Source organism: Xenopus laevis, chromosome 3S, assembly GCF_017654675.1.
Source record: "Xenopus laevis strain J_2021 chromosome 3S, Xenopus_laevis_v10.1, whole genome shotgun sequence".
In the NCBI taxonomy this organism is placed as follows: domain Eukaryota; kingdom Metazoa; phylum Chordata; class Amphibia; order Anura; family Pipidae; genus Xenopus; species Xenopus laevis.
Genome location: NC_054376.1, coordinates 99,186,494 through 99,237,388, shown reverse-complemented (window position 1 = coordinate 99,237,388; position 50,895 = coordinate 99,186,494). Strand labels below are relative to the sequence as shown.

At 39.1% G+C, this 50,895-nt stretch overlaps 2 protein-coding genes across 3 annotated transcripts; one reads left to right on the top strand and one right to left on the bottom strand.

Moving 5' to 3' along the window:
• Positions 1-5,294: 5,294 nt before the first annotated feature.
• Positions 5,295-31,701, top strand: kif20a.S (kinesin family member 20A S homeolog; the record flags this gene model as incomplete). The annotated part of the gene is given in 19 exon segments (NM_001095071.1): positions 5,295-5,406; positions 13,280-13,457; positions 16,235-16,324; positions 16,406-16,525; positions 17,129-17,267; positions 17,880-18,061; positions 18,715-18,847; positions 18,945-19,145; positions 19,480-19,591; positions 21,554-21,622; positions 21,794-21,937; positions 22,107-22,272; positions 22,364-22,525; positions 22,606-22,745; positions 23,748-23,850; positions 24,031-24,238; positions 24,394-24,485; positions 29,108-29,245; positions 30,657-31,701. Coding segments are annotated over 18 exon segments (2,664 nt in total). The 3' UTR covers positions 30,963-31,701.
• Positions 31,702-33,692: 1,991 nt separating this feature from the next.
• Positions 33,693-45,554, bottom strand: cdc23.S (cell division cycle 23 S homeolog). 2 transcript variants are annotated; one of them, XM_018254065.2, is made up of 16 exons: positions 45,353-45,554; positions 41,560-41,632; positions 40,814-40,951; positions 40,177-40,219; positions 39,882-39,987; positions 39,487-39,619; positions 39,131-39,308; positions 38,946-39,043; positions 38,588-38,669; positions 38,348-38,501; positions 37,665-37,784; positions 37,517-37,592; positions 36,852-36,913; positions 35,722-35,800; positions 35,523-35,642; positions 33,693-34,543 (listed from the first exon to the last, which is right to left on the bottom strand). In XM_018254065.2, the coding sequence occupies exons 1-16, from the start codon at positions 45,457-45,459 to the stop codon at positions 34,367-34,369; spliced, it is 1,746 nt and encodes a 581-aa protein (XP_018109554.1). In that variant the 5' UTR covers positions 45,460-45,554; the 3' UTR covers positions 33,693-34,366.
• Positions 45,555-50,895: the final 5,341 nt, after the last annotated feature.

Sequence of the window (50,895 nt, the reverse complement as noted above, 5' to 3'; positions counted from 1 at the left end):
AACTAAGGTCTGTTGGGCTTAATGAAGTCGTTTGCACGTGGATAGGAAACTGGCTACAGGATCGGGTACAGAGGGTGGTTGTTAATGGGACATTCTCTACTTGGAGTAAGGTTCTTAGTGGGGTCCCCCAGGGCTCAGTATTGGGTCCACTTTTATTTAACTTGTTCATTAATGACTTAGGGGAGGGTGTTGTAAGTAATGTATCAGTGTTTGCAGATGACACAAAATTATCCAGCCCAATTAATTCCATCCAGGATGTGGCATCCTTGCAACATGATCTTGACAAACTGGCAATCTGGGCAGCTAAGTGGCAAATGAGATTCAATGTTGATAAATGTAAAGTCATGCACCTGGGATGTGAAAATATCCAAGCCACTTATACCCTTAATGGGACTGCACTAGGCAAATCCATTATGGAAAAGGACCTTGGAGTCCTTGTAGATGATAAACTTGGCTGTAGCAAGCAATGCCAGTCAGCAGCATCAAGGGCAAATAAGGTCTTGAGCTGTATTAAAAGGGGCATAGAGTCAAGGGAGGAGGGGGTCATTCTTCCACTGTATAGAGCACTTGTAAGGCACCATCTAGAATATGCCGTACAGTTTTGGTCTCCATCACTCAAACAGGACATTATTTTATTAGAGAGGGTACAGAGAAGGGCAACTAAGCTGGTAAAGGGTATTGAAAATCTTAGCTATGAGGAAAGACTGGCCAAATTGGAGATGTTCACGCTGGAGAAGAGGCGCTTAAGGGGTGATATGATGACTATGTATAAATATATAAGGGGATCATATAATAATCTCTCTAATGCTTTATTTACCAGTAGGTCCTTCCAGCTGACACGAGGTCACCCATTCCGATTAGAAGAAAAGAGGTTCCGCCTAAATATTCGGAAGGGGTTTTTTACAGTGAGAGCTGTGAAGATGTGGAATTCTCTCCCTGAATCAGTTGTACAGGCTGATACATTAGATAGCTTTAAGAAGGGGTTGGATGGCTTTTTAGCAAGTAAGGGAATACAGGGTTATGGGAAATAGCTCATAGTCCAAGTTGATCCAGGGACTAGTCCGATTGCCATTTTGGAGTCAGGAAGGAATTTTTCCCCCTCTAAGGCAAATTGGAGAGGCTTCAGATGGGTTTTTTGCCTTCCTCTGGATCAACTGGCAGATAGGTAGTTAATAAAAAAAAAAAAAAAAGGTTGAACTCGATGGACATGTGTCTTTTTTCAACCTTACTTACTATGTTACTATGTTACTATGTAGTACCGAAAAGGAAGAGAAACAGACAGTTTGTTTATGCAAGTCCTGTGTAGGGCTAGATGAAGATCTACCTTCATGGGTAGCAAGTCATATGAAAGATTTATTTCCAAAATGTAATAGCTAATGGGCAGCTCTTCCAAATGTGTAAAAAACTGTCTGTACAGCTCCAAAAGCAAATTGGGGGGGGGGGGGTGAGATCACATGTATGCTTCCTTTTTGGGGTAATGTACCATCTAGTCATTACCTTAAATACCAATTCTTTAATAGCTGTATTTGGGGATAGCTTAGATATTTCATTCCATATTTGGTTTCAGTCACTCTGTGGGATCAGTTGATGCTTGCATCTTTGTTAGGAAGTCAGAAGACTACTAAAATGTATACTCTAAGTAAATTATTAAAAATCCTATTTTATCACATTAGTCAAGCAAAATGAACTTTAATTACACTATATAAATTATTTGAATCTTGTTTCCTTCAGTCTGGGAATTCAAAATTATAACAAGCAGGCAGGAGCCATTTTGTGGACAATGTTATTAAGGCAAGCCTTGCATCATCTCAGAATCTTGTTTGTGCACCAGAATGGGGGACCCGATGTCCATTCCCATGCCCTGGCTACTCAATTAAATGGTAAAGAGAACGGGGGAATGTGGGGAGAGCAGTGACATCTAGGAAGTGCTGAATGGAAAGTGAAAGTAATTGTCTGCCCCGCCTCTATGTCCATGGCATAGAGGAGGGGCAGACAATATTTGATTGACAGCTGAGATTTTTAAATGAGTTTACAACAGCTATGAATGCTTTAATAAAAAATAGAAATTGGATTTCATGTTTAATTTGAAAAGGACTTTTATTATACAGATTTTTGTGTCTGGGTGACAGGTCCACTTTAAAACAGAGACTGGAACAATTTTACAGTTAGGATTTGATTATTATTATTACTATTATTTTTTTAAGCTCTCTAGGGCTTAGGTGGCCATATACGGGCAGTTTTAAGCTGAACGCCAAAACGAGCTGATGTTATAGTGTATCGTCATTATTTTTCTTTCAATGGATCAGTTACACCCTTATTAGGTTTTACTTGATTACTATGTTTTATATTTCCCCATGCTTGTGTGGGTTTCCTCTCTCTTGCTGTTGTCTCTTCCCACCCAACTAACTTAATTTCTGCTTGATTGGGCCCTATATGTAATGTGCCCCACACCAGTTACATCATTGTCCTGCCTCTTTTTATCAAGTCAGCTGCCCCTTTATATCATAGCCCTGTTTAGCCCCCGCCCCTATCAAACTGGGCCAGAATTCTGTTATCCTTCATGAACTAGCTTTCAGGCTTAAAGGAACAGTAACATCAAAAAATAAAAGTGTTTTAAAGTAATGAAAATATAATGCAGTGTTGCCCTGCACTGGTAAAACTGCTGTGTTTGCTTAAGAAACACTACAATTGTTTATATAAATAAGCTGCTGTGTAGCAATGGGGGCAGCCATTCAAAGAAGAAAAGGCTCAGGTTACACAGCAGATAGCAAATAAGCTCTGTCTGTCTAATGGTGTTATCTGTTATCCATTAGTTAACCTGTGCCATATAGCCGTTTTTCAATTTCCGCCATTGATCCACAGCAGCTTGTTTATATGAACTATAGTAGTGTTTCTGAAGCAAACACATCAGTTTAACCAGTGCAGGGCAACACTACATGATATTTTCATCACTTTAAAAAACTTAAATTTTTTGGTGTTACTGTTCCTTTAACCACAAGATTTTATAAGATTATAGATACACACAGGGCAGCCATCAGGGGGTACAATTGTATCAGGCCAGGGCCTGAAGGGGGGCCCGGCTGTGCTGCACTTTTTTAAAATAGCTAGGCCCCCCTTGACATCGTCAAAGCTGTGCCGCTTCTCCTGAAGTCCCGAAAAGCTGAATTGCCGATCAGCCAAAGTTCTGAAGCGGTGAAAACACCCGAGCCAAAGTTGAAGTCCCGAAGCGGCGAAAAGCCCCAAAGTCACGAAAACAGCCAAAGCTGACATCTTGAAATGGTGAAAAGATCCGAAGTCACGAAGCAAGTCGAATTTGAAGTCCTAAAGTGGCGAGAAGATCCGAAGTCATGAAGCAAGTCGAAGTTGAAGTCCTAAAGTGGCGAAAAGCTCCGAAGTAACAAAGAAAGCTGAAGTTGAAGTCCTAAAGTGGCGAAAAGACTCAAAGTCACGAAAAGGAGCCTAAATTGAAGTCCTGAAGCCACGAGTGTGTTTTTTTGTTTTTTTTTAACTTATAGGGGTGCCATAGTCACAATTTTTTTTTTAACTTGTAGGGTGGCCCTGACCACCATTTTTTTTTTAAAAAAACTTCTATGGGGAGCCCTGGCACCAATGTTTTTTTTTTTAACTTATAGGGGTGTCATGGTCACATTTTTTTTTAACTTGTAGGGGGCCCTCAGCACCAATTTTTTTTAAAAAAACTTTTATGGGGAGCCCTGGCGCCAATGTTTTGTTTTTTTAACTTATAGGGGCGCCATGGTCACACATTATTTTTTTTTTTAACTTGTAGGGGGGCCCTGACCACCAATTTTTTTAAAAAAAAAACTTTTATGGGGGGCCCCTGGCACCACAGTTTTTTTTTTAACTTATAAGGGGGCCCTGACCATCAATAGCTTTGCGCATAATGAGCAATTCAAGGCACATTTCCATTATGTGCATGTGTGACCGGACATGGCTGCTCGCATCGGGAGCTCCCTCCCTGTGCGGGTATCGTAGCGCTGGCTGGGGGCATTTTTTTTTTTAAAACAAAGACTACTATGATCCCTAACCGGAATGCAGGCTGTATTAGCCCGCACCTTTGGTTGGGGATAACATTTTTACCTAACAGGTGTGGTGTGGGCGGTATCTGGGGTGGGGCTGAATTTTGTTGTACGTCGCCAGTGATTTCTAACAGTATTATGGATACACATAATTACTGGTATCTTATTTATCCTACTTCACGTGCAACAGTATTCCAGGCAGTAAACTAACTGACCTTCTTGCTAGGTTCACTTCGTTCATAACATGTGTAGGGACCCATGGTTACATTGGTGTAATAGTCACCCTGCTTTAATTCAAAGGGTATTGATAGAATTAAATAAGCACTTACCCCCAAACCCCATCCTAATTGCCTTCTAGCCTGCCCCTTTAGTCTACAGCAAGCTTACTGACACATAGGGGCAGATTTATCAAGGGTCGAAGTGAAATTTCGAATTAATTTCCCTGTTCTTCGACTAGGAAACAAAAATTATTAGAATTTCTAAATTTATAATGTACTGTCTCTTTAAAAAATTGACCGACCATTCGCCATCTAAAACCAGCCGAATTGCTGCTTTAGCCTATGGGGGACCTCCTAGAACCTATTTGGAGTCAATTGGTGGACTTTGAAAAATCGAGTTGAATTAGGGTTGCCACCTGGCCAGTAAAAATGATGCTGGATGCCAGTGTTATTAATAGGGAAAAACGGCAAGAAAATAGGAAGGCCGGTATTTTTTTCCAGAAAAGGTGGCAACCCTAAGTCGAATTTAAATGATTACGATGATATTTTGATTAGTACGGATCAAATTCGAACGAAAATTGCCTATTCACCCGGAAAAAAAACTTTGATTTTTTTTTAATATAAATTTCTGTTGGTCTTTTTTTTATTAGAATTTCGAAGTTTTTTTTTATTCGAAATTCGACCCTTGATAAATCTGCCCCTTATTGTCGTACATTCAGCTACACTGCTGATCTGCCCAAAAGTATTTGGCATAACCTTGCCATGGATTCTGGACTTTTAGTAAATATGCCCATGAAGAGTCTATATACAGCTGTCAGATAGACACATATTAGAAGCATGAGTCACAACTACAATAGTCAGTATAAGGAAAGCGCTAATATTGTATTTCAACCTGATCAAATAATCGCACTTTGTTGAGCACGCAAACCAGTCTAATTTGTTTTGGCCTATTGGATGACAGAGCTACTCAATTTCTGATTGGCTGTGACAAGCAACGTTCTTTGGGATTCGTCAACTTCCCCGGCGCCTAGTTTGAATTCGGAAAGTAGCAACAGCCGGGGAATCACGAGTCCGTAGAGAGTTGCCTGTGCCGGAAGTCTGTGGTTTCGGTCTGGGGCTCACAGGGTAAAGAAAGGATTATTATAACACAGGTGAGTGTTGTAATTCAGAGCTTCGTGTCGTGTTCCGATATTGAGTCTCTTGGTTTTGATCACTCTTTGGTTCACGTGTTAACAGTTTTCATTTCTCCTGTTTAGATATCTGCAGGTTATGATTTATTAATGATTTATTTATGGCCACATTGTTACAATCTGTTTTGTTGCCAAACTGCAACGCATACTGGGAGTTGTAGTTCAGCTGTAGGACAACTATGTTGGTTATTTGGCTGGTATAAAGTGCTACAAGAATATGCTAGAACTGGAACCGGAAGACATGTGTATGGGATTGCTGTGTAATGATCGGATGTGTTCTCTTTGCCTCAGTTGATGAATAAATATATAAAAATGTTTTTTTATTTCAGACCTAACTAGGAGCCTTTGGCTTATGGGGGGGGTGTATTTTAACATTTGAGATCTGTACTAAGGCTTATGTCACACTGCAGTAATAGCAGGTGATGCAAGAAACTAAAAGTGGTTCTTTAAGCTTTAGTATGTTCTAGAATGGCCAGTTCTAATTCTAAGCAACTTTTCAGTTGGTCTTCATTATTTATTTAGCCTAATTCTGTCTCTTTCCAGCTTTCAAATCTAAAAAAAAACGAATTCTCTTTAAGGATACAATGTGTGTGATAAATAAATAAATTAAAAAAAAAAATATATATATATATATATATATATTGTAGATAGTGATGGCACTCGCAGGATTTAAGCAACAGCAGACAAAATATGTAAAAAAAAAAAAAAAACATATTGTGTGCTTTTGCTTAAATCCTGCCATTACTATCTACATTGTATCAACTAACCCTGCATGAGCACCCAGGTCTTGACTACTTTTAGGATGTGTGGCTCATACACTCTGCTTTCTATAAATAAATAAAAAAAAAAAAATATATATATATATATATATATATATATATATATATAGATAGATAGATAGATAGATAGATAGATAGATAGATAGATAGATAGATAGATATATAGTTAGATATATAGTTAGATATATAGTTATATATATATATATAGTTATATATATATATATAGTTATATATATATATATATATATATAGTTATATATATATATATATATATATAGTTATATATATATATATATATATAGTTATATATATATATATATAGTTATATATATATATATATAGTTATATATATATATATATAGTTATATATATATATATAGTTATATATATATATATATAGTTATATATATATATATATAGTTATATATATATATATATAGTTATATATATATATATATAGTTATATATATATATATATATAGTTATATATATATATATATATAGTTATATATATATATATAGTTATATATATATATATATAGTTATATATATATATATAGTTATATATATATATATATAGTTATATATATATATATATAGTTATATATATATATATATATAGTTATATATATATATATAGAGTTATATATATATATATAGTTATATAGTTATATATATATATATATAGTTATATAGTTATATATATATATATATATATATATAGTTATATAGTTATATATATATATATATATATATAGTTATATAGTTATATATATATATATATATATATATAGTTATATAGTTATATATATATATATATATATATAGTTATATAGTTATATAGTTATATATATATATATAGTTATATAGTTATATATATATATATATATATATATATATATATATATATATATATATATATATATATATATATATAGTTATTGCTGTTTTTTACTCCTCATTCTCTTTAAGCCCACTCCTATTCATTCCAGTCTTATTCGAATCAGTGCATGGTTGCTAGGTAATTTGCACCCTAGCAACCAGATTGCAGAAATTACAAACCGGAGAGCTGCTGCATAAAAAGCAAAACAATTAAAAAACCGCAAAAAATGAAAAAGAATAGTAAATGGTATCAGAATATTGTTTTCTATCATACTAAAAGTTAACTCAAAGGTGAACATCCCCTTTAATACAAAGGGTAATTTTTTACAGTGGGGGCTTAAGGCAACTTGCCTCATGGATGACTTTTATGTCTAGCCAGCAGTCACAGATCTTGTGTCTCGACCCCACAATGACTAGGTATAAAATGGTTCATGTACCCTAGTCCAGGGATCCCAAAACAGTGGCTCATGAGCAATGTGTTGCTCACCAACCCCTTGGATGTTGCTCTCAGTGGCATCAAAGCAGGTGCTTATTTTGAATTCCTGGCTTGGAGGCAAGTTTTAGTTGCATTAAAAACCAGGTGTACTGTGAAAAAAAAAAGACTCTTGTAAGCTGCCAGTCTATTAAAAAGCCAATCACGGCACTTATTTTGCTGCACCCAGAAAATTTTTCATGTTTGTGTTGCTCCCAAACTGTTTATATCTGATTGTTTCTCATGGGTAAAAAAAAAAGGTTGGAGCCCTGCCCTATACCATAGCTTGGTAGGGGTTTGTGCACAGAGAAATGTATGCTTTAAGGAAGAACTGTATCAAATTCTTTTTAATTGTAGTGCTTATCTATTAGCCATCTGAAATAGCACATACCCAATCACCTATTTTTACACTGGAAAGAAGGAAGTCTTTTTATATATACAATTAAGGGAAGGGTTGTCAGTATGGAAATAAGCCCCTTTCCTGTATGGTTTTCTCTCCTATACAATAGCAAATGTTAAATACACTGAAATCTAAGGATGTGTCAGTAGTTTTGTCTTTGAAGACAATGAGTTATAAAAAATGGCATGTGCCTTTTCATATGTGAACATTCCATTCTTTAGATAAAGAATATCTTTCCTGTTTAGTTGGTTGCTTTCACTTCTACAATTGGATTTCTTAGGTTCTTGACATTGTAAACCAGCCACTATAAAAGTATCAAGTGAATATGTTGGTAATGCTGAAATAGTCCTTCTTAAAGAGAATGTCCATTGTTTTGGTATAATGAAAGAAATTTAATTCCAAGCAATTTTTCCATTTACATTAACATAACTAAAGATTAACACACTGCTGGGGGATGCCAAAATGTTGGGCTACTACAGTAAAGCAAATCTCTTGTGAACTGGGCTGGTGTGGGTCTTTCCTGACAATTGCACTAGCCCAAAGATATTTTTTTTTTTTTTTTACCAGGCACCTCTTGCACGCTAATACAGGTATAATAATCTCTACAAGACTGAACTGCATGCTGTATTTGCAGAAGTCCATTGTCCTATTGGCACCTTCTCTTCTATTTTAGCCAGAGCTATGGAGGAAATGGTTAGGCTAGGGCTAGACGACTACGGAACGCAGGCTGAGATTCTGCTTCGCCCGCTGTGCCTCGCTCCTGCTCTACCTGCACTTGGAAATGTTGTTTCCACTCAGGTTCAGGCAGATTTTGGCGACATTTGGATTTCGCGCTGAATATCTGAAGGGCAGAGTGATGCGGAGTGACTGAGGGAGGGCAGACGACTGCTTAACAGGTACCACCCAATCGTTGCACCCTAGGCAGGTGCCTCTTCTGCCTACCCCTAGTTCTGGCCCTATCGTCTGGCCCTAGCATTATGTTGAGCACACACATGCCCCAGCTTGCTCATAATACAATCGCGTGTATCATAGGGTATGGGGACATGTTAATCAATCATGAGGGCATTTTCTCTTGTATGTGGTAGTGTTTTCCACAAACTGGAGTGTGGACTCTAGTTAGCCTGCACCTTTATGGATTTGACCGTTTTTGCATGAAAGTTTTTATGTCCAGCTCCTTGGTGTAATGGGCTGTTGTCAGATGAAGATTTGCTTTGCTTGTGCTGTACAAGGGATGCTTTTTCTCCAGCGCCTGCTATCCATAACTCCACTGCGAGCACTGGGTCCAATGAGAAAATGTTCCATTTCCTACCATTCTTTGTAATCTATCCTTCAACCAGTTTTCCATCCAAGTACAAATATTATGTTCCGGGACAATATTCCTTAATTTAATCCGTAACCTTCATATCTGCTTAATATGCAACACAACCATAAGGTTATCTCAGCCTGTGGCTCATGCCTTCTTTTAGGTAGGGCAGCCTGCATGTGATCTTGGACAGGCCAAAATTACACTTTGAAATGTGTGAATAGACGGTACTGGGAGACATGCCATTTTTCATGTGTTATTGGGATGCAGTCAAAACACTGTATGTACATGGCCAGTGGCATCATAACATTTTCTTTGCACAGCATTCCTTGTTTTCCTTTAAAGTGTTTTATGTTACTGGTAGAGCAATATATGGCATTTTAAACCGGTGTCTGAACCCAGCTCTTATAAACATTTGCCTCACACTGGAGCATTTTGGCTTAAAAGAAAAAGTTGAAATGACAGCCTGTTTCAGTAAAGCCAGTTACATAGCATTTCTCTTCTGGCTTATTATAGCAGAAACAAAATTGTCCGATTTCCCCCTGTGCCTCTTCAGACTGACCCGATTTAACAGTTTTTGGGCCACATGAAGCATATAAGGCTGTTTTTTTGGCATTTCTCCACCTGCTGAAAAAGGCTAGCAAACTAAATGTCATACTTTAGTTCTAAAATGATTGTATTCTGTAATTTTATAAAGCTTTAATTATATTAAAGTGGTTGTTCACCTTCAAACAACTAGTTGTTTTCTCTTGCCTAATTGGGGGACACAGGCACCGTGGGGATGAAGATCCTGCAGCTGGACACTATGTTGCAAAATGAGACTCCTCCTCCTGCTCTGGGCTTCATCCCCTGCCTCCTCCTACAATCCTCAGTTTCTTTTAGTGTCCTCAGAAGGAGACAACACACTTTTTCACCTCTTGTGGCTGGAGCACTGATCAGGGCCTCAGGCCTAAGGTCACGCCACACCCAGAGGCCACTGATTTACTCAAGCGCCTCTCCAGCTGCATACTACCTGCCCTTTAGCCTTCCCGCTCTCCGGAGGTCTGCAGGCTGGCTCCTCAACCCCCTACGCTGCTTTCCCGCTCTACGGAGGTCTGCATCAGCGGTTTACATCCACCCGGGTGTATAACTATATAATAGCTCACATATACATATATATCTCACACCTGTGTATATATATATTTATATGTGTGTCTCTTATTCCTAGGGGAAGTCATCCACAGGGCACATCTCAGCTGGCAGCCTTCAATGGACACCACAGACGCCAGTCTCCGCGGGTGGGGAGGTGTCATAGACCAAACCACGGTCCAGGGTCTTTGGACTCCAGAGGAACAGAGGCTACCCATCAACCTTCTGGAGCTCAGAGCGATACGCTACTCCCTGGAACACACAACGTCGGTACTCCAGGGTCACCCCGTGAGAATCCAGTCCGACAACGTGACGGCGGTGGCCTACATAAATCATCAAGGCGGTACCAGAAGTCTCGCGGCTCTCAGGGAAGCTCAAGAGATACTAACATGGGCAGAGAACTACGTTCCTGCCATCTCGGCGGTCCACATACCCGGGGTGGACAATTGGTTGGCAGACTACCTGAGCAGGGAAACGATCGATCACGGGGAGTGGAGCCTCCACCACGACGTGTTCCAACTCATAGTGGCAAGGTGGGGCCTGCCGGACATCGACCTCATGGCATCCAGGAACAACAGGCAGGTTACGTCCTTCGTCTCCAGGAGCCTCGACCCTCTAGCCCACGCGGTGGACGCCCTAGTGATTCCATGGCACTTCTCCAAAGCTTACATCTTCCCTCCTCTGGCCCTTCTTCCAAAGGTGATCAAAAAGATAAAAAGGGACGGGACTCAGACCATCCTAGTGGCGCCCTTCTGGCCCCGCAGGGCCTGGTTCGCAGATCTCGTCGCCATGGCTGCAGACGAACCCTTCCATCTTCCTCAACGGACAGACCTCCTCACTCAGGGCCCGGTTGTCCACCCGAATTCTCATCTCTGGGCTTTAACGGCGTGGCTCTTGAGGCCTTAATTCTCCGAGATTCGGGAGCACCTACAGATGCAATTCCCACCATGCTGCGAGCTCGGAAACCTGTTTCAGCGAAGGTCTATCACCGGGTCTGGAGAACTTTCATTTCATGGTGCGAGCACAAAGCCCTTAACCCTCAGACGGCTAGAGTCAAGGAGGTCCTCTCCTTCTTGCAGGATGGACTTTCGAAAGGCTTGGCACTCAGCTCGCTCAAGGTGCAGGTTTCGGCCTTGTCTATTCTCCTACAGCGCAAGTTGGCTTTTAACCCGAAGATCAAGACTTTTCTACAAGGCGCGACTCGTATCATCCCACCGTATCGTTGCCCTGTGCCCCCGTGGGACCTCAATTTGGTACTCTCAGCCTTGCAGGAGGAACCCTTCGAACCAGCTCCCTCTGTCCACGCTCACCGAGAAGGTGTTGTTCCTTTTGGCAATCACGTCCGCTAGGAGAGTTTCTGAGATTGCGGCTCTGTCCTGCAAATCGCCCTTCACGGTCATCCACATGGACAAGGTGGTTCTTAGGCCTACTCCAGACTTTTTACCTAAGGTGGTATCTGACTTCCACTTGAACCAGGACATTGTGGTACCTTCCTTGTGTCCGAATCCTAAAGGTCCGATTGAGCGCAAACTCCACACTCTGGACGTTGTTCGGGCAGTTTCATTCTATCTGAAGGCCACGGAGAAAGTTCGGCGGACGGACGCACTGTTCATTCTCCCTGATGGCCCCAAACGGGGCACCAAGGCCGCCACAACGACCTTAGCCAAATGGATCAGGTCCGTCATTTCCAGAGCCTATACTGTCAAGGGAAAGGATCCTCCAATCAAGGTCAAGGCCCACTCTACTCGCTCTCTCAGCACTTCGTGGGCTTTCCGTCACCAAGCTTCAGCGGATCAGATCTGTAAAGCGGCCACATGGGCTTCCCTCCATACTTTCACTCGCTTCTACAGGCTCCACACGCATGCTTCAGCCGATGCTGCCTTTGGGAGGAAAGTGCTCAGCGCCGTGGTTAGCTAAGCACCTACCTTACAGTGTCCCACCCTTATGGGAGCTTTGGGACGTCCCCACGGTGCCTGTGTCCCCCAATTAGGCAAGAGAAAGAGAGATTTTTGTACTTACCGTTAAATCTTTTTCTCTTGTCCTATATTGGGGGACACAGGCTTTCCCTCCCTGTTCTGACACTGTTTTGTCACGGTTTACGTGCAGTTTTTTTCTATTACGTTGTTACAATTTTACTGTTCCGGTATTCGGGTCCGAGGGTGTTATTTTAGATTTCTCTTCTGTTTTGGGCTGTTTTGCTCCTTCTTCGGTTGAAACTGAGGATTGTAGGAGGAGGCAGGGGATGAAGCCCAGAGCAGGAGGAGGAGTCTCATTTTGCAACATAGTGTCCATCTCCAGCTGCAGGATCTTCATCCCCACGGTGCCTGTGTCCCCCAATATAGGACAAGAGAAAAAGATTTAACGGTAAGTACAAAAATCTCTCTTTCAGATCGATCACTAGAAATAAGGACTTTTTCCAAATACTTTCTATTTTCTATGTTTTCTATTATTGAAGTGTAAAAGTGTTTGGAAGGTGAATAACCCCTTTAACAAATGCTTATTCTGCTGATTCCTGTATTTACCAGCTTTCAGTTTATTATATGAACATAGTATCTTACACTTACCAGGGCTTACACTGCCCCCTTTCTTGCTCTCTTTACATCAATAATCAAACAAACACAGTGGCTAAATTGGGTCAATCACACACAAACAGTGTACATTATACTGACACTTGGTTTAATGAACTTGTGTCTCCAATCATTCAGCATCACTACACTGTGCCATTGGTTCTTTGTAGGGAAATACTGCTTTTCTACTCAGGATAATGGCAGGTTTGCAAAAGGTAAAGAGGCTGGATATACAGTATCTTTGCACACAACAAGTCTTTGGTTTGCTGCCTTTAATCAGTGACATCATTATTTTCCTACTAGGTTCAGGGCCTTAATAATCATGATGAGCAATATTGTTTCCCCTTACATGGGACTGCTCTCAGATGATGAGGAGAACCCAGTGTTTGAATCGACAGCAGCAGAATGTGGGGCCGGAATCCGAAAAGCACTTTTATCTGACTTCTCTGTCATCTCACCGGGACTGGGCCACCCTCCCCAGGTATGGAATGTCAATCCAGCCTTATGTTTCTTTCCTGTCAAGTGCTTCACATATAAACTGCTGGATAGCTGTTTAGAAGTGAGAAGTTTGTCCTATATGTTAACGTTTGAGCTTACAATTACATTTGTACCTAAGTTGTCTGTACGCAGATTTGTTTGCTTTGGCAGGACACCACATGTGATGATCATTTATGGTGGCCATATTCGTATGTATGGTGGCCATACAGCTTGTTTGGCTAAGTCGCCAAATGAGTGGATCTCTCCCCAATATACCGGCCTTGAGGTCCAAACATAGTTACATCTGGTTTAAAAAAGACCAAGTCCATCGAGTTCAACCCCTCCAAATGAAACCTAGCATCCATACATACACACACTGACCCCTCCATTCACTCATATAAACTATATATTATATATTGTCTGTAATGTCCTAAGTAGATCACATCCACTGTCTTCCCAGAATCGAGGTTCCTGCTCACCTTTTCATAAAAGGAAATTAAATTAGTCTGGCAAGATCTATTACATATAAAACCATGCTGGCACAAACTCATAGTATTATGATTTGCAAAGACGTCCAGTATCTTATCCCTTTATATCCCTTTGAAAAGCTCAGACTAACCAACCTATAGTTTTGAGGCTGGGAACGGGATCCCTTTTTGAATAGCGGCACCCCATTAGTGATTCTTCAGTCTCTGGGCACCATGCCAGACCTCATTAATCCTGTAAAGTTAAGTAAAGGTTTGGCAATCACAGAGCTAAACTCGCGAAGTGCCCTGGGATGAATACCATCATAATGAAGGAAACCTTCATTAACTGGTTCCTCATTTGTGTAGACAGACGAAAAATAACCATTCAGAATCTCTGCTTTTTTTCTGTTTTTTTTTTCAACCAGCTGACCCCCTCTGATATTAAGGCTCCCACCCCTACCTGCTTTTTTTTTTTTACTATTTACATATTTAAAAAATAATTTTGGATTGTTTTTACTGCTTGCTGCAATACCCTTTTCCTTATCAATTTTAGCTTGTCTTTTTTTGCATGATTTATTGGCCTCCTTGTACCGAATAAACGTCTCTGCTGTCCCAGCTAACTTGAAAGCCATAAAAGCACATTTTTCTTACCCACCTCACCACCAACACTTCTATTGAACCGCAAACGTTTTGTTAATGTATTTTTATTAAAGGGATACTGTCATGGAAAAACATGTTTTTTCCAAAACACATTAGTTAATAGTGCTACTCCAGCAGAATTCTGCACTGAAATCCATTTCTCAAAAGAGCAAACAGATTTTTTTATATTCAATTTTGAAATCTGACATGGGGCTAGACATTTTGTCAATCTCCCAGCTGCCCCTTGTCATGTGACTTGTTCCTGCACTTTAGGAGAGAAATGCTTTCTGGCAGGCTGCTGTTTTTCCTTCTCAATGTAACTGAATGTGTCTCAGTGGGACATGGGTTTTTACTAATGAGTGTTGTTCTTAGATCTACCAGGCAGCTGTTATCTTGTGTTAGGGAGCTGCTATCTGGTTACCTTCCCATTGTTCTTTTGTTTGGCTGCTGGGGGGAAAAAGGGAGGGGGTGATATCACTCTAACTTGCAGTACAGCAGTAAAGAGTGATTGAAGTTTATCAGAGCACAAATCACATGACTTGGGGCAGCTGGGAAATTGACAATATGTCTAGCCCCATGTCAGATTTCAAAACTGAATATAAAAAAATCTGTTTGCTCTTTTGAGAAATGGATTTCAGTGCAGAATTCTGCTGGAGCACTATTAACTGATTAATTTTGAAAAATTTTTTTTTCCCATGACAGATGTCTAAAATGTGGTTTTAGTTGCTCTCTTAAAGCATTGTCTCTGTAATATAATCTCAAAGGAGATCATGTTACAATTACTAATCCCTAAATGCTCACCCATGCAAATGCTATAGATAAATTTAGTATTATTAGTTATTACAAGATCCAAAAGACTGATTCCTAGAAGGCTCTTGAACTAGTTAAAATAAAAAGTTGTTATATAGCATATTTACAAACCTGCTAGCTTTTTCTGTCTTGACAACCCCATTACCCCAGTTAATGTCTGTATGTTAATAATATAATAATCACCCATAATAATAACTTGACCTAGCTGCAAAGCCACTTTTATTGGTTCATTCTCATCACTTATACAAGGTGGTTCAATCAACAATCTGATCACAACGCCAGGAATGCAGGTGGTACGAACAAGGACCGTATCAACAAACCAAATAGATTTTTAAACCTGCGTGGTCGACATCAGGCCTATTTTCAGCCATATACCGATCAGGGAAGTCGGTCAGAGGGCCCCATACGCTGGCCAATAAGCTGCTGACTTGGTCTGTTGGCAGCTTTTATAGGCCTGTGTATGGTCACCTTTAGTTACTGAGCCAATATCCAATATGGAGGCTGGTGGTCCGTTTCAAATAGGCTCTGCCTGATGCAATCATCTGCCAGCCATTTTTTAATCCTGCCTACTATGTATCTAAGCAAGCATCGATTTTCTGTGTTACTTCCTTTAAGATTAATTGTATTAATCTCATTAAGGGGAAAATTTCTACTTTTTTTTTTTTTTTTTTTTTTTTTTTTTTAATACGTTAGAGGAAAATTATGTTAATGGACCAGGAGCAATTCCTGTATACATAATCTTCTTTCTTTATTGTTTACGCCACAGTTTCTTAGTGTTTTTTTTTGTAATGACATGAAGATTTTCTGATAATCCTCAAATGCACTTTATTCAACAAAGGCCATGTTTTTATTTTTTCCATTGCAGCCTGTGCCAGAGGAAAAAAATGAGAAAGTCATGGTTTACGTGAGGATTCGACCTTTTGTAGATGGGGAGTTGCAGAAAAAGGAGGATCAGGTGAAATGAGTAATACCTGCTGAAATGTTTCTGTGAAAGAATTCTTCAGCTTTCTTACTAATTCCAGTGTGTTATTTGCAGGGCTGTGTTGAGGTGGAGAATGAGGAGACCCTGGTCTTGCGTGCTCCTAAAGATTCCTTTGCAATGAAGAATACAGAACGTGGACTGGGACAGAGTGTGCACAAATTCACTTTCTCTCAGGTGAGGATATGTCCTAAAGCGGAAGTGCCCATTATATACTAATGCAGGGTCTACTTTTAGCGATGTTGTCCCATTATGATACATTCATAATATCACTCTTGGCATTCTATTCCTTGGAAAATATCACTTAGATGTTTAAATATAACAATATGCATTTTCTTATAAATAAATATTTGTTATGTAACCTTCACATAATATCTGCATAAAATAGGAGGGTGATTTAGACAAGTAGTTTCCCGACGGTGTCTTGAGATCTACTGATCACCAACTAAAGGTCTATTGTAGATCCCAATCTACCTTTTGGGCACCCCTGTCCTAAGGATTTGGTAATAGCAATTGAGTTTTGCAAGCACACACACTTATAGTAGCACTGTTTGGTGACATCAGTACCCTCCTAGACAAACTATATACAAAACGTTTACCTGCACAATACAGTACCTGAATGCACAGTAGCCTTTATTTATCATGTCGATAAAGTTAATGTATTTTGGCAAAGTGCACCTGTTTATATGTGCTGGTAATGGTTTGGATATCATAGAGAATTAACCAATGTATTCTGAATTGCATTCTATATTTATATCTATTTCTCCCTGCTTTGTAAAGATATTTGGACCAGAAGTGGACCAGAAGCAGTTTTTTGATGGAACAATGCGACAAGTAGTAAAGGATGCTCTGAATGGGCAGAACTGGCTAATTTATACCTATGGAGTTACTAACTCTGGCAAAACCTACACCATACAAGGTACATACCACACTGATCTACAAAATATTTAAAGGAAAACTATACCCCCCAAACAATGTATGTCTCTATTAAAAGATACTGAGTAAAACAGCTGATGTGTAAAACCCTGCTTCATGTAAATGAACCATTATCGTAGTAATATACTTTTTTAGTAGTATGTGCCATTGGGTAATCATAAATAGAAAATTGCCATTTTAAAGAATAAGGGCCGCCCCCTGAGATCGTAAGATTCACTGTGCACACATACAAACCACATGTAAGGTCACATGAGCCAATTAACAGACAGAGTTCTGCCTTTTGCTTCCTCACTTCTTCCTGTTACAGTTAGTGTTGTAGTATTTCTGGTCAGGTGATCTCTGAGACAGCACAGATAGAGTCACGAAATGGTGGCTCAAGGCAAGAGATGTAAAAGGGCAATATTTTCTTAAATATATATTCCAGTTTGGTAAGATTCTTTAATATGTCATTCAATTTGATATAAACTATCTGTAGCTTAAGTATTCATTTTGGGGGTTTAGTTTTCCTTTAATACTGGTCATGTTGCAGATTTGCTTATATACCAGGCTGTTTATATTCTAGTAATGTTCATTTAAATTTGCTGCTTCTTTCTAGGGACTAGCAAGGATGGGGGTATTCTGCCGCGCTCCATTGCACTTATCTTTAACAGTTCACAAGATCGCCTCTACAAAAGCTCAGAACTCAAACCTCTTTCCAATGAGGTGATGTGGTTGGACAGCAAACAAGTGAGGCAGGAAGAACTTAGGAAAGTTTCACTGCTGTCTAATCTGAGAGAGGTCAGTAGCCACACCTTTTATAATAGCTTACAAACTAGTGTTTATCTCAAATCCAATAAATTTCTCACTTGAACATGTATAAAAGCTTTCTCTTGCTATTCCAAAATATGCAAATAAAACAAACCTCCCTCTCGCCCCCCCCCCTCCAGCATAGAGAGCTTGCCAGTGTTCGCATTTTAAACCTCTGTCTGTCCTCTTTAAAGAAACAGTAAAAACACTTTTTTTGGAGTTAAAATAATTAAAATATTATGACTGTTTCCCTACACTGGTACAACCATGGGAGCAGACATTTAAGCCACAGGTTTCATAGCAGATGACAGATACACTTTGTAGAATGACAATGTATTCTATTACAAAGTTTACCTGTTATCTGCTAAGTATCCTCTTCCTTTTCTCATTGTTTAGCTTGAATGGCTGCCCCCATGGCTACACAGCAGCTTATTTTATATAAACTATAGTAGTCTTCCTAAAGCATACACATGACTTTTACCATTGCAGGGCAACAATGCATTATATTTTAATTATTTTAAAAAACTTTTTTTTTTTTTGCCTTATTGTTCCTTTAAATATAAAGCGTAGCATGCATGTTATGTGCTGTACAGAAGTGTTATGTTCTCATTCTCACCGAGTGCTTTATTTTATTTTCTCTTTAGGAAGAGCTTGTAACCCCCATGAAAAGAAGTGTTAATGAATCCAGGGCTGGCACAAGCATTAGCTTTGACAGTGGCATTGGGGGACTTTCTTCTACAAGTCAGTTTGTCAATCAGACCAGTAGCCAGCTAGAAGGTAACAGTCTAATCTGTACACTGTACTCATTGCAGCATCTGCCTCAATTAGAGTATAAATCATTGTTTATTAAAATCCTTAAATTTAAACATTTTAGAAACCTGTTCACGTTGGTGTGACCAAGAAGTAGTATCACTACAGGAGGCTGCTGATGGTCAACTCTCCATCTGGGTATCCTATTTTGAAATTTACAACGAGTTTGTTTATGATTTATTGGAGTTTCTGCCATCTGGTCCAAACCGTAAACGAACCACATTGCGACTATGTGAGGACAGGAATGGGAATCCATATGTGAAAGGTAAAAGACAGCTTTGATTGATATATAAACCCAGTGGCGTAACTATAGAAGAAGCAAGACCCCGCAGTCACTGGGGGCCCGGACTGTAGGTCTGCATCCTCTATAGCTAATAAAAAAAACCTCCTCCCCAGCCACTCTCTTACCAGCAAGGAAGGGGGAATCAAGTCGGGGCAGGACGTGGGCGGATTCAAAGCAGTTCATTGGTCAGGGCGGAGGCAGGAGAGGAAGTGGGCGGAGGATGGGAGTACGCGTGGCCTGGCGCACTCTAGTTACGCCACTGTATAGACCAGTCCATTGTCCCCTTCAGAATACTTAAAGAAGTCTTCCCTAATAGATCTTACCTGGATAAATGTACACAGCGCTGAAGAAGCCTGGAAGATCCTGAGAGTTGGAAGGAAAAACCAGAGTTTTGCCAGCACTCACTTGAACCAAAACTCTAGCCGGAGGTAAGATGATAAAACTTGTTTGAAAGAGTGGGCAGCCAGAACCCCATAATGTATAATAGGTATGGGACCAGTTATCCAGAAAGTTCCAAATTACGGAAAAACTGTCTCTCATAGACCCATAGATTTTATCTAAATAATCCAAATTTTTAACAGCTATTTCCTTATTTTAATAATAAAACCGTTGCTTGTACTTGATCCAAACTTAGTTATAATGAATCCTTATTGGAAGCAAAACCCGCTTTTTGGGTTCATTTAATGTTTACATGATTTTCTTGTAGATTTAAAGTATGATAATCCAAATGACAGAAAAATCCGTAATCTGAAAAAGCAAGGTCTCAAGCATTCTGGATAACCGGTCCCATACCAGTATTGATATTTTACTAGTTATATAGATGAATGGCCATTGACCATGTACTGCTTACATCTAGTGAAGGATTCATTGACTGACTGTTTTTTCCTTCTCAGTGTGGATTACAATATAACTAGGAGTTTTGCATATGTGCAGATTAACCATTGTATTTTGCTTGTGAAAAATCTGTGTCTATTTGCTCTTTGTAATGCAAAATAGCAAGATAGAAACATCTGATTCAAATCTGATCAGATAAATCTTAGAAAATCTAGCCAAGCTAAGGACATTTATTAAAGGGGTAGTTCACCTGCCAAAGACTTTTTTTTTCATTTCAGTTGTTTTTAAATTGTTCCCCAGAAATAGACTTTTTTCAATTACTTTTCATTGTTTATTTTTTTTACTGTTTTTCCAAAATCTAAGTTTAAAGTTTAATATTCCTGTCTCTGGTGTTTGAGTCTGGCAGCTCAGTAATTCAGTGTTATATTTACCGCACCCTCACCTTCTCCACTTTCCTGCACTGGTGGTGCTGGTTCACCGCAGGCCCGGCAAGGCCCCTCAACAAATTGCAGTATAATCACGGCTCCGCACACACTTCATAATCAGCAGGTTATTTATTGTTATTTTCACCACACATCAACGTTTCGGGGGGTTTTCACCACCCTTCATCAGGGTGGTGAAAATCTGCTGATTATGAAGTGTGTGCGGAGCCGTGATTATACTGCAATTAGCTCAGTAATTCAGGCACAGACTCTAAACTGTTACAATTTTGCAACATTTAGTTGGTACATTTCTCAGCGGCATCTCTGGAGTATTAGCAACTATTGTATCAATTCTAACAGCTGCCTGTAATGAAACTCAAGAGATTCTGCTTAACAGGGACAAAGATAAGAAATGTATTCACTAAATGTATCCATTTAGAACAGTTTAAAGTGTCTGCGACCTCTCCCCCCCCCCCCGAGCTGCTTCAGAAGGTGAAAAATGAAAACAACTAGTTGCTTGAAGGTGAACTACCCATTTAAGATGCGTGTTGTTCACCCCATGTGCCTGCATGTGTGTCAACTTTATTTTAACTGCATTCTTAAGTCATCAGTTTCGAGATGAGCTGAGGGTTTAAAATCCCCAAAAAATATAATGGGGCAGGTATTTTGGTGATGCCTAATACAGGTATGGGACCTGTTATCCAGAATGCTTGGGTCCTGGGGTTTTCCTGATAACTGATCTTTCCATAATTTAGATCTTCATACCTTAAGTCTACTAGAAAATCATGTAAAACTTAAATACACGGAATAGACTGGATTTGCTTCCAATAATGATGAATTATATCTTAGTTTGGATCAAGTACAATATACTGTTTTATTACAGAGAAAAAAGGAAATAATTAAAAAAAAAATTGGATTATTTGAATAAAATGGAGTCTATGGGAGGCAACCTTTCCATAATAAGGAGCTTCCTGGATAATGGGTTTCCGGATAACCGGTCCCATACCTGTTCTGCAAATTCCACTTTCACAGCTTATTTATCCAGATACTGACACTATACATAAGAGGCTGTGTCACTTCGCTGTTTCTTTTTAATAGTTGTTCTTACACTTTTTTTTCCCCTCCTTTCTTCAGTCACAGTATCTTTTCCATTCGGATTCTCCACTTGCAAGGAAAAAATGATATGACGCCTAAAATAAGCGAGTAAGTAATGTTTTACTGAAATACATTGAGTCTCTGGAGAGCAAGTGGTTTACAGTATAACAGTTACTGTATTTTGTTAATAGACACTTTGTAGAGTGTTTTTTTTTTCCTTCAGTTATAGTTATGTTCTATGAACTGTTTAAATGTAATTATTCCATCTCAAATCTTTAGGCTTTCGTTCTGTGACTTGGCTGGATCTGAGCGCTGCAAAGATCAGAGAAGTGGTGAGCGTCTCAAAGAAGCAACCAACATTAATACCTCCCTGCATACTCTGGGCCGTTGCATTACAGTACTGAGACAGAACCAGCAGCAAAAGTAATTTTCTAAAAGTCTTAAAAGTAAATTTCCATTATGCATAAAGTAATGCTTTTTAAAATCTGAAGTACAATCTTTTCAGAGAATAGCAAGGGACAGACATACTGAAGGGTGTCACTGTTTTGTGTGCTCCAGATGTTTATATGTTTTGTTTTGTGTTTTTATTAAGGTTGCGTCAAAACGTGGTCCCTTTCAGGGACAGTAAGCTGACCCGCATATTCCAGGCATATTTCACTGGGCGCGGAAGGTCTTGCATGATCGTGAACATTAATCAGTGTGCTTCTACATATGATGAGACACTTTATGCCATGAAATTTTCAGCGATTGCGAGCCAGGTATACATGTCTTTTTGGGGATCGCACATTTATGATTTACTGAATATTCTGTTCCATTGGACTAATCCTTAGCTGGGTTATTATTTCACAGTTGGTTCAAGCTCTACCAGTGAAAGTGAACATTCCATCCATTCAGTCCCTCATCAAGGAAAGCAGCATGCTGGCCAATCGCAGTTGCACAGAGGAGGAAGATGCCGAAGAGAATTCCGATGAAGAAAATGAGGAAACCGATATTACAAAATTTAACAGAGAAGTTAGTGTCATTCATTTTCCTTCCTTCCGTAATCCTCTTTCCTAAGCTGAATTAAGTTTTGAATGTTTTCTTTTTAATAGGAGTTATTACAAGTTATTGAGAACATGAAGGAGCTAATTGTAAAGGAGCGTCAGGAGAAGCTGAACATGGAGATGCAAATCCGTAAGGAAGTTTGTAGCGAAATGATGGATATGATGCAACAGCAGCAGAAACAGCATAGGTAAGGACCTTACTAAATAATATGGAAGACACTCTGGTTCCACCATTAGAGGATAGGACAGTTGGTGCTTATTTGTATAAACCGGCCGCAACGCAGACTTTAGGTAAACCGAATACCATAACTAAACAATCTTGCAGAATGGATTTTCTTAGGTTCACTATTGTTTGAATTGAGTTTTACGTAATGGTTTCTTCAAGTTTGGAGATTGCGGGTTGATTTTTCTTTATTGGCTACCTATTGATCAACGCTGGATCTTGATATTGCTAATCTTCTAAATCAGTGCTGTCCAATTTGACGGTATGTGGTCCCCCACATGAAAGTCTGCCTGCTGTGATTCCTAACCTTGTGTAAACTTTAAAAGGTATCCGTACTGAGATTAACAGGTGCTTGCATTGTTTACTTCTCAAATTCGGACATTAAACTCCAGCATTGTTCACACCTGTAATCTCCCCTGTGTTGTTCACACCCCTAAAGTCCTGTACTGTTCACACCTCAGACCCAGACTGAAAGTACAGGTATAGGATCCCTTATCCGGAAACCCATTATCCAGAATGCTCAGAATTACGGAAAGACTGTCTCCCATAGACTCTATTTTATATAAATAACCAACATTTTCAAAAATGATTTCCTTTTTCTCCGTAATAAAACAGTACCTTGTACTTGATCGAAACTAAGATATAATTAATCCTTATTGGAAGCAGAACCAATTTATTTAGTTTATTTAATGTTAACATGCTTTTCTAGTAGACTTAAGGCATGAAGATCCAAACTAGGGAAAGATCCGTTATCCGGAAAACCCCAGGTCCCGAGCACTTTGGATAACATGTCCCATACCTGTACTTACATTGTTCACCTGTTCACACCTAAAAAACTGCTGGAGGGGCACCAGCATTGAGTCACTGTATGTAGCACAGTATAAACTGACTTACGTTTTTCACATATAAGTGACGAGTGAGGAGAAGTTGGGCAGCGCTGTTCTAATTTTTTTTTTTTTTTTTGTAGTCAGAGTCTGGAAGATGAGCGAGAATTGGTAGAAGATATCTATGAGGGTCGACTGGAGAACCTTAAAGAATCTCTAACAAATTATTACAGAAGGGAATTGGAGGTTAGTGGATGGAACACATCTAAATCGCTTATAGAAATTAAGAAATAAGAGTAACTTGATTACTTCAGAAAGCATACTAGTCCTTATTTCCATGAGATGTTATTACATTTTAATTTCCATGATCGTTCCAGCAGTGCTGGCACATAATGCTATATATATATATATATATATGCTCTCTAGGAAAGAGATGAGAAGATTGAGGAACTGGAAGCTGCTTTGAAGGAAGCGAGGGAGAGTATCCATCCTATGACAAGTCAGTCAACACTAAGAGAGGAAAGTCTCTCAGTCAGAAGGTCTAAGCGATTAGCATCAGCTGAAGCATCCAACCCAGAAAAGTTTAAACAAGAGATCCTGAATCTGAAAATGGAGCTGCAGTCAAAGAATGAGGGTTAGTCTCCCCCTATGTCTAAATGCTGAGTTTTTGAGTAGAACTGCTTATAAGTAATTTAAGGATGATGAACAGTATTTTATAGTTTTAATTTTAATGTCCAGGCATGACTTAGACCATCACTGAAAATATAGATTTTATTATTACTGTTTCAGAAATGGAAAAGTACAAGAAAATGCAAGAGCCTCCGGTCTCTGCCCGATCATACACAGCTGATGTGGATAAGAAAATTGTGGAAGGGCAGAGAGTAAGTTGTTTTTGCTGCTGTTTTGCTCCTAGGACAATAAAGCTTAAGCCTTATCAGAAAGGTCCACCTAAATATAACAGTAAACCCTCAAAGTAGTGCTGCTCTGAGTCCCCTGTCAAAAGAAACACTGCATTTCTTTCCTTCTATTGTATACACATGGGCTTTCGTATCAGACTTCTTGCCTTCAGCTTAAACCTCCTTGCTCTGGGGGGTGAGCATGCTCCATTTGCTCCTCTCCCCCCCCCTTCTCTGCTGTAATCTGAGCTCAGAGCTATAAGTGAGCAGGGAGAGACTCTGGCAGGAAGTGATGTCACACCAAGCTAATACTGCAGCTGCTATCCTAAACAAACAGCTTCTAGAGCTTTTTACTCAGGCATGGTAACACATTCTACAAAATAAATATTGCATTCTAGCTTGCACTTTTGCAGCTAATCTATTGGCAATAAACTGCCTCCAAAGCTTTCCTTCTCCTTTAACTAAGAAGTAGGCTAGAAATGCTGTACATAACGTATATCATTTTGTGGTTTTGTACTAGCCCAAGGTAACCACAGCCCTTTAGCAGCAGAGTGTAAATCCAAAGATGCCCCAGTAGTTCCCAGTCTTCTTTTCTACTGATTCACTGCATATGCTCTGGGCTCCTGTCCGGTACTGAGCTTAGGGATGACTCACCATATACAAAATATAAGTCACAATATAGGCTAGTAAATTAATCATATTTTCATTAAATGGCTTCTACGAACCCAGCGTAATTGGCATCATAAATTAAAAAAATGCTTTTATCACGAGCTTCTATGACAGGTGAACCTCATTTTCTGCTTGATAAATTTGCAACGACCCCTAAGCTTTTCAACCGCTGCCTGAAGCACACTGGGCATGTGCGTGGCCCTGACATTAAATTTTCGGCTGGAGCAGTAAGTTAAGTATATGAAATATGGTAGATCAACCATACTTGTTTTCTGGGTTTAGTTCTATTTTAAAGCAGCAGTGCCTCGTAGTTTCTTTAAGTTGCGTGATATAATAATCACTATTTTACGGGCGAGCTTTGGAGGTTAGTATTCAGTATAGCATGATGGGTAGTACTAACTTTCGCTATATTCACTTTAGCATATTAACCATGGCTTTATTACAGTGAGGGCGTTATTTGGCAATTTTAGGATCTGATTCTTTGCACTGGACTTCTATTGCTAACATGCTAATTTCTTAGAGCAAGCTAACTTTTGAAATGTTGGCTTTTAAAGGGGTTGTTCACCTTCCAAACACTTTTTTCAGTTCAGTTGTTTTCAGATTGTTCCCCAAAAATAGACTTTTTTCAATTACTTTCCATTATTTATTTTTTACTGTTTTTCCAAAATCTAAGTTTCAAGTTGAATGTTCGTGTCTCTGGTGTTTGATTCTGGCAGCTCAGTAATTCAGGCGCAGACTCTGAACTGTTACAATTTTGCAACATTTAGTTGATACAATCATTGCTAATACTCCAGAGAGGCTGCTGAGAAATGTATCAATTCTAACAGCTGCCTGTAGTGATGTGCAGGCCGACTGGATACCCGCGGGACACAAAATAGTTGCATCTTGCCTAAATCTTGTATGTATGGGGACCTGATGCACATGCCAGTGAACTTGCTTCACAATTAGATGGCGAGAAAGGAGGGGCGGATGTGAGGAGTGCAGTAACAACTCAGAAGTGCTGAGTCAAAAGTGAAAATAATTGCCTTCCCCTATTTCAACGCCTAATGTATAGAGGCGGGGCAGGTAATATATGATTGACAGCTAATATTTTTAAACTTGTAAAAGGTATGGATGTTTTAATTAAAAAAAAAAAAAGAATTTGGATCTCTTGTTTAATTTGAAAAGGACTTTTATTATACAGCTTATAATGACTGGGTGACTGGTCCCCTTTAAAACTTGTGTCTATTTGACCGTTTATATTCTCTGCATTTCTGGCTCTGACTTCTAAAACAATGTAGCATAAGCCAGCTGATTAAAGGAACTGTAACACTAAACAATTTTTTTTATTAAAAATTAATTCTTCCCACACTAATAATAGAACTATCCTGAATAAAGTTTATTAAAAGTAATGCTTTATTAAAAAAATACTGTTTGAAAACACCGCTTCCTGTCTACTTAAAAACGGTGATAGGGCGACTCACTCTACAGATCTGCGCTCCACATTGTCTAAACCGACTTCTGCCAAAAGTTCCTTTAAGAGACCTAGAGAAGAACTGAATTGTGATACTGATGCATTGTTTTTCGAGTCAGAACCAAAGAACAAAAATGGATGAATACTGATAATAATTAAGTGTTGGTTTACAAATAGCTGTAATTCTGCATCGTGGTTTTAAAGCAATTGTTCAGTATAACAATATAAACAATAAAAACTGCCTAAATAGATGAAACCCCGGGCTAGTGCTCCTATCAGCATATAACTGCACCGGCCTGGGGTTATACCAGTGAGCACCATGGAGCGATCCACTTCCATCTTCTTCTTTCTTCAAATTTCCCGGGGCAAACGGCTTTTTAGTTGAAGTTCAGCGTGTGCAGCCGCGTGAAGAAAGAGGAAGATGGTAGAAGATCGCTCTGTGGTGCTCACTGGGATAACCCCGGGCCGTCCGATTTTTGCTGATAGGAGCACTAGCCCGGGGTTTCAGGTAAGTCAATACAATCACTTGGGGGAAGCCTTTCCTTCTCCTTTAAAGTCCCTGACGGACTCCGAGTTAGAGAGCTGAAAAGCAGGAAGTTGTGTTCTGTTACACATCCTGTCACTCCAGCCTTTATACATTACATTTTTGGCTAACTAATTATATCAAAAACATTTTTATTTTGCACATACGGTCTAATTACCCAATTTTTATTATATTGGAACGTGAGGGGAAATGCTCTTTAAACCAGGTAGCTGTAGACCCTTCACAAGCAGGGTTTAAACATACATGTAAATGAGCAGAGCTACTTGTGTACACACAGCCTCCATTTCATACAAATATATTTAATGAGAATTACAAAATTGTCACTGGGTGTTCCATTATTGCACACTGATTCATAACGTTTTGTATAGGGGTAATGCTTTTTGTATTTAGCCTGTAAATGTTTCCTGTATTTTGCTTTTTCCAGCTTTATGGTCTGGGCTCTCTTCACAAGTGCACCGATATTCAGAACACAAAAGCTCTTTGGGTAACAATCTCATTGCCTGATTCCACCCTTTACCATCTCAAGGTTCTGGGGGCAGCTATGGCTTAGAGTGCTCTAATTGCTTAAAAAATTGGCTTTTATGTGGAATGAACCATTCATTCCTCAACTCCATTTTACACAGGTGCCTATTCCTTTAGTGCACATATTCAGGATGCCTCACAGGCTAATGAATGAAGTTGTTCGAATTAAACACCTGGTTTTCAGTTTGTATTTGGGCACGTCAAAGGATTTTTGAAATGTGCACTGTTGGCATGGCCTTGTGATCTGATCGGAAACTGATTTTTACATAATCAACCCTACACTCTTTACATATTAACTGATCAGAAACATTTAGTTGTTGCTTTGCAGCTTTCTTCATTGATCATGTTACTTTTTGCATTTTCATTGTCCAGAGCCCATGTTTCTGTTCTGATCTATGTCAGGGATATTCAACTTGTTAATTTCACACTGTTAATCATAAAAAGCTGGGAGATCCCTGGGACAGTTCATATCTACAGTATACAATTTAAAATTGCTGCATGCTCTCTTGAGAAGACTGAATACACTAACTAAAATGCAAAAGTTAGTCAATTAGAATTTAACTTTCCAGAACCAAGGAGGAAGTATTTTTACGATTCGCAGAATGGGTATACATTGCATTTAACAATGTGAAATGTGGGAATACTTAGAACATTTTGGATTTTGATATTCAGAGCAAGAAGTATTTTATCACAGGGGTAACTTTGTTACTTTGATAATATTCTATACAAAAGTTACTTTAATTCCGTCTTCCAGGAAATATTTATTTTGTGTGGAGACTAATCAGAGTTTTTAAATTAGTTAGAAAAAGCAATTTACTAGCTCAGACAATAAGATATCCGACAATCCATGGGCTCTGTTCTTTGAAAACCTGTCTATGATTAGCAGTTAAAGGGAAACTATTGTGAAAATGAAAATTTAATCTAAGCTTCAGCATACTGAAACAAGAAACTTTCTAGATACAATCAATTAAAAATTCTGTACTTTTTCTGAAATAATAAAGTTTATCTTCACTTTCCCTCTCTCAGCATCTGTTTCTCTTCATGCTCTCTTCATGCAGCAGTTGGGTGTTCGATATTCATTGACAGTTAGATCCAATATATCTTATAGGGGGGCTCCTTTTGCCTAGAAGATGTATTAGAGCTCACTCTATTAAAATCACCAGACATCATGTCTCTCTACATGCAGAATTTGTGCAAAAGGCAATTATTTTGTTTGTACTGGAATCAGTTATTTGAGTGAGCTCTAATTCATCTGCTAGGAAAGGAATCCTCCCCTATAAGATATATTGGATCTAACTGTCAATGACTTTAGCCATTCCTATCCTTTGCTCTGGGTAGATCATAGGGTGTTTCCGGTGAACTGGTGTGAAGGCTAATTGTGTTAGTTGGAAATAGTAAACATGGCTCTTTCCTTTGCAGAATGTAAGATTATTGCGCACTGAATTGCAGAAGTTCGGGGATTCTTTGCAGCAGGTGGACAGGGCATGCTGTCATACAACTGGAGCTGAGAACCTGAGACAAGCTCTTGGTACCTGTGAGGATATATTATCCAAACAGGTAAGCTAGAATTTTATCTGCTGCTGGTGTCTGCTTACACCAGTGATTGAATGTTTTTAGACCCATTATAACAATGGGGCAGCCTCCCAATGTTGGAGCACATTTACATTGACAGTATCCTGAGGGCCTGTAAAATTTCATATATCTGTAATATTGTTTTGTGTTAGTATTATTGTTATCACCTTGGTGAGTGGTAATTTGACCATATCTTTATTGTTACAAATTATATGCGTAATACAAATACCCGGTCAAGCATACGCATGACAGCCTACAGCAAATAATCTGTATATTGAATGCATATACATGTGTGGGGGTGTCCATCTCTCAGGGAAAGAGATATGTCCCTCAAGGAAGAGCGAGAGAGCTAACCTTGTGTTACAGAGTGTATATACTTCCTTCAGTGGCTATGCACTCACCCCAAGTATCTATATAAGGCAAGAGCATAAGTTCCAAGGCCCAGTCCTTCCCTTTTTTTTTTAAAGGGATACTGTCATGGGAAAAAGTTTTTTTCAAAACAGATCAGTTAATAGTGCTGCTCCAGCAGAATTTTGCACTGAAATCCATTTCTCAAAAGAGCAACAGATTTTTTTTATATTTAATTTTGAAATCAGACATGGGACTAGACATATTGTCAGTTTCCCAGCGGCCCCCAGTCATGTTACTTGTGCTCTGATAAACTTCAATCACTCTTTACTGCAAGTTGGAGTGATATCGTCCCCTCCCTTTTTGCCCAAGCAGCCTAACAGAACAATGGGAAGGTAACCAGATAGCAGCTCCCTAACGCAAGATAACAGCTGCCTGGTAGATCTAAGAACAGCACTCCATAGTAAAATCCAGGTCCCACTGCGACACATTCAGTTATATTGAGTATGAGAAAAAGCCTGTCAGAAAGCAGTTCCATCCTTAAGTGCTGGCTTTTTCTGAAATCACATGGCCAGGCAAAATGACATTAGATGGCTGCCTACACACCAATATTACAACTAAAAAAAATACACTTGCTGGTTCAAGAATGACATTTTATATTGTAGAGAGTTATTCACAGTGTAAACAATGTAATTTAGAAATAAAAACATCATAAAAATCATGACAGAAACCCTTTAAAAGGATTTGTGAATGAGTAAGACAGGTGTACATACATTATACTGCGGTCTGTACCAATATGATGATATATCCGTGAATTCTACAGGGCGAAATACCTATACCAGCTGTGTATTCATAAATTGTTCTGCCCGCACAGAGAGTGTTCAAGAAATCATCTAGCTTATAGACATCTGCTTATTTTATCCTCTGCTAAACCAAAAATTTTCACCAAAGCTACAGCATGGGATCATTTTGCAAAGTAACGCAAAGCTTTAGTATGAAATGGAAACGCAACCTATTGAATGTATTAATAATTCTCTTTCTTGTGCAGGAAAGGGCTCTGGCAGAACTTGAAAATAACATGGTGCTGGTGAAAATGGACCTGAAGAAGAAGGCTGTTTGCATTGCAGAGCAGTATAACACTGTGCAGAAACTACAGGGTACCACTACTGGCTTCAAACGTTTCTGCAATAATGAGAACATCCAGCCAAATAACTCAGGGAATAGACCATTCCTACGCAACTTCCTAGCAAGGACCCCAGGAAACAAAGGACTAGCAGACAGTCCCTACAGCCGCATATTGCGTTCACGGAGATCCCCTTTGTTAAAGACTGTTGCTTTTGGCACCACATACTGAGTTTGAAGCAGTGCCCTAGCCTTGGACTTCTAGATTTGAGTATTAAGTCACTCAACTGTCTAATGATGCCTATTCCTGTACAGTTTATTTTATTCTGCTAACCTTTGGGGGCATGTAAACCCCCTTCCCCCCAATACGCTTAGGTTTTTTTTTATGACATTGGGGTTCTTTGCTACTTCCACTAGGCACCACTGTGGCTATTATGTTAAAGCCCCAGTACAAACCTTCCAGGTTATTCTGCAACAGTTTTACTAATTTTTTTGAGGTGGCCATAGTACATTTGTGATTCGCTATGGGGTTTGATGTACTGTTGGGTGGGTGCATTCACAACCCGGGGTGGCACACTGCACATATGATAAATACTTGTCTTAGATTAATAGGCCTGGCCTTGCCCACTAATATGGAAAAACCCCATTATAAGATGGCTGTGTGGCTACTGGCTGTGATAAGCAGCATAGCAACTCTTTACCATATAACAAAAAAAGTTAGCTTGCGTGTGATCTCTACTTGCCAACGTGTGTCCTTCTCTTTACCAAAGATCTATGTACTGTATATGTGATTGTAATATTCCATACCACCAGAAACAGGAATATGTCGATTTTAATACATAAGGGAAAAAAAGCTAGATCTTTATATGATTGCCTTTTGTTTTTACTGCAGTATTTTACAGTATGTTTGTTCTCTTGACACGTGCAATAATAGAATGTATGATCTGGAATAAATCACTTTGTACAGTGTATTTGAGACTGTTCTTGGAAGTGCGTGAGGTTACTTGAACTTTAATGTATAATCATAAAAATTAGCAAACCTCATAACTAGATTTTAATTTTCTTTTTCTGGCTAGGATGAATGGATAAACTGGATAAATAGGCTGTGCAAAATAAAAAAAAAATGTTTCTAATATAGTATGTAATGTATAAAGGCTGGAGTGACTGGGTGTCTAACATAAGTCAGAACACTACTTCCTGCTTTGTAGCTTTCTTGGTTTCCACTGATTGGTTACCAGTCAGTAACCAATCAGTGACTCAAGGGGTGGGCCACATGGGCCATAACTATTTGCAATTGATCCTCAGCATTCAGCTCAGATTCAAAAGCAATCTCATTGAACATATGGCCCCCTTAAAGGAACAGTAACATCAAAAAATTAAAGTGTTTTAAAGTAATAAAATATAAAGCATTGTTTCCCTGCACTGATAAAACAGCAGTGCTTGCTTCAGAAACACTACTATTGTTTATATAAATAAGCTGCTGTGTAGCAATGGGGGCAGCCATTCAAAGGAGAAAAGGCTCAGGTTACATAACAGCATTATGTTCTACAGAGCTTATCTGTTATCCACTATTTAACCTGTGCTGTATAGTTGTGATTCAGAAACAAACAGATCAGTATTACCAATGCAGGGCAACACTACATTATATTTTCCTTACTATAAAACACTTTAATTTTTTGGTGTTAGAGAGCTGAAAAGCAGGAAGTTGTATTCTGTTCTGTTAAATATCTAGTCACTCCAGCCTTTCTACATTCCATTTCTGGCTAACTTACTATATTAGAAATTTTTTTTAGTAGGGATGCACTGAATCCAGGATTCGATTCGGGATTCGGCCTTTCAGCAGGATTCAGCCGAATCAAATCCGAATTAGCATATGCAAATTAGGGGCATGGAGGGAAATTGTGTGACTTTTAGTCACAAACAAGGAAGTAAAAAATGTTCTCCCCTTCCCAACCCTAATTGGCATATGCAAATTAGGATTTGGTTCAGTATTCGGCCGAATCCAGAATCCAAAATAGTGGATTCGGTGCATCCCTATTTTTTATTTTGCACAGCCTATTTAACCAGTTTGTTTTTTTACACTGAACTGTTCCTTTAATTTGTTGGTCCCTAAAGACAAGATAAATGGGAATCTCTGCTTCCTACAGTGTTTCTCAACCTTCAGAATAATTTTTTTTTTATTTGCCGGGCCTTGAGGCTGAAGCGTCACTACCTGATTTATTGTTTTTCTAATATTATGTTGGGAATATTTAATTACAAGCTGAAACCAACAGGGCTGTTTCATCACTTTAGGTTACGCTTACTTCAGCACTCAGGTTACCATGCCCTTGTGTCATTTAATAACAAAGTCTCGGGCTGCAGAGGAATTGTTAGGTCAGTAAAGTAGTGGGTGCATTTATGGAATTAACACTCATTTGGCAAGCTTGTGTATGGCAACCATGGTTTGCCGCCTACCCCTGTTCAATAATGTTCTCCCAAGGGTAAGTTGTCCAACCGAATTTACAACATTTAGCTTTAATGATGTAGCTCTTGAGGCCCTAGTCCTGTCCATATCCATGTGAATACAAAAATCTCTATTTAAGTTCAGGCCCTCTTCTGTTAATTTTCCAATCTGCCGTTCAATCCAGTGCCTGGCTGCATTAGTTTAAATATTGAATTGAACACTTCCTGACAAATCATTAACCAGTTATTGACCTCTCTTCAGTTGCCTTTCTGCTGGCTAAGTGGATTTTAGTTAATCTAAAGTTGAAAAATGGGTACCGTGGACTGCCCTTACTGAAGATAGCTTTTGGGTTATGGGGTGGTTTTTTTTTTTTTAGCCAGCTGTTATTTTAAAATGTAAGTGAACAGATAAATAAGAATAACAACAATATTGACTGAGGCCCATCAAGAAAAGGTGAAAATACAGAGACTATTACTGGCACTGATCTTTGGACATGGATAAATAAAAATGTAGACGCAATCACAGTATAAAAAGTTTATTGACAAGAAGTGCAAGAACAAAGCAGTAGATGCATCTGCTCTTCCCATATTGCTGCTGAGCTGTCTGTGCCAGCACAAACCTGACAGTCCTGTATTTGTTCTGTAGCAGGATTTTATTCATTATAGACAAGCTCCTTATGAAGAGGCAGTTTGTGCTTCAGCTGAAGCAATAGTCCAATTTCTGTTCTCAACACAGACACTATGGAGGTTATTTATTAAAGTCCGAATGCCAAAAACTCGAAAAATTGAGGGGGTTTTTTTTACTATAAAATTCAAATTTTTCCGTCAATTTTTTTCCGGGATTTAGTATACCCAGAGGATGGAAAAAATCAAAAACCAAAAATCCACATCTCAGACCTGTCATGGCTGTATATAAGTCAATTGGAGTAGTCGCGAAGATATCCTGATCTGCGCTGTATTTCGTGCAATAATCCGAAGATTGTGGTTTTCGGGTGAAAAATCTGGAAAAAAAAAAAACCCTGAAATATATTCGTACGAAGTTTTTTCTCGCACAGAAAATTTTCAGATAAATAAAGGGAAACAACCCGTGCAGATTTGGGCGGAGTATATTAAAGAAAATAATTTGATAAACTCGGATTTTGATAAATAACCCCTATATATCAAAGTTCAAATTCTGCTGCAGCCGGCACTATACTATGGTGTGACCGATGAAAGGTTAAGTGGAGACACTCGTCTTGTAGGGGTGTTGTTGGCGGAAAGTGATTGTGGAAGGAAGAAAGCAGCAGTGGCTGGGAGATCAGCTGATGGACTTTCATTCTGGTTCCTACACTGTAGAATCTGACGTAGAAGAGCTTTGCCTTCTTCCCTGGTCTGAAAAAGGAAATTCATTATTAAACTGCAGAGAACAAAAATCAACTACTGTATTAAATAAACACCTGCAGATCTGACTTAACCGCCGTGTTCTATGGCCATCAAAATATTTGAATAAAATACGGTCAATGAATGAGTGTAAGTTAGAAACAGTATATGAATATATTCTAGTCACTGATCAAACAATGTTTTGTGTATTATTAAAAAAATAACATAGAAGCCTAGATTGTAGTTAGATTTATATTGCACCAAATGTTGCTTAAAACATGCAAGATAGCACTAAAAATTAGATAGATGCCATGCAACATATAGGGGCAGATTTATCAAGGATCGAATTGAAAATTCGAATTTTCAATTTTTTTTTATGGTCAAAACTGTCAAATTCGACTAGGGAGTTATGAGTTTCTTTAAAAAAAAAAAAAAAAATAGAATTCTATTTGAGATTTATCATATTTAAGTATTTAAGATATCGAATTAGACTATTCGCCACCTAAAACCTGTCGCATCGCTGTTTAAGTCAAAGGAGAGGTCCAGGGATCAATTTGGAGATGCTTGCAGCCTTCCTGACATTCGAGTTAAATTCGAATAGAGTTTGATCGAATTCTATTCGAATTTTCGGTCGTTTAAATTAGTCAGAGTTTAAAAAATTAGATTTTATTAATACATTTCGTATGAATTCGAAATTCGACCTTTGATAAATGTGCATCATAATCTCATGTTTACTGCAAACATGCTTCTCAGCAGCACTCCTTAGTCCAAAGCATTTATTAGTGCTTTCTGGACACACAACCCACATAAGGAGTGGCCAGCAAAATAGGCAAACAAACACGTGCCATAAACTTCACTTTGTACAGTGGTGCAAAGATATTATCCATTGTTATCCATTTTGTTTCTCTACCATAACTGGTAGAAAAAGGGTCATACATTTAATTAAAATAAAATCTACAATCAGCAAATACATAAATGTAAAAATACTTACATCATTAAAATTGAAACATTTCTGGGCACATGCAGATGCCTCATCCCACAGCTTGCACTTAAAGTAATACTGAGCCAGATAGCGAAAGGCTGTGCTGACCTCCTGGTGCTCCACAATTTCCTATAAATATACACAGATAGGTTATATGGCTACTGATCAGTCTGGAAGGCAGGGCTTCCTTGATTCCCAAGTGACTTACCCCACAGGAGTAGATGTCCTGTATGTATTTGATGTAACACTGGGCAGCCTGTTCCGATTCGTTCAGTTGTTCATGAAGCCTTTAAATATATTTGAAAATGCACATAAATGTTACACAATGTTAAACATGGCATAGAGTGCTCTATGTTTCTTTGTACTGGTGTAAAGGAAACAAGTATTTTTGCTCTGTTGATGTCTTATTTTAATAAATAAGCTACGAACGCTGATTTTCAAGGATCAATTTAGCTGTCTAGGTAACCTATCCTACTATGCAGCTGGTTTACTCAGCCCAGACTGACAATCTGTGGATTCTAGCAAATACCAGAGGGGCTGCTCTAAGATGCCAAAGACAGTCACCATTTATTGGGGTGATGAGGGTGTGGGTTCTGGTTGGGCCTCTGTGTACTCTGTATACTGGAAATGCCAGGGCCTAGTCAGAATCCCAGTCTAGACCTGAGTCAGCCACACATTTAATCAGATGTAATTAGCAGCTTCCTGTAGTTTCAAAGACAGGCACAACTTTGGCCTGAGTGCAGCTACAACGTACAGATCATCCGGAATAATGCCTGCTATTTCGGGCCAGTCTCCGCTCCACGTAGCTGCACTCATACCGAAACTGTGCCTGTCTGTGAAGCTATAGGAAGCTGCTGCTGACATTGGATCCGATTCTTTCCACCTCATTAAAAACCACGGGCAGTGAGAGGCGTTTGAGACGCAGTGTGTACCCTTTCGCCAACAAGCAGATCACACCACATAACCCAATCAATAACTAAACAAATCTTGATACAATATCAGAAAATGTCTCCAATTATCATGTAAAAGATACACGGTGTGTAAAGGCACACACAAATAAATATCTCTAGCATTTTGCACAAAAGCCATTTGACTCTTCTAGGAAAAAGTCTTGGAAAAAGTCAGCCAAAATCTATAACATTTTATATAACATAATATAACAATTTTCCTCATCGTAGTAATACAGATGTAAGCTAATGGCCTCTGGAGGGAAAGCAGACACCTACAGCTAGCACTTGCCTAGTTTGTTCTGCATTATAGATAGAACCACAGATTTTAGAGAATATTCAAGTTTTTTTTTTATGTGGAACTTCACTATTATGTATGGAGGACACTTACTTTGCCAGCTTGACCAGAGCCATTTTCTCCACATCACCCACAGCATAAGCTCTCCAGTAACACTGACAGAAAAACAAATTATACATTAAAGTAAAAATATGTACTGCTCTTCTCATTTTGTTCCCAAGACTCTTAATAATGTAAAATATAACTGTGTACTATTTCCATGCTTTAGGGAAAGTGCGTGTGTGTTACAGGCTTATATTACATATTTATTTAACTTGTAAATGATATCATTATAAACAGTGCTTAAAACTGGGTAAATATGCTGTGCAGAATAAAAAATATTTTCAATATAGTTAGTTAGGCAAAAATGTAATGTATAAAGGCCGTAGTGATTGGATGTGTAAGATAATAGCCAGAATACTACTTCCTGCTTTGCAGCTCTCTTGGTTTTCACGGATTATTGTCTGGTAACCTATCAGTGACTTGAGGAGGGGGGCACATGGGTCAAGTAACCAATCAGGGACTTGAGGGGAGGTACGTGGGTCATAACAGTTTGCTTTTGAATCAGCCTTTATACATTATATTTTTGGCTAACTAACTATATTAGAAACATTTTGCACAGCCTATTTACCCAGTTTTTACTTTTATACTGAACTGTTCCTTTAAGTTTAAGGCAACACTAATTTTTAAAAAAAAAATGTTTATACAAATTCACATACTTTTTTAGCCTCCACAAGTTGATTAAGCTTTTCATAACATTCCCCCAAAGCAACAAGCATTCTAGAGTCGTTGGGTCTGGAAAGAAACAGAAACAGTCATATATGTTCAAAGAACCATAAGTCTACAGCTACAAAAATAAAACAATACCTGAGCTGATGGGCCCGTCTATAATAATAAAGGCAGTAAAACGGCATCTTTAAAATTTCATAGGTTTGTCCTAATCCATACCAAGCACGATAATCTCTCTTGTTCACTTCAATTGCATGCCTGTTACAAACCACAAAGTATTAATTTAAAAGTATTAATAGTGCTAAACAGTGCCAAATTAACACAGAACACTAGAAGCACACAAAGCTGAAGGCTAATGTCACACTAGTTAGATTCTTCGTCAGTGAAGAATCATTGGACCCTTTGCCATCTCCAACTGACTTTTTAAGACGTTTTGATTCACAGGTCAAAGTCTGCTAAACTTTCGGGGGGAGTAGGTTGGGTTTTGAAGTAATGGTAGTGGCTGGATGCTTTAGGATGTTTCCATGCATGCACAGGGAATTCTTTTTTAGGCAGCCCTGTATCCACTGGCATTAACTGGAACCCAATCAAACTAGTGAAAGTGACACTGTTCTGAGCAAAGCAATATTGCACTTTGCATTTGTACGTATGAATCCAAAAAAGCAGAGATGAAATGAAAAAGATTATAGAGGAGTTTATATTTTGCTTTAAACTACCAACATCAGTTGGGAATCAAGCTTTCAGCAGTTTTCCTACATTTTTATAACACTATACTTACAGAATCATATGGCACACACATTGCATTAAATTAAAATACTAACCTGTAAGCCTGTATTGCTGCAGAGGTATTCTTCATTTCCATGTATTCATGTCCCATGAGGGTCCACGCACCAAGATATCGAGGGTTGAGTTTTAATGCCCTTTGGAAGTACAAGGCTGCTTTTTCATGTTGGGAGCGAAGGCTGTAATAATTGCCTACACAAACAATAAAGACCCAGTCAACACTTGATTCACAACTATACAGGTGACGTAATACAAAACAGACTTTGGTAACCCCTTACCAATTACACAACACGTTTCAACTCGGTACTTGTCAATGTCACAGAGATTGTGAGCCAGATAGCTTAGTTCTGGTTTAAGACCCTTTAAAACAAAATACAAGAACAGTTTAATGAAGATCTTTTCAGGAGTTTTGTTACTTTAAAAAAAAGAAAAGAAAAAGAAAATGATGATGGCCCATCTTCCCTAAAACTTCTATCTACTGCTGGTGCATTGCTGACACAACACCCCAAAAGGTTAGCCAGTACATATATAGTTAGATACAAACAAAACATTAAAAAGTTACATAAATTACAGGAGTGCAACAAATGAATGCCACACAATTAAAAGAGTTAGCAAAGTCCAATACTAAAAACTTACCCTGACATACAGCAGGTTGGAAAAGGTGTCCATATTTTCTATTCTGTAGGGATCCTGTTTCCGCAGCTCATTGAATATAGACAGAGCTTTGTCAATATCTATGAAGTATAAAAAAAACATTATTTGATCTCAGAGTGCTTTATAAATGAATAAGCAACAGTCAGAAAGCAACATATGCTCCTTACCTCGGATGTTATGATAGGCAACAGCAATTTGAGAAATAATGTAAGTACTCTTAGAGAAGCCAGCATCAATAAGACTTTGGTATTTCTGCAATGCCTCCTCGATTAACTGTAACTCTGTGTATATGTGTGCCAAGAAGAATTCCTTTATCCATGAGTCTGGCAGGGACAGGAACTTTAGCTGTTGGAACATATTAACCATTTGATACTATAATATAAAGTTTATGTGCAGTTACTGCACTATTAATAGGACAAAACGATTGAGCACTATAAAGACCAAGGCAAAAGTTTAACCCCTGCTCCATGTAATTCTATTTAGTCTAAAAAGGTATAGAATGTTCATGCAAACTTCTATTTACCATCTCTTTGTCGGTAATCAAATTGCATAATTCCAGCCAGGTTCCCCAATGCAAAGGCAAGACATGTGTTGCCTCCACAAATACATCTAAAGCTTCTTTTGCCAGATCCAGCTTCCTCAAGACCACTCCATACCTAACGGGAAAAATGGGTATATTCTAAATTTTTGAATAAAAAGGTTTTCTGCTTCTGTCTTAAAAGACCATGTATACCACAGTACACAAAGCTACTGTTACAAAGGAAAAAAAACATTTTAAAGCTAGCAATTAGGAAAGAACTTATTAAACAATGCACATTCTAGATTATAGTGTTCAGATCTCTGAGAGCTTTTGGTGTAAAAAGCTCTCAGAGATAGGAATAACCTTTGGCAATACAATATAGAGGACTAGTCACTTACAAGTAAAGTCCAAATCCATCTAATTCCCTGGCTTTATGCTTCTTACTCAGCTCCACACGTAGTTCCCGCAGTGCTTCATTCTTTACCTGCCCCTTTTCAAGGGGACCTAAATTATAAAATTCAAAAAGGGACATAAAGACCACATTTATGTTTGGGCTATATTCCAATGAACATTTCACACACTTATGTAGCTTCAGATGTTCATGATTTGAAATTAAAGAAGTAAAATGTCAATACTAGCTTTAAACAGCACAGATTTGCGTAAAAGAACAGTTTGAATTTATTTAAGGCTTACCAAGGCTATCAACTGTTTCATCGTCCTTCTTCTTTTCTCCAGACTAAAAAGATAAGCCAAATATATAGAATACAATTAAAGTGTGGCAGTTAGTACTAATAAATTTGTCTAAGAGAAAATCCTGACCACCTTGCCAGACCATGTTCCAAAACCATACCTTTAAATTATTAAAATGTGAAGCAGTTTGTGATTAATGGGTAGAAAAAAATATTGATTTTTTTCAGAAGGTTCATTTCTCTTGCAGTAATTATATGAATAATAATATTGCTAATCAAGGGATAAGGTGCAGCTAGTAGTAGTCTGCTCTGATGCAATCAGCCAAGTAATTTTTACTGATAATATAACCCAGGGTTTCCATTTTATTTTATGAATAATATATGCAGTGGTGTAACTAGAGAGTGCCAGGCCCTCCTGCAAAAAAATCTTCAGAGGGGCCCGCTGGGCTCCGATACCCATCTTACCAACCCTGCGCCCCAAACTGTGCCCCCCCCAGAGACTATAGGGTCTGCTTCCTCTATAGTTACGCCAATGAATATGTATAAAGTGGACTTGACATCACTGAGAGATACTACCATCCCTATCCAAATCAGTCATTACATGTAATACTGTTGTTTGATAACATATGCATTGTTCTTACCAAATACCTGGAGTACATGTACAAGAAATAGGCTTTTTGGCTTTTACACCCCCGAAGAAAATATGCAGCTCGATCATATTCTTTTAGGTCAAAGTAAGACTTAGCCAGTGTATATGCATCCAGGTCCTGGGCATCCTCCTACAGAAAGAAAATTCAGAGGGTTATAGATAAACACATTTTAACTTTTCTAGCATCTCCAAATATGTTTTAATTAGGGATGCAAATAATCCAGGATTTGGTTTGGGCTTTCTGGCTTTTTCAGCAGAATTCCACCAAATCCAGTTGCCTGCCCAAACTGAATCCTTAAAGGGCATGTAAAGTCTAAAATAGAATAAGGCTAGAAATGCTGTATTTTGTATACTAAATATAAACATGAACTTACTCCACCATAAGCCTAATCAAACAAATAATTTATGATTTCAAAGTTGGCTACAGGGGGTCACCATCTTGTGACTAACATCTTTGCAAGACTAGGACTGTGCACATGCTCAGTGTGGTCTGGGCTGCTTAGGGATCGTCATAAACAAAGCTGCTTGAGTTCTGCATGGCTGGAAAGTAAGGCGGGGGCTCCCTCTGCTGTTCATAAGTATGATTGTTTCCCTGCTCAGCAGTTAGGGACCATCTGACTATTCCTATCCACAGCAGTAAATGAAGGGAGAATTTCACTGAATACAATCAGGTTTTTTTTTTTTTGGTTTCCCAAACTAAAAGCACGTTAGGTATGGTTCCAAGCATACTTCTCATACCTCTGTAAGTGCTGCGGTTGAGGGAAGCTCATTCAGAGGAATAGATTCCAGAGAGAAAGCAAGTTCTGATGCCCTGGAAATTACAAATACAAAGGATAAGGCTACAGTTATTATCTAAAGAGATATTCATCTGCAAGCTATATTTATTCAGATCTACTTTATTAAAAAACTGATAAACATAATTGACCCTAGAAACCCAAACTAGTTGGCTGCGAATAGTGATTTTTATAATGTTTTTATTACTCTCCTATTCAGCTTCCATCCTGTGTTCCAAACTGTTGTCTTGTTATTAGGATAATTAGGGTCTAGAAACCAGATAGTAGTTGAAATTCCAAGCCTTGTTATTGGGGAAGAAATAGTTTAGATATTTATAAAACCATTTTAAAAATCTGTATTTTGTGTGCAAAATTGACATCATTCTAAATGTTAATTTTTAGGTATTATTTCCATAGAGTACACAAATACAATCCAAATAAGAGACCTGTGTGTAATTTGGCCAGACATGTAGAAAGTTTTGACAGTGTTGATCTATTGATGTTGGTGGTGCATTGGTCTGGTCACAGCTCATCTTTTAAAGGGAAAATTGTATTTGCTGATGCACCATATACCTTTTGCATTGTGCCAGATCCAAGTTTTCGTGCTGACTTGAACAGCAGTGTTTGGCTATTGCCGTTTATGTACAACTACATACAATAAATCCAGCAGCCTGGAGCGCATATAGGTCAGATACTTTGAGAGGCTACTAGCCTGGGGCTAATCTCAGATTAGATGAATACATTCTGCCCTTGGCAAAGCAGATTTGATTGTTTAGGGCTCTGTGCATGGAGCCAGTTGTGGTGAATAAAATCACTAAATGTGACTGCAGATCATACTTCAACCATACAATTCACTACATTTACAACAAACAGTAAGTCAGTCTCTTGTACTGTATACGATTATATTCCAAAAACCAAAGAGAAGGACCACACTCAGGCAGGTTTACGGCAGTGTCCTACAGATGTCTATTGCCTTACGCATATCGTGAGTCAATCCCTTAATCATAGGCTTATGCTTTATGCCTTAAAGGAGAAGGAAAGTTAAAGGGATTCTGTCATGGGAAAAAAAAAATTTTTCAAAATGAATCAGTTAATAGTGCTGCTCCAGCAGAATTCTGCACTGAAATCCATTTCTCAAAAGAGCAAACAGATGTTTTTATATTCAATTTTGAAATCTGACATGGGGCTAGACATATTGTCAATTTCCCAGCTGCCCCAAGTCATGTGACTTGTGCTCTGATAAACTTCAATCACTCTTCACTGCTGTACTGCAAGTTGGAGTGATATCACCCCCCTCCCTTTCCCCCCCCCCCAGCAGCCAAACAAAAGAACAATGGGAAGGTAACCAGATAACAGCTCCCTAACACAAGATAACAGCTGCCTGGTAGATCTAAGAACAACACTTAAAGGACCAGTAACATCAAAAATTTTTGTAAAAAAATTCGTTAGTATACAACGAAAAATAAACACCTAGACAAATGAAACTTTTAAAATGCAAAGCCTTTATTAAGAAATAACTTACCGAAACTTCACTTCCTGTCCTCTACAAAACAGGCGATACGGCGACCATCCATCCTGCAGAGCTCGATTTCTCCCCCTGGCTATTCTAGTGACAGCTGTGAAGGAGGCTGAGGCTCCGCTCTCGTGTTGGCTGGTGGAGCAGGGTTTGTAGTGGGGTTCACGGGCAAAGTTTTCCTGACGTGCCCCGAGCCTGCCAGTGCCTGAGTGCACCGCACCTTCACGCTGCCTCCAACTCTGCTCTGCTGCTGCTAACGCTGTCACGCTGATGATGCGGGCCCTACATCTGCTCCCCACTCAGTGAGCTCAACTAAAGTACAGTATATTAGCGCCTTGGATAGGGAAAACTAAATGTTTACTTGCAGCACTGAGTTAATCATTGGACTCGGGGAATGTCGGGGGTAATGGGCTGTTAGAGCAATTACAGTGAATCGCTGTTGGGTTCTGTTGTTTTGCGCTGATCTACTGCGCTGGCTGTTACGTGTTACTGAAATCTCTGCAAGGAGTAGACAGAATGCGGTTCCCTCACTCATACCCCCTAGCAGCAGGGCTGAACAATATAAAAAAAGGGACTAGGGGAGGTGAATCGCTGTTGGGTTCTGTTGTTTCTGATGTACTGCGCTGGCTGTTATACGTGGCAAAGTTTTCCCGATGTGCCCCAAGCCTCTGCTGCTAACGCTGTCACGCTGATGATGCGGGCCCTACATCTGCTCCTCACTCAGTGAGCTCAACTAAAGTATATTAGCGCCTTGATCCTTGCAGATATTTCAGGTAAGAGAAGCAGACCGGGAGGTGTAGGCGCTTACTCTGCCTTGGGCGAATCATTCGTGGTTTTCCATTGACTTGCCAATCGAGATGCTATGCATACATTGCACCACGCATAACAGCCAGCGCAGTTGAGCTCACTGAGTGAGGAGCAGATGTAGGGCCCGCATCATCAGTGTGACCGCGTTAGCAGCAGAGGCTTGGGGCACATCGGGAAAACTTTGCCACGCATAACAGCCAGCGCAGTACATCAGAAACAACAGAACCCAACAGCGATTCACCTCCCCTAGTCCTTTTTTTTATATTGTTCAGCCCTGCTGCTAGGGGGTATGAGTGAGGGAACCGCATTCTGTCTACTCCTTGCAGAGATTTCAGTAACACGTAACAGCCAGCGCAGTAGATCAGCGCAAAACAACAGAACCCAACAGCGATTCACTGTAATTGCTTTAACAGCCCATTGCCCCCGACATTCCCCGAATCCAATGATTAACTCAGTGCTGCAAGTAAACATTTAGTTTTCCCTATCCAAGGCGCTAATTTACTTTAGTTGAGCTCACTGAGTGGGGAGCAGATGTAGGGCCCGCATCATCAGTGTGACAGCGTTAGCAGCAGCAGAGCAGAGTTGGAGGCAGCGTGAAGGTGCGGTGCACTCAGGCACTGGCAGGCTCGGGGCACGTCAGGAAAACTTTGCCCATGAACCCCACTACAAACCCTGCTCCACCAGCCAACACGAGAGCAGAGCCTCAGCCTCCTTCACAGCTGTCACTAGAATAGCCAGGGGGAGAAATCGAGCTCTGCAGGATGGATGGTCGCCGTATCGCCTGTTTTGAAGAGGACAGGAAGTGAAGTTTCGGTAAGTTATTTCTTAATAAAGGCTTTGCATTTTAAAAGTTTCATTTGTCTAGGTGTTTATTTTTCGTTGTATACTAACGAATTTTTTTACAAAAATTTTTGATGTTATTGGTCCTTTAATAGTAAAAACCCATGTCTCACTGAGACACATTCAGTTACATTGAGAAGGAAAAACATCAGCCTGCCAGAAAGCATTTCTCTCCTAAAGTGCAGGCACAAGTCACATGACCAGGGGCAGCTGGGAAATTGACAGAATGTCTAGCCCCATGTCAGATTTCAAAATTGAATACCAGTGACAAGTTATGACCAGACATTGGATGATACCCATCATGCAGCAATACCCCCCTCCTCAAGCAAAAGTCAATTATATGAAGTAATCACACTGCTGAACTTATATTGGTGGTTTTACAAAAGAAAACAAGGACTGCTTTAAAAACAAACAATGACCACGTGATCCCCAGTCCTTGCTCATTTTTGTTTCCATTTGCAACACAGAAAGGTCATAATGTACATATGTTACATATCAAATGGGGCTATGGTAAAGGCAGAAAGAGCACATAACTATTTCAGACGGCTGCAAATGAAAAGAATATTGCAGACAGGTCTCTCTCCGGTGCTCCTACCATTTGACACTATGCGTCAGACCTCTCTCCCGACACAACCAGGTTACGCTTAGCAGCTGCTTCTTGATTTCCTTCAAATCAGAAAACATCCCGCTTGTCGTCGCCATCTTTGCCTATTGCTCTCCAGCTGGCTGGGCGCTTCAGTGACATCTTCCAATCAGGAAAGGGCTTACTGCTGCCGGCAGCGTTCTCCAACTTCCGGCGCCTAGAACGAACGTAACGCAGCAGCATATTGATTGGCTGAGAAGGACTCACGAACATTCCGATTGGTTGAGACGGAAATGTGTTAGTAAAGAGCGCGCTTTACCAGAACAGGAAAGAAGCTCGCTCGCTGGAGCTCTGGTTGTTGTATGCAGACTAAGGGACAGGACTTCTGAAGGAAGTTAAAACTAAAATATGTGATCTGTTAGAGATGGTTGTTTCATAAAACAATACAGTCTTCTTATCTGGTTAGCCATAGGTTTGTCACCTGTTCGGTTTTGACCCAATTTGTTGTTTCTAAGGCCTGATCTGGTCTAAACTTTTTGTTTGGTTTTCAGCCTTGTAAAACCCAATGATTTGCCCAATAAATAAAAAAAACATTTAAATAATGAGATTACTCAATATGGCTTCAGTTAATGTAAAGCACTGCCCAATTCATCCTGGTAATGTTAAGAGCCATATTTCTGTTCTGGTCAGTGATGTGCGGGTCAGGGTTTCCCTAACCCGCCCTGCTATGACCCGCGCCCGCCTGCACCCGCTTCCCAGGGTCCTTTTATAGACCCGCCCTGCCGATGACGTCACAATGATGTCACAAAAGGGTTGGGGCGAGCAGACGTGAGACTAGTATAGAACCAGAAGTCAGATGCCGGCATTTGAAGGTGGCTGGCGGGGAGAGCAGGAGAAGAGCTCAACCTGCGTCCGCCACCCGCGAGGAGCACTGCCAGGTTGACCCGAACCTGCCCGACCCGCGGGTATCGTGGCGGCCCGCACATCACTAGTGAGGGTGCATACCTCCCAACATTTTGGAAAGAAAAAGAGGGACAAAAAAGTAGGTGTGCGTAGCGCAGCCAAATTATGTTTTGACCACACCACTTTTTGTGGCCACACCCCTAATTGCCATGTTCATTCTACAAAACTTGGCAGGTTATGAACGTTTGAACATATTTCTGTGTTTTTTTTTCAGTTATTACAGTTTTGCTAATGAATTGCCCTTAATGCAGGGAGTGTAACTTTTCCTAAGGGACCTGTTATATTATATTGTTACAATTACTTATTTCCTTATCTTGAAATTGTTACAAAAGTATCTTATTAGCAGCTGTGGATGTTCTGGACTCTCTGCCAAAAGCCAATTAAGTAAGAAACATAGTTTCTTTTTCTGGCTGTTCATTGCAGAGAAAAACAGGACTTTTCAGTACAAATGAGGGATGGGGGTTGAGCTGTCAAAAGAGGGACTGTCCCTCTAAAAATGGGACAGTTGGGAGGTATGTGGGGCGATAGGGTGGAAACCGCCTCAGGCCGCCAGGGAGATGAGAATCACCACTGCACCCATGTGGATTTAAAACTGAATTTTAAATGTTTAAAACATTGAGAAAACGGGACAGAAATCGAGCCTGTTGCCTCTAATTGATGCACAACTCCATACCTCCCAACATTTTGGAAAAAGTATGCAGCGCGTAGCTCAGCAAAAACTTTTTTGACCACGCTCATTTTTGTGACCACACCCCCCTAATTACCATGTCCATTTTACAAAATTTGGCAGGTTATGAAACTTTGAACACGTCTGCTGTTTTTATGTGTTATTACAGTTGTGCTAGTGAAGGTGAATTAAGTTCTTACCTTATCTAAAACTGTTACAAAAGTATGTTAAGTATGTATTCTTGGGCTCTCTGCCAAGAGCCAATTCAGTTAGAAATTTGGTATTTTTTCTGGCATTTCAGTGCAGCAGATCAAAGAGAAACCCAGTTCAAATACTATATATATGATTTTGTGCACATCTCTGGTTCCAAGACAGGAAATCTTTGGAAACAGAGTAGAACTGTACTTCCCTAATCTGACCTGTACCCAATCCTAATCCACAATTTTCTCTCAAATTTTCCCGGGGGTTTCAGATCAACCCGCACATCATTACTGGCCACCTCAGAGCTGTCAGAGCCCCATTATGGTGATGACCCATTTCTATTATATCTATAGTTCTTTTAAATCACTGTATCTACTAACTATGCCATATCTGAAATTGACTTACAACCAGCAAAAAGTCAGTGGCAGTCTGTGTTCTGCCAGAAAGCGAGCATGTCCATGGTGAGAAAATTTATTGGAGTTTCCAAATTGTTAAATGGGATGTATATTTTCTAAAAATAACAGTTTCATGTTCCCTGCTGAAAAATAATCATATCTTTGATGTAAAGTGAATACATAAATATCTTCCTAATCTTTTCCCCACTTCTGTTCTCGCTAAGTGACTGTTGCCTCCATGTGTTGCCTTTTAGTAGGTATGTGTGCAACGTAATCAACGTAATCACAGCAAGCGGGTTGCCAAAAGTTGGGGACTTTTTTTCTAAAAGAAAACAAACTATCATGAAAATTTCAATTTAATCGTCATACTGAAATATGAAACTTTCTAAATATAATCCTTTAGAAATTCTCGATAATTTCTGAAATAATCAAGTTTATTTTCACTATTCCTCTCTCAGCATCTGTTTCTCTGCATTCTCTCTTTTTCATTAACAGTTAGATCCAATAGATGTATTGGATTCAGCTGTCATTCAAAATCAGACTTCCAACTCCTGCAAGAAGACAGAATGAAGAGAAAAAGAGGCTGAGAGGGGGAGAGTAAAGAGTTACACAATTATTTCAGAAACAATTTCAGATTTTTTAATTGATTATATTTAGAGAATGTCTTATTTTACCAAAACAGAAAATGTCAGGCACTCACAGATCCCACAGACAGGCTTGTAAAAGAACCGAGAGCATTATTTCAGGCCACAAAGTAAATTGATACATAAGCTTTGTATTAATTTACTTTGTAGCGTGAAATAAAGTTCTTAGTTCTTCAACAAGCATGTCTGTGGGATCTGTGAGTGCCTGACATTTCCTGTTTTGGTTGGTTACCGCCACCTTGAGCTGTAGGTATGGGGCATGAGCACCCAGACCCCACGTACCACTGGTTAGATTATAAATTTATTGGCTTTACACTGGGATTATTTCCTTTTAAATGCAATTTCTTATTTAAGTATGATGAAGCTTATACCTGTATTAAAGTGGACCCGTCACCCAGACATAAAAATCTGTATAATAAAAGTCCTTTTTAAATTAAATATGAAATCCAATTTCTTTTTTTTATTAAAGCATTCATAGCTGTTGTAAACTCATTTAAAAATATCAGCTGTCAATCAAATGTTGCCTACCCCGCCTCTATGCCTAGGCATAGAGGCGGGGCAAACAATTACTTTCACTTTCCATTCAGCACTTCCTAGATGTCACCGCTCTCCCTGCTTTCCCCCAGCTCTCTTAATGATTTAATTGTGTAACCAGTGCATGGGGATGGACATTGGGTCCCTGTCCCCTAGTGCGCAAACAAGATTCAGAGATGATACAAGGCTTGCCTTAATAACAGTGTCCACAAAATGGCTCCTTCCTGGTTGCTATAATTATGAGTTCCCAGACTGATGGAAACAATATTCAAATAATTTATACAGTGTAATTAAAGTTCATTTTGCTTGACTAATATGATAAAATAGGATTTGGAATAATTTTGTTTGGGTGACCGGTCCCCTTTAAATTTTCATTTTCGCGATAGTTCCCCTTTTATCAGGTTCATGGACTGCAATGGGTGGATTCTATTTTTTCCCCTTTTCATTTACCACTAGAGGTCAGTCTCTTCTCTCCTAACAGCTAAGCATTTCTTAAAATTGTGCCTGCAACCACCAGTAAGCCTTCTATTTCTTTAGCGAACCTCTGATAATGTGCACACAATTTAAAAAGCAAGGTCTGTCCTGTACAGATCTGTTGTACAATTTGAACTGTATAATGAAATGCCAAGCAACTGTACTTGACACAACGGGGTATGCTGTATACATATCAAAGGGTGAAACAGAGCTCGCCACAGCTCACCGAAAAGAAATTTCACAGCTCTCTGCTCGTTTTATGGTATTTTAGAGATATATTTGTGAATGGGTGAATGTGAAAGTTCACACTTACATAAATGAACCTCTAAACAACCAATGTAAACTAACAGAGAGCTTTGAAATCCCCTTGTGGCAATAGCTGAAAGCTCTGCTGATAAATATTCCCCATTATACTGTATCTCCTTTAACTACAGACCCATAATGCCTACATGAGCAGGCATCAAGTATAGGTGGCATTGTATAAATGGCAAGGAAGGAAGGAAGGGTTGGGCTAGTGGATGCCCACAGACCACTTATGAGTAAACCCTTTTGTGTTTTGCGCTGCAGATATATATACAGGCCCTACGGTTCTTGCTCCATTCAGGGACAGTGAAGACTTATGTGTTTGAATAGCACTACTAGCAACAACAAGGGGTAGTAAGGTATACTATAGGTAAAAACATGGTACCTTTTTACAGGTATACGATCCGTAATCTGGAAACCCATTATCCAAATATTTAAAAGGGAACTATCTTGAAAATTATATATAAGCTTCAGCATACTGAAATAAGAAGTTTTCTAACTATAATCAATTAGAAATTCTGTATTGTTTCTAAAATAATCAGGTTTATCTTCACTATTCCTCTCTCAGCATCTGTTTCTCTTCATTCTGTCTTCATGCAGCAGTTGGGTGTCGGATAATCATTGACAGTTAGATCCAATATATATTATAGGGGGGCTCCTTTTGCCTAGAATATGTATCAGTGCTTACTCTATTAAAATTACCAGACATCATGTCTTTCTACATGCAGGATTTGTGCAAAAGGCACTTATTTTGTTAGATTTTGTTGGTACCATAATCAGTTATTTAAGTGAGCTCTAATACATCTACTAGGAATGGCAGCCCCCTATAAGATATTTTGGAGCACTAGAACATTAGCCTAGTCCTGTCCCTACTGACTGTGCCTTACCTTATGCACTTTCTCATCTCCAGTTTGTACCTGTATGTTAGCCTCCCATCCACTTAGACTGTAAGCTCTACGGGGCAGGGACCTCCTTCCCACTACGTCGCTTTACAAATAAAGTTATACATACATACATACATACATACATTCATCTGACACCCTCCTGCATGAAGAGAGAATGAAGAGAAACAGATGCTGAGAGAGGAATAGTTAATATAAACTTGATTATTTTTAGAAACGATGCAGAATATTTCATTTTTGTTTTGAACGTTTCTTATTTCAGTATGGTGAAGCTTATATTACATTTTCATTTTCACGATGGTTCCCCTATAAAAATAATTTCCATTTTCTCTGTAATAATAAAACAGAACATTGTGCTTGATCCAAACTAAGATATAATTAATCCTTTTTAGAAGCAAAACCAACCTATTGAGTTTATTTAATGTTTTCATGATTTTCTAGTAGACAAATGAAAAAGATTCAAATTACGGAA

Bases quoted from the DNA above. Each gene is read 5' to 3' on its own strand.
- cdc23.S (XM_018254065.2), bottom strand. From the start codon at position 45,459: ATGGCGACGACAAGCGGGATGTTTTCTGATTTGAAGGAAATCAAGAAG. The intron at 36,914-37,516 runs GTATGTGAATTT...TTTTTCTGTCAG, and splicing joins AACTTGTGGAGGCTAAAAAA to TGTTACTGGAGAGCTTATGC. The intron at 34,544-35,522 runs GTAAGTATTTTT...TTCCTTTTTCAG, and splicing joins AATGTTTCAATTTTAATGAT to ACCAGGGAAGAAGGCAAAGC.